This window comes from Geotrypetes seraphini, chromosome 1, assembly GCF_902459505.1.
Source record: "Geotrypetes seraphini chromosome 1, aGeoSer1.1, whole genome shotgun sequence".
Classification (NCBI taxonomy): domain Eukaryota; kingdom Metazoa; phylum Chordata; class Amphibia; order Gymnophiona; family Dermophiidae; genus Geotrypetes; species Geotrypetes seraphini.
Window position 1 is genome coordinate 379290427 of NC_047084.1, and position 72089 is coordinate 379362515.

Sequence of the window (72089 nt, forward strand, 5' to 3'; positions counted from 1 at the left end):
GGGCCGCCGCGGGAGCGGACTGCTGGGCACGATGGACCACTGGTCTGACCCAGCAGCAGCAATTCTTATGTTCTTATGTACATGTCATTATCTTTCAATATAACAAGCACTGTTGTTTTCTGAAGCAATCTCTACATCAAAGAGCACTGGTGCTCTTCTGAGCTACTGAATTAAGACTCGACAAAAAAGCGTATACCTAAATATCAAGCACTGCATCCCCATGTACTGAAACATTTGAAGTGAAGTGTTATCAGGAATGGTGGGGAGAGAGTACAGAGGTGTGCATTTGTAAGGGCTCTAATTTGTAATGTTCTTGTTCTTTTTTGTTGGGGAGAGGGGTGCTGTTTTGCATGTTACAGCATGCCTCTCTCCAGGTAAGGATTCACTTTTCCCTAATAAGACAGAAAGACAGGAGAACCAATTTGCAATGCATTTACAGTGATTTGTTGTTTCCAAGCAAATAAGGCAATTAGGAAATGATAGCACTAAATTAGAGGCCTGTAACTTGTTTACTGTGTTCCTTGTCTATAATGGGGTTGTATTTATTACAGCACAGCTCCATTTGCAGTGTTTGGTTCAAAATTCCGTATTAGGCTGGATTAGTCTGCATTAAAGTTGATAGAGACTTAGCACAGCCTAACACTGGAATTATAGAAGGAAGCTGCATGGTAGTCAAATGCAGGCTAAGCAACTCATTATTAACACAGGTCTGCATAAACTTTATTAGAACTACTCTGTTACATAACACCAGGAAACTAGAACACAGCAAAACCAAAATTTGAAGACTTTATATACCGAAACTCACTAACAACAACTTACAATTTAATCCTAGGAGACCTAAATCTCCACCTTGAAAACCAAAACTCCAAACAAGTAGAAATCTTACTGTCATACCTTGAAGCCTTAACATACAAGATGCTAGACCCTCAAACCACACATGAAAAAGGTCACCAACTCGACATTGCAGCCTACATGTCCCAACAGCCCATATAACCAGAGATTCTTACATCAAATGGAAACTGGTACCGTTCCCTCTGGTCAGACCACTATACATACTCCTTCAACATCAACTGGACCAAAAACAAAAGTAAACCAATCACACAAAAAATAACCTACACTTCATGCAAGCACATCGACCCCACCAAATTCTGGACCAGAATAGATACCATAATTCAAGACTATGACCCCCAAAATCTCATCTCACAATGGAACCACCTAAGCAAATCAACCCGAGATGAGCTAGCCCCTGAACAAACCAAAACCAGAATCCAGAGAAAATCAGACAAATGGTTCGACAATGAACTACTCCTACTCAAAAGACAATGCAGACAACTAGAATGAAAATGGAGAAAAAGCAGTCAAAATTCCACAAAAACAGCATGGAGAAAACTGAACCAAAAATACAAACAAAATCTGAAATAAAAAAGAAAGACATACTACACAAAGCAAATAGGAGAAAAATCCCAAGACACAAAAAAACTATTCCAATTACTAAAAGATCTCACAGACACCAAACGCTACCTAACCAATGATAACACTCCCCACCACCACCACCACCACCACCACCACCATCAGCCCCCCTCTTAGTGGCATTCTTCAAAAACAAAATTGCAAACATCAGGTCCACCTTCAAAGAAACTCCCATGCACCTGCATGAGATCGCAACACCCCCCACAAAGAATCAGTTGCAGCAGACAGAACCTGGTCCTACTTCTCACCGATACAATGGCCAGACCTCAATAAACTCTGTAACAAATACAGCCATGCAGCCAGCGACCTCAACCACTGCACCCCATACCTATTTAAATCCGCCAGTACACTGTTTCGCACCCAGATTTTACAATGGATCCAGACTCTACTCACAGACTGCCTTTTCCCACTTGACCTCAGTGAAATTATCATCACCCCAATCCTAAAAGACCCCAAAGGAGCAACAAACCAACCGTCCAACTACAGACCCATAGCCTCAATACCACTCTATGTCAAGTTAATGGAAGGCCTCATAGCCAAAGCCCTAACCTTATACCTAGAAAACCACAACTTGCTCCACCCTACACAATCCGGATTCAGAACCAACTACAGCACAGAGACCTTTCTAGGTTCTCTTATGGACACCGCTAGACAACACCTCTCCACAGGCAAAAAAATGCTGATTATTCAACTGGATCTCTCCGCAGCTTTTGACCTGGTGGACCATGACATCCTTCTACAAATACTAGACTTTATAGGAATCACCGGCAAGGTACTATCATGGTTTAAAGGATTCCTACAATCCAGAACCTACAGAGTCAAAACAAACAAAGAAAAATAAGAACCATGGTCCAACTCATGCAGAGTTCCCCAAGGATCACCTCTATCTCCCACGCTATTCAACCTATACATTGCCTCCCTCAGCTCCCACCTAGATAAACTAAACTTAACCTCTTACAGCTATGCAGACGACATAACCATCCTCCTTCCTTTCGACCAACCAGTACCCTCCATGGCAGACCCAATACACAGAACACTTGAAATAATAGCAATATGAATGAAAGAACACAAACTAAAACTAAATCCTGACAAAACAAACTTCATTCTACTTGAAAACAGCAAAACCACAACCATAACAAACCTAGTCATAAACTCTATCTCATACCCCATTCAACCCACTTTAAAACTCCTGGGAGTGCTGATAGACAGACACTGTACCATGCAGCCACAAATCAACAAAACAATTTAAAAAAAATCATTTGCAGTTATGAGAAACCTAAGGCAAGTTCGAAAATTCTTCGACAGAAAATAATTTCAACTCGTGGTACAATCCCTAGTCCTAGGACTAATAGACTACTGCAACATACTATATCTCCCATGCCCAGCAACTTCAAACAACTTCAAACAATACAACTTCAAACAAAACAACTTCAAACAATACAACTTCAAACAAAACAACTTCAAACAATACAAAACACAGTCCTAAGACTTATCTACTCGCTGAAGAAATACGACCATATCACAGAGGCATACCTCGAAACACACTGGCTCCCAGTTCAAGCAAGAGTACTCTTCAAATTCTACTTCCTACTATTTAAAGCCATAAATGGAGACAGCCCAGCATACTGGAATAATTGACTAAATCAATCCTCCTCAACCAGACACAGAAGAACCCACACACCATTCACGCACCCGCCAACCAAAAACATCAAACGAAAGAAACTGTATGACAACCTCCTAGCCACTAGAGCTGCAAAACTGGACCACCAACTCTCCAACCTACTAATCACGACCACAGACTTCAAAACCTTCAAAAAAGAAACAAAAACCCTACTATTCAAAAAATACATAAAACTAAACTAACACAACCAGACTTGACCCAAGCACCACCTGCAATATTCCCTGCTCCTTACCATCTTAGTAAATTTCCAGACTACTTCTTATGTATCTCCAAAAGACCTAATACCTCATATGTAATATGTAATACTGTAAACTGTAATAATGTAATCCGCCTTGAACCGCAAGGTAATGGCGGAATAGAAATCACAAATGTAATGTAGTAATGCGCAACTGGTATTAACTCACTAGCAGATGACATGATAAGTTGTTTTCTCTTTACTTCAGGAGACTAATGAGCCAGCTCATGTGATCAGAACCGGTCTCCCTCAAATTCAAGAAAAAAAGGCCTCAGTGCCCCAGTCCCAGCTATGCACCCCTGTCAGGATATAAAGTGGACTGCCCCATAACAGGAATAAAGAGGCCTCTGAGATCTGATCCTAGGACTTTAAATTCTCCCTATTCAAGAATCATAAACTAGGAAGCAACTATGGAAGATGTAAACTGGATATTGTGTTCACCAGGCCATAGTAAAATGGAAATCAAGACTGGAATCTTACTGTTCCAAAGTACAATGCTGAGAAAAAATTCTGACAGCCTCTTACGATAGCCTATATTTTATACAATTTATACCAAAATTAAAAAAAAACTAGATCCTGATAACAGAGAAAGATAACCCAATTGCATAAAAAAAACCTCAGGCAAAGAGGATATATTTCAATTTATTCAACAACAATCAAAAAAGGCAAAAGTAAGTGTTCTTGTGTAAAAAAAACTTTTTCTCAGTAACTGATGGTATCTCCTTGAATGTCAACAAATTCAACAAAATATTTGGGCTCAACAATTTAGTTGCCTAATTACACTTTAATCAGGGCGACAACATTGCGCTTTGTTAAAGGTGACATTTTTGAATGGCCTCGGTACCTACTGTTTCTGATTAAAGTGTTTTTATGCCCCTGACATGGACATTATTTGGGCAAAACATAGCCATTTTGGGATATGATTAGAGCTGAATTTCGTTTAAAATTTTTAATTGCATGATTAAAAATTTTAATCTTGAGAGTTGAAAAATCCTTTATGAAATTACCTTCTTAAAGTATAGGCAGAATATCTGAGTTGGAGAAGAAGACAGTTGGATATGGAGAGTGGATCTTATCAAATATTGCTGCAAATGCTCTTACGAATTCTGAGAAGGTTTATAGTACTAACATTTCAGAAAGAAAAACATGACATATGACATGATTACTGCTGGTTGCCAACTGCAATCCTAAATCAGTTGCACAGAGCAGAGGGAAACGGGAGGATATGCAAAAGCCAAGATATGACTTACAGGTCAAAAAAGGTTACAAATTGCTAGATTCAAGCTATAGTGTTAAATGAATGAAAATGGAAGAGATGTGAAGTACAAATCAAAGATGAGTGATGGGTCACATTCGGGTTATAAGTAGTGGGAAAAAGCTGTAGTGCATTGGTGAAGGAAAATACAAAGTGAGATTAGAATACAGGAGAAAGCTAAATTAAAAGGTGTTTTGTCTTGCACCAGACATGCATAAAGGATATTTTTTTAGATAGATACTGGCACTGTCATCTTGAAGTAGGGCCACTGGACCACCTTGTATTTTACTGTCAGTTGATACTTAACTTCTGGAAGTCAATTTGGAGCAAAATTAATTTTGTTTTAGGTGTCAACATTCTGTTGTCATATGATGTAATTCTATTTGGGACATTGTTGAAACCTAATAGTCCAATTGATAAAAATTAAAATAGGCTTCTTACTGCTCCAGCAGTAAGAAGAAGTAAATCATTGATGAATATGTTATCGTGTTCATAGTTACTGAGATTACACCCCAAGTTCGAAACTGAATTTAAACTTAATGTTGGTTCCCTGAAGCAGTACCGAAACATAGCACGTAGGAACCAGTGAATTTTAAAGCTAAGCCTCTTAAATTTCAGTACATTTTTAAGTCATCAATAGGAAATGTATACTTTATAGCTCTAGCAGCTTGTGAACGTATAATGAATGACCACTAGTAACAATTTAAACTCGTATTGAACACTGCGATGATTGAGTGGTAAGGCGGTGGTATCTGCCTTCATGTCTCTGAGCAGAGTTCGATTAGGTGTTCACATAAATTAAATTTTGGTTAATTCATTTTGACCTTACAGAGTGACTTTTTTCAAAATTTGCAAGGGATATTTGGAGCATTGAGGTAAAGCAAGAGATTTCTGCTACTCAATGGCCACGGATTTGGTCTTGGAGGATGAGATGTACGGCATCAGCATCTATGAGACAAACCTGTTTTTTCTGTTATATAGGATTTTTTGGACCCCTGTTCGTTTGCAAAAATTAGATAGTTCAAAGTCTAATAGATGCTGGCATTGTAATCTTGAAATAGGGACACTGGATCACTTGTATTATTGCCCCTTAATACTCGGCTTCTGGAAGTCGATATGGGTTACGATTAATAAGATACTAGATACTTCCATTCCAATATTATATGATATTGTTCTATTCGGAACTATATTACAACCCAAGTCTCTAATTTCTGCAGCTAAGAATAGATTACTTCTTGTTATGACTGGGATTGCTATATAGATGATCACAAAAAATTGGAAGAATTGGGATAGACTGAATCATATCTTTTGGTGGGAATCCCTATGCTTATTCTATCGATATGAACGTATGAATTCGGAACTAACTGGTCATTGTAAAAACTTTAATGAAATTTGGGGCCCATTAGCAAATTTTGTAACAACCAATCACTAGTACAAGCCTTCCATTTTTAATAGAGTTTTATGCACATCTGGGATGGCCAGGAAGGGGGGGGGAAGTTATTTTTATTACTATTTGTTAGTTAAAAGTGTATTATTGTACCAATTGTTATATTTTCTAATGCACTTTATGTATGTTTTAAAATGAATAAATATTTTTTTAAAAAATTTTTTCCTAATCAGCTCATGTTAAAAAAACAGCTAAAATTGGAATCTTCTAATCTGGAAAAATTATTTTGAATTTAGAATTACAATTGGCATCAAAATGGGAGTACAGTACTTTGCAGGCCCTTTTGAAAGCTAAGTATAAATATAATGAGATTTCTTCACAATTGGCTAGGAAAGATTTGTTTTCACAGCAGGCTCTGTATTATGGAAACTCGAATAAAGCAGAAAGATTATTAGCTATCTCAAAGCTAAAAAATGAAAAGTAAAAATTTTGGCCATTAAGGATGAGAATGATCAATCTCATACTCAGATTGAAAATATTTTAAAACAATTTTTAAAATATTATAAGGCTTTGTATTCTTCCGAACTTTATTCAAATAAAGAAAAAGATGGGTTAGAATTTTTAAAGTTAATTCAAGGACCAAAAATTCCCAAACATATAAAAAGTGATCTTGATGCGCCTATATCTCTTAAGGAGCTCCAGACAGCATTGATGTTCCTCTGAGTTGGATCCGCTCTGGGTAGTGATGGATTCACTGTGGAGTTTTTCAAATCATTTCAAATTATGCTTTTTACCTCATCTTCTCAATTTATATCAGTCACAACTAACTAGGGTTGTATTTCAGGTACTATGGCAGAGTCTTTAACCATTGTTTTGCCGAAGCCAAATAAAGATCCCATGTTGGTTTCAAACTACAGACCTATTTATTTAATCAATGTAGATGGAAAACTTCTGGCTAAGCTATAGGCCAGGGGTAGGGAACTCCGGTCCTCGAGAGCCGTATTCCAGTCGGGTTTTCAGGATTTCCCCAATGAATATGCATTGAAAGCAGTGCATGCAAATAGATCTCATGCATATTCATTGGGGAAATCCTGAAAACCCGACTGGAATATGGCTCTTGAAGACTGGAGTTCCCTGCCCCTGCTATAGGCTTTAAGATTAGCCAAGGCTCTCTCTTATATGATCGGTATGCACCAAACAGAGTTCATTGCTCAGAGACATTCCTCAAATAATACCAGGTTAACTTTACATATGTTAAATTTAACAAAAACAATGGACGATCCGGCCTTCTCTGTTTCATTGGACGCAGAGAAGGCCTTTGATCATGTGGAATGGACTTTCATGTAGCAAGCAATGGATTGGTTTGGTATAGGATCCAGATTTATTCAAATGATTCAAACCTTGTATAGCTCCCCTTCTGCCAGGCTATATATTAATGATACATTTTCTGAACGTTTTTGTCTGGGGAGAGGAGTTAAACAAGGATGTCCCTTATCTCCATTGCTTTTTGATATTGTTCTGGAACCCTTGTTGCTGGCTATACAGCAGGCAAAGGAGGTACAGGGAATTCCTTATGCAGGTCGGGAATATAAAATCTCTGCTTATGCAGATGATATCTTGCTTCATTTGAAGAATCCTGAACCTACCATTCCACATTTACTGGAATTGATAGAACGATTTGGAAAATTCTCAGGATACAAAATAAATTGAAGCAAATCAGAGGTTCTTCCGCTAAATGTGCATTGTACGAAAGGATTATTTGATTCATTCCCATTCCTTTGGAAGGAAGAGGGGATAATATATTTAGGCATTATGATTCAGAAAACATTGGAAGATACAATGACAGTAAATGAAAAATCCTTATTGCTAAAAGTCAAAGAAATGTGTGAACATTGGAACCCTTTACATCTTTCATGGTGGGGGAGAGTCCAAACTGTTAAGATGATGATTTTGCCTGTAGTTTGCTACCAAATGAGCATGTTGCCAGTTTATTTTCAGGGAGCCTTCTATAAGAAATTGAATGGCATTCTCATTAAATTTATTTGGCTGGGTAAAAATGGCAGAATTGCTTTAGTAGCCTTGCAAAAACCAATTGCGGCGGGTGGGGTAAATTTTCCAAATTTCTACAGATACCATCAAGCTTTTATTATGCAGCAAGGCATGTATTGGATCCTTCCTGAGCTCATGGAACATCTCCCTGATTGGCTCTACTTAGAATGGCAACTCCTGTCTCCATTGCGTTTATGTCATGTTTTAAGTATCAAGTTAACTAGGTTTATAAGGACAATAGAATTTTAGTTTCCATGTGGCAAACATTAAAATTTATTAATAACCTAACACCTATTCCGATTCATCAATCCTCGTGTCAGTCCTTATGGTTGAACTCCAAGATTCAAATTGGCAAGTTTAAGATCATCTGGAAGCATTGGATGTAGACAGGTATAAGTACTTTAGATGATGTGATATCAGATGGAAAGATGCTTGACTTTTCCCGACTGCAACAAACATTTGGTATTGCAAAGTCTCAAATATATAAGTGGTTGCCTTTGAAGCAGGCCCTTCAGAAGGGGTTCCCTGATTGGCGAAACTTAAAAACTCAGTATAGCTTACCTTGTATGTGCTTCCAGACAGATTTCCTGAGGCATCAGGCAGCCAAGTGGTATAAATTAATATCTGAATTTTTAAATAAAAAACCAAAAACTAGTCTTAGAGACATTGAGACAAAGCAGCAGATTTCTGCGTCTCAATGGCCACGAATTTGGACTTGGAGGATGAGATATGCAGCATCAGCATCTATGAAACAAACATCTCATATAAGGGAGAGCCTTGGCTAATCTTAAAGCCTATAGCAGGGGCAGGGAACTCCAGTCCTCGAGAGCCGTATTCCAGTCGGGTTTTCAGGATTTCCCCAATGAATATGCATGAGATCTATTTGCATGCACTGCTTTCAATGCATATTCATTGGGGAAATCCTGAAAACCCGACTAGAATATGGCTCTCGAGGACCGGAGTTCCCTACCCCTGGCCTATAGCTTAGCCAGAAGTTTTCCATAGATGTTTCCATAGATGTCTTTTTGTTACATAGATGTTTTTGGACCCTTTTTAGATTACAAAAATTAGATAGTTCTAAGTCAAATAGATGCTGGCACTGCCATCTCGATATAGGGACAAGTGGATCATCTGCTCTTCTTTTGTCCCTTGATACATAGGGCTCCTTTTACTAAGCTGCAGTAGCATTTTTAGCGTGCGCTGAAGATTAGCTCGCGCTAACCCCCGCGCTATGCAGAAAAACTTACACCAGCTCTATGGGGGCATTAGCATCTAGTGTGCGCAGCATTGTACTGCGCGCTAAGCACACACTAAAACTGCTAGCGCAGCTTAGTAAAAGGAGCCCTTAATTTTTGGCGATCCATTTGGGGGTCAAATAAATAGAATACTGGAAGTTCCATTGGCATTGATGTATGATACAGTGCTGTTTGGTACAGTATTGATGGCCAAGAGTCCAATGACTTCACATAACAATAGACTTCTTCTCATCATGACGGGAGTTGCCATACAGCTTATTTGGAAAAATTGGGATAGGTTAAACTATAGTTTTTGGTGGGAATTTTTGTGCCAAACTTATAAATTTGAACGTATGAGTGCAATACAATTGGGACACAATAAGAAATTCAAAGCAATTTGGGACCCATTAACAAAATTTTGTAAAGACTGATTATTAGTTTTGCCCGTTGATTATACACATCCAGGAAGTGTGGGCGGGGAGGGGGGAAATGTACTTAATTTATTTTTGAATTGTAATTTGTTTTCCTTGATCATTTGTATTGCTCTTGATTGGTTTTTATTCTATATGAAAGGGTGGGTGGAAGGGATATATCTAATATAATAAAGCCCTAAGCGCGCATGCGCACTCCCACCTGTGTGCTCCTGTTTTCCGCTAGCTGTAGGGACCCGCAGGTAGGAATGCGCATGCGCGCGGCGGCGCAGAGCCTTTCGGATGCGGCGGCTCTTGCAATCTGAAGGATAACTGGCCAGGGCGATGTCAGCGGGGGCCAGAACGGACTTTAATTCCTGCCTCCCAGGCTTCTCCTCCTGCTCCGGCTGGGCCTGCGTAAAAAAAAAAAAACAACCCCAGAGCTGCGGATCCTGAAACCTTCCGATTCAAGCAGCGTCTGCAGCACTTTACACCCTGCTTCAAGCAGCAGTGTGTAGAGTGCTACAGACGCTGCTGGAATCGGAAGGTTAGTCAGAACCGCGGGAAGAGAAGGGGGGGGCAGTAAGGAACTAAGGGAGCCGGCCAGACCGCGGGAAGGGAAAGGGGGATAGGGGAAATGCTGCTGCTGCACAGGGAAGTGGTGTGGGGGAAGGAAATGGAGGGGGAGGGAATCCTGCAGTGGCTGCTGCACAGGGAAGTGGTGGGAGAGAAATGCTGCTGCATAGGAGGCAGGGAGAGAAACAGATAGAAAGAAAAGAAGAAAGACAGACAGACAAAGGGGGCCAGGGAGAGAGACAGACAGCAGGAGGGAGAGAGAGACAGAAATAAAGACACACAGACATATATTCTAGCACCTGTTAATGTAACGGGCTAAAATACTAGTACTTATTATATCATTTGATGAAATTAAGTGCTGTCTATATTGTTAATTGTTGATAATATGTTGCACTTTGTATAAAATGAATAAAGATTTGGAAATAAATAAATAAATGCATATTTTATTGGTTAACCATTCTGACATGCTCATAGGAATAGTATATCAAAATCAGAATATACCATAAACCACTCAGGTGAAACAAAGAAGCCACTCATAAAGAAATAATGGCTATTATCTAGATGGGGATAACGTCAGCACTATTTCATTGAATGCTGATCCAATTTTCGTTTTGATCCTCTTACAAAGTTTTAGATCTACGCTGTATCATAAACCCAACCTGAAAATTAAATGTATGTGTGGTGTAGTTATTATTACTATGTCAGCAATTATAAAGCACCCTAAAGACAAGTGATAATTGATTCTAAAGGTATAACTATGAAGTTACAAATGGCTCCCTTGTGATAATAATTTATTTAGCACCATAGTAGGGTTCATTTATAATCCAATTACATGTGCTTCATTCCAATTATTGCTCTAGCTCTTCAGGAATTTTATTTGTAATTTTGCCAAAAGTACCACTGAAAATCATGAGACAGTATGCAACATCTTACCGCAGGAAAATAAGACTTTCTAAAAAAAAAAATATATATGAATGGTATGATTTTGCTTCTTTTTTTTCTTTTTGAGTAGAGCATCCAAGCACAGCAGAATTGGGAGATAAATTGGGAGTATATATAAAAGCTGCAGTTTATGAACAAGAAGCATGGGATTAAGGGGGCCTGAATGTGTGTCTGCTGGAGGCAGCTATGAGATTATGATGACCAAGTGGAAATCAGGTTCTATTGTATCTTCCTCAGTTAATGCTTTATTTTTTTTGCTTCTCTCAAGACTGGCTCTCAGTCCCCTCTTGTTCCAGAGAAATGCTCAGTAATTAAAGCTAATGGATGATGCACAGGATGCCTGTTTTCCTCTAGTGTCGCACTAGCAAATCATTTTGAAAATCCACTCCTATTAGTCTTTTTCTTTGACTTACGATCCCTTAATGTTTTCCTTTTGTTTCATTTTCTTATGTTTTTTTAAAAAAAATTGTTAACTGAGTCGAGCTCCTTTTTTGGTGATGACCCGGTCTACAAATCCAAGTTTTAGTTTAGTTTAGAATAGGAACTAAAACTAAACTAAAACTTAAGGCTCCTTTTACTAAGGTGCTCTAGCATTTTTAGCATGCACTCAAAATTAGCACGCGCTAAACGAAAAATACTAACGCAAGCTCTATGGAGGCATTAGCGTCTAGTGCACGTGGCATTGTAGTGCACATTAAAACCGCTAGCGCACCTTAAACTAAACTAAACTAAACTAAACCTTAGGTTTATATACCGCACCATCTCCATGGTTGTGGAGCTCGGCACGGTTTACAGGAGTTGTAATGGGAAAGGAACTACAAGGTAAGAACTAGATAAGGGTCAGAGGGTAGAGGAAAGTTAGAGGGCTAGGATGTCAAAAAGAGGAGGAAGAGTTAGATTTTTGAGAATAACCAGGTTTTCAGAAGTTTAGTAAAAGGAGCCCTTAGTTTTATAGACCGAGTCATCAACCAAGAGGAGCTCGATTGAGGCCATTAACATTTAAAGAAAAAATTTTAAAATTCATTGCAAAATGTCAAAGAAGAAAATCCACAATAGAATACCATATCCCTTAATTATATTTATACCTGACAACATCCTTTGATCCATACACGTCCTTACCCCTACCATAAAATCACCCTGCCCTCCCCCAGAAGCATTTGACAACTTGAAAGCGCACATATAGACAAGTAACCCAATCCCCCCAGGCATCGTAAGTATTTCCCCTTAAAATTTCATTAATATCCACCCTATAATATAATGAAAATACAATAAAAACTAAAATACTACCTGTAATAAATAAAAAGATTTTAAATTAATTCTTAAATTACCAAAATGCAGATTGCGGATTAATGAATAATATTTAAATTAATACTATAATGATTTACATAAATAACAGAAATTTATATAGTTATCTAAGTAGTTATAATTTCATAAAATGAACCGTATATTAGATTTTTCACATCTTATATATTAATTCATGAAACAACATCCTTATGTGAGCTGTGCCTCGAACTGCTTGCTGAGTTTGTGTATGGCAGACTGTTTATGATCAATGATGATAATACGCTTCACAATCTCACTCTGGCTGCAAAAAATTGTCTCAGCTATGCTTTGGACCTCCTGGTCTAGCTCTGATAGTGTCTTCTGGAGTAAGCTCAGTCTGGAGTTAGTGTGGTTGATCTCCAGAATTATCTGGGCTGTTTCATTCTCTTGTTTAGAAAACTGCATTTCCTTCTCAAAGTTCTGTTTGTGAAGTTTCTGAATTGTGAGGAAGGAGAACTTGGCTGCTTTATGCATCCTCATCCTGTCCTGCAGCTTCTCCGGTATCTGGTTCTTCAGTGCCATTTTGGTTTGTGATTCTTGTTCTATCTGTTTGCAAATGACTGATATTTCACTCCAGCTCAGTGCCCGATTCATCATGACTTTGTTTAGAGCGTGCTCCGTCTCGTGTGTATGTGGTGAATTCTACTTTCAGGGCCTCCTGTTTGTTCAAAGACAATGTAACCAGCTTCTTGTTCATATTCACTTCATTCTCGGAACGATTCAGGCCAACAGCAAAGCTTTCATTCTTCTCTTCCTCCTTCATGGCAGACTGCTTGTAGTTCTCGATATCCGATTCCAAGATCTGCAAAGAAATCATTCCTTGTAGAGTAAGCAGAGGCCTGACTGCTGACTGCTGAGGAGGCCTGTCTCCTGCTTGTAGTTGGTTGCTGTTCTTGGTCATGTGACTTGAAAGATATGATATTACCTCCCACCCCAGCGGGGGGAATTTCACCTGTCTCATTACTTGCAACTTGCTCCTCCTCTTCTCCATCATCAAAAATATTTGCAACATCAGGTGTAGATCGTTTTGAGGCCACCATCTTCCCATAGCCAACAGCCTCAGGAACCCGGAGCCACACAGAAAGATGGCGATGGTGAGTAAGAGTGCGGCGGAGACATGCGCAAATTGAGCTGTGCACTGTTATTATTGAAGCCAGAGAAGGGATAGCACTCTTCTCCGACATCGAATCCTGCCGTACTTTCCCTGCCAACTCTGCCGGTATACTTTTTTCAATTGGCATTGGTAGCAGTATAGTTCCCTCTCCTGGAAGGAGTATACGGTAGTGTTTAAAACAACCGAGAAGTCTGTATGTTGGTTTTGATTGTTTTTTAAGTCACCAATTTCAATGTTACTTCTGCTACAAGTCCTCTATGGAGCGCTGAGGCAATTTTTAAAAGTAACCCGCAGTTGTCTGTCTCCCAGCAAAGCTCCAATCTTTCTTGTTGTCACTCTTTGATCTATGATGTCAGCAGTGGCTGAAACTTTTATTGTCTCTTCTCCTGACGTATCCAGCTTCTGCACGTCTATTCTAAGTGGAGGGTGCTCCAATGAGAGGAAGGAAGAACACTTCTAAACTTCCATTTGCTGAGAATAAGTCAGAGATCGATTTTTGTCCAATCACAAGGCTTTCTGAGATAATTATGTTGTCCTCGGGGAACTCTGTCCATTGCAGTTGGAAGCTTGAAGGAACTGTTATTATTATTATTTAATTTAAATAAAATTCATGTCCATTAAATCCAATCTGACCATGTTTATAAATTCATCTAAGTAAAACATAAAATCCAATTCTGTATATGAAATATATCCTCTTATTCTACCCTACAACTCATAGGACAGCTAGTTCAATTCATTGGTGTTTCTTGCTGTTCCAAAAATTATTTCAGCTTTTCCAGATCCTCAAATTGAAAACTTTTACCCTTGTATGTAATTCGCATGAACACAGGGTAATAAAGGCCATATCTTGCTCCCAACTCCTGTAATTTTGTTCCCATTGCTAAAAATTGTTTGCTTCTGTTTGCGGTTTCCCTCGCAAAATCCTGAACAAAAATATCTTTGAATCTTTATAAGTTAAATTCCTATTTTCCTTTGCAATTTTTAAAATTTCCAAAACATGTTGGAAACGCAGCACATGGAAAATCAATGGTCTAGGACCTGACTGCCCATTAGACCTTTTTCCTGGCACTCTGTATGCCCTTTCAATCTCAAGTAGCATTTTAAATTTAATGGGGAGCATCTTTGGTATGTTTTCCTCCAGAAAGGCTACTGCATCTTTCCCTTCAATCCCCTCAGCCAAACCTAATATTCTTAAATTATTTCTCCTTGATCTGTTCTCCATATCTACCATCTTTTTTTCTAAATCTTGGATAGACTTATGATCATTATTACATTGTACCTATTTCATTTCAAGTTTTTCAATTCGTGTGTCTAACTGTTCCATTTTGCTGCTTCCTACTTCCATCTTCTGTGATAAGTTTGCCAATTCCTCTTTCATTTCAGCCAGTTGATCAATATTTGCTGTAACCACTGCTTTAATACTTCTTATATCCTCTATCAGCTCAATCATATCAAGGGCATTCAAAGGTAGCATAGCCTTAGAGGGACCAAGTTCTTGGATGCTGTAGGCGATTGCTTCCTGGAACAACTTGTCAAGGAAAATACTAGAGGAAATGCAATTCTGGACTTAATTCTAAATGGCCTGCAAGGACCAGCACAAGATGTAGAAGTAGAAGGGACGCTGGGAAGCAGTGATCACAATATGATTCACTTTGATCTGTACGCAGGGGAGAAACATCGGTCCAAAACGACAGCCACGGCACTGAACTTCCGAAAAGGGAATTACAAAGGGATGAGACTCATGGTAGGGAAGAAGATTAAGAAGAGGATAAGCACTGTAAAAACGCTAGAGCAAGCTTGGTCCCTTTTTAAGGACACAGTCACCGAGGCACAAAATATATATATACCGCGTATCAACAAGGGATCCAAGAGGAAAAAGAACAAAGAACCAGCGTGGCTCACTGTAGAGGTGAAGGAAGCGATCAGAGACAAGAAAACTTCATTTAAGGAATGGAAAAGGTAAAAAACGGATGAAAACGGGAACAAGCACAAACAACATCAACACAGGTGCCATAAGGCGGTAAAAGGGGCCAAAAGAGACTACGAGGAAAAAATAGCCAAGGAGGCAAAGAACTTCAAGCCGTTCTTTCGATATATTAAGGGGAAACGACCCACAAAGGAAGTGGTGGGACCGTTGGATGACCATGGAATAAAGGGAGCACTAAAGGAGGACAAAGCAATCGCTGACAAACTGAACATTTTTTTGCATCTGTATTTACCGAAGAAGATGTACACAGCATACCGGAACCCATCAGGCTATATGCTGGAAACGAAGACGGAAAGCTGACAGGATTGACGGTCAGTCTAGAGGAGGTATGTAGGCAGATTGATAGGCTTAAGAGCAATAAATCCCCGGGACCGGATGGCATCCTTCCGAGGATCATCAAGGAACTGAAAGGGACCATAGCTGAACTGCTTCAACTAATAGCTAATCTGTCGATCAAATCGGGAAAGATTCCGGAAGACTGGAAGATAGCGAATGTTACACCGATCTTCATGAAAGGTTCGAGGGGAGATCCGGGGAACTACAGACCGGTGAGTCTGACCTCTGTACCGGGAAAGATGGTAGAGTCACTGATAAAGGACAGCATCATTGATCACCTTGACGGAAACGGGCTGATGAGGACCAGTCAGCACGATTTTAGCAAAGGCAGATCGTGTTTGATGAACTTGCTGCACTTCTTTGAGGGAGTAAACAGACAGATAGACAAGGGCGATCCAGTCGAAATTGTATATCTGGATTTTAAGAAGGCGTTTGACAAGGTTCCGCATGAATGACTACTTCGGAAAATTGCAAGCCATGGAATTGAGGGTGAAATACTCACGTGGATTAAAAACTGGCTGGAGCATAGGAAACAGAGAGTGGGGGTAAATGGACAATATTCGGACTGGAAGAGCGACACCAGTGGGGAGCCGCAGGGCTCGGTGCTTGGACCCGTGCTCTTTAACATCTTTATAAATGATCTGGACATAGGTACGACGAGAGAGATGATTAAATTTGCGGATGATACGAAGTTATTCAGAGTAGTACAGATGCAGGGGGATTGCGAAGATCTGCAACGTGACATAATCAAGCTCAAGGAATGGGCATCGACATGGCAGATGAGGTTCAACGTGTATAAGTGTAAAGTGATGCATGTCGGTAACAAAAATCTCATGCACGAATACAGGATGTCCAGGGTGGTACTTGGAGAGACCTCCCAGGAAAGGGACTTGGGAGTTCTGATCGACAAGTCGATGAAGCCGTCCACACAATGTGTGGCGCAGCAAAAAGGGCAAACAGAATGCTAGGAATGATAAAGGGGATCATGAACAGATCAGAGAAGGTTATCATGCCGCTGTACCGGGCCATGGTACACCCTCACCTGGAGTACTGCGTCCAGCACTGGTCACCGTACCTGAAGAAGGACACGGTACTACTCGAAAGGGTCCAGAGAAGAGCGACTAAGATGGTTAAGGGGCTGGAGGAGCTGCCGTACAGCGAAAGATTAGAGAAACTGGGCCTCTTCTCTTTCGAACAGAGGAGATTGAGAGGGGACATGATCGAAACATTCAAGGTACTGAAGGGGATAGACTTAGTAGATAAGGACAGGTTGTTCACCCTCTCCAAGGTAGGGAGAACAAGAGGGCACTCTCTAAAGTTGAAAGGGGATAGATTCCATACAAACGTAAGGAAGTTCTTCTTCACCCAGAGAGTGGTAGAAAGCTGGAACGCCCTTCCAGAGGCTTATAGGGGAAAACACCCTCCAAGGATTCAAGACAAAGTTAGACAAGTTTCTGTTGAACAAGAACGTGCGTTGGTAGGGCTAGTCTCAGTTAGGGTGCTGGTCTTAGACCAGAGAGCCGCCGCGTGAGCGGACTGCTGGGCATGATGGACTACTGGTTTGACTCAACAGTGGCAATTCTTATGTTCTTATGTAAGGTGTAGATGGCTCTGCCTTTTAGCTTTTCCTCCAGACACTTCAACCTTGTTTTGTTTGACAGATGTCATTGTTAAGTAAATTTAGGTAGAACAGCTTCTCAAGGAGCAATTCAAAATGCTTTAAAAATGTTCAAAGGATGCCTATGAGCAGGAGCTCAACAGTCACCCATCCATTCAGCTGTGTCTCCAAGTTCCGGAATCAAGGCCAATTTTGAAATTTGAACTTGCAGATAAGATAGTTCACCGAACCTCCCAAGTACATATTTCACACAGCTTCCTTGCCAACCTTTAAATGAGAGAATTTTTATTTTTATTTTTTTAAATACTTATATAGCATTTATATCCTAAGTGGTTTGCATTCAGGTACTTTATCATATTTCCCTATCTGTCTCGGTGGGCTCAAACTCTATCTAGTGTACCTGGGGCAATGAGGGGATTAAGTGACTTGCCCAGGGTCACAAGGAGCAGCGAGGGAATTGACCCTCCCCCCTTAAAAAGTACTATATTGATTTCTGACATCCTAAGAAGGGGTATATGTGTCTGGAAAGCTCAATTTAAAGAACAATGTTCATGATTTCCCTTTGAATACTGACTACAATGTATGTGGGCCTGTGTGCTTTGCGAATTATTACAGACTATTGAAAAATGAACAGAGGGATACACTTAAGCATGTGCATCTTTGTGTTGCTGATGTTGAAGTAAAAACTGTCTGTCATCCGGCGTGCCTCTCCTCTCCTTGGCTTCAACCCTATTTTCCTGCTGTCTGTTTGATGTATTTTAAGTATTCTGCCTTCCTCAGCAGGGCTTCACTCAGCCCGCTAATGGCACTGAAACTGATTGCTATTTGTCTTAGAAGAGAGCTGAGCAAATCTAAATCATTTTATTCAAACCCCTTTGTTAGGGAAACATAATAATTGTAATATGTATAAAAATCAGCAAATTCAGACACTGGAAATGAAGCACCCAAAAACATAGCATTTTTTTCTCCACTGCAACAAATGACAACAAAATGAGAGAAGGAATGGAAAATTATGAAACTTGTTTTCCTGCCCCTTTGACTCCTTAAGTCTCTCTTCCTTCTTTATTCTTCTTCCTCACATCCCTCCCCCATTATCTTTAAATCCATTTTTTCTTTGCAAACCAGTTTGTCTCCCATTATCTTCTATATTCCCTTTCTCTCACCCAGTACTTCACAGTCAAATCTGATGCCCTCTGTAGAGTTTTACAAATCTTTTCAAATTATCCTAGTACCTCATTTATTAAATTTATATTAGGCTCAACTGATTAAAGGTTGTATTACAGGTACTATGGCAGAATCTTTAACTATAGTTTTACCAAAGCCAAAAAAAGATCCTAGGCTGGTTTCAAATTACAGGCCTGTTTCTTTGATTAATGTAGGTGGAAAACTTCTGGCTAAATTATTGGCTTTGCGCTTGGCCAAGGCTCTCCCTTATATTATTGATATGCACCAAACAGGTTTCGTTGCTCAGAGACATTCAAACAACATCAGACTGGCTTTTCACATGTTAAATCTAACAAAAGCTATGGAAGATCTGGCTTTCTCTGTATGCTTGGATGCAGAGGCCTTTGATCGTGTAGAATGGACCTTCATGTATCAAGCAGTGGATTGGTTTGATACTGGTTCTGGATTTATACAAATGATTCAAACCTTGTATAGTTCCCCTTATGCAAGATTACACATTAATATTTTTTCTGAACGTTTTTGTCTTGGAAGGGGAGTTAGACAAGGGTGTCCGTTATCTCCTTTGCTTTTTGACATTGTATTGGAACCCTTGTTATTGGCTATTCAGCAGGCAGAGGAGATGCAGGGTATTCCTTATGCAGGTCGGAAATACAAGGTCTCTACTTATGCAGATGAGATATTGCTTCATTTGAGGAATCCTGAAACCACCATTCCGCATTTACTGGATCTGATTGATAAGAACATAAGAACATAAGCAGTGCCTCTGCCGGGTCAGGCCATTCCTTTCGATGTGCTCGCAAATGCCGTACTTGATCATAGCTTCCACCATCTTCCCTATAATTGAAGTCCCTCCTGTAAAGCTTGTACTGGAGCAAATCAGAGGTTCTTTCACTATATTGTACAAAAGAATTATTTGATACATTCCCTTTTCTTTGGAAAGAAGAGGGTATAAAATATTTAGGTATTTGGATAAAAAATACTCTGGAAGAAACTATGAAAGTAAATGAAAAATATTTATTGCTGAAGGTCACAGAAATGTATGAGCATTGGAACCCATTACATCTGTCTTGGTGGGGGAGAGTCCAAACAGTTAAGATGATGGTTCTGCCTATGGTTTGTTACCAAATGGGTATGTTGCCAGTGTTTTTTCAGGGGTCTTTTTACAATAAATTAAATAGTATTCTGACAAAATTTATTTGGCTGGGGAAAGCAGCAAGAATTGCCTTGGTATCTCTAAAAAAACCAATTGCGGAGGGTGGGGTAAATTTTCCCAACTTTTATAGGTACCATCAAGCCTATATTATGTGTCAGGGTATGTACTGGATCCTCCCTGAGCTCATGGAAAATCTCCCAGATTGGTTATGGTTGGAATGGCAACTCATGACTCCATTGCGATTAGGTCTTGTTCTAAGTATCAAGATGCCTAGGCTGTGTAAGACCAATAGAATTTTATTAGACATGTGGCAAACTTTAAAATTTATCAATAATTTAACACCTATTCCAATCCATAAATCCACGTGTCAGACCCTCTGGCTGAACTCCAAGATTCAAATTGGCAAACAGAAAGGAAGAGAGAATAAAAATATTGAATGCATTTCGATCAATCAATACCACAATTGCACATTAAGTATTGTATGCAATCTTACCAACATGTAGAAATCTGATCTCTAGTGCTAATTCTATGGCAGTGGTTCTTAAACCTGCCCTGGGGGACCCTCAGCCAGTCAGGTTTTCAAGATATCCCTAATGAATATGCATGAGTGAAATTTGCATGCATACTACCTATTTTATAGGCAAATCTTGCTTATGCATATTCATTAGGGATATCTTGAAAACCCAACTGGTTGGGGGTCCCCCAGGGCAGGTTTAAGAACCACTGATCTATGATATTACACTTCTTCCTCCGTATTCGCGGTTTCAGCATTCACGGTTTCGATTATTCACGTTTTTTAGCTTGCTGGCTCCTCCCCCTAAATTAAATCAGCTTGCATAGAGAAATCGCTGATTCCAAGCGTTTACAGAGAAAAATTGCCGATTTCCGGCATTTTCTTCACCGTGTTTTGCCTCTCCTTCAGGAACAGGCCAGGTCTCCCATCATGTTATTTGCGGTTTCACCATATTCATGAAGGTTTTTAATTAAAAAACAGCGAATAACATGAAAAAGTTATTTGCAGTTTTTCTGTATTTGCGGTTCTGTTAATCCCCTATCACAGCTAATACAGAGGAAGATTGCTGGGAGATTGCTAAATATATCTAATCTAATCTTCCATTTGTGTGTCGCTCATACCTATGCAAGCTCTAGGTGACTTACAGAAAGGGGGGGGGTCAGAAGAGGGCCAGAGGGGAGACTGGAGGGAGGGGTAAAATTGAGGGAGAGAAGAAGAGAGAAGCACGTAGGAGCCAGCATAAGAGCCAGCAGGAATCACTCCTAATCCATTAGACCCAAGAGCTAATGGTGGCCAGGGATGGGATTGGGGGAGGGGCTACCTGGGAGAATGGACCAGTTTTTGCAATTATGTATCACAAGGGGGAAGTATGCCTTGGGAGGGAACACACATTGTGGGCACTTGACCACACAAAGGGAGGTATTGGAAGCTTGTTGGTGGGGGTAACCATGGGAGGACCTGCATTTGGGAGAATAAAGGCATCAGGGAGATTCCATGAGGGAGGGCCTGCAACTGGGAAGAATCCATCAAGGGGGCTACCTTTGGGGAGGGAAGGTTGATACTGGGGTGTGTTGGTGCTTCAGAAAAGATGGAACTGCAGGATGGCTGCTGATGACTAGGGGCAATTTTGAAAGCTGTTTCCATGTCTATGTATTTGTGTTGTGAGGGGTCTATGGTACCCCCACCCCTGCAGCGCTCTAAAACTGTTGCTCCCTTTATGTACAGAGGCTTTGACATCTGATTATGCACTTATATTTGACATAGTCGCTTGTTATGAGAATTCCCCGGTTCATAGTCATTAGCGCGCAAGACAAATGCACGCAGACAAATGTGCGTGGTCAAACACGTGCAAGTCATAGCGCAAGATAATAGCACGCAGGACTTTATAGCGCAAGATAATAGTGTGCAAGTCATTATACTGAAAGATAATAGCACACAAGACTTTATAGCGTAAGATAATAGTGTGCAAGTCATTATACTGAAAGATAATAGCACGCAGGACTTTATAGCGCAAGATAATAGTGTGCAAGTCATTATACTGAAAGATAATAGCACACAGGACTTTATAGCGTAAGATAATAGTGTGCAAGTCATTATACTGAAAGATAATAGCACACAGGACTTTATAGCGTAAGATAATAGTGTGCAAGTCATTATACTGAAAGATAATAGCACACAGGACTTTATAGCGTAAGATAATAGTGTGCAAGTCATTATACTGAAAGATAATAGCACGCAGGACTTTATAGCGCAAGATAATAGTGTGCAAGTCATTATACTGAAAGATAATAGCACACAGGACTTTATAGCGTAAGATAATAGCACGCAGGACTTTATAGCGCGCAAGTCATTATAGCGCAAGACAATAGCATGCAAGTCATTATGCACTCAATGGTCTTGTGCTGAGTTGTCATGCGTACAATTGGCCGTGCACTTTTGTCTTGCGCGCATTTGACTTGCCACCAAATTCCCCGTGTCCTGATTTGGACCTATGAATTCTCCTGTGCCTCTATATGTGTAGCCCACAATATATCACCTGGATCCAATGAGTTCTGTTCAATATATGATTTTTTTAGGACGCCTCAGTCCCACCACTCCACCGCTGTAATGATTTGCTACTGCGGGAAGATTTTGTGGTGCCTCATCATTGGCTGTCCATATTTTAATCAATTTTATAGTGTTTCAAAAGTGTTCAAAAATGTCTTCAAAAAAGGACTTTTAATATAAATGTTAAACTTTGTAAAAGTATAAATATTTACTTATCTCAGCCAACCTGGGAGTCAGACCCGACATGTTTCGCACTACAAAAGTGCTGTTTCAAGGGTCTCCCTATGAGATAAAGGAAGAAAGCTATAATATCCATTCCTAACATAGACTCTCCCCACCTAACCTAAAATATCTTCTTCTTTTGCTCTTAAAGGTGCTACAAAAGAACTCACCGGGGCTGCCGCTGTCATCCGACTCCTATTTCGTTTTGTGTAAGATGTCGGCAGCGTCTCCCGGTTCCATTTAAATATCCCGTCCAATCATATCCTGGCCCTGCCCCCTTGATGACGTCTGCCCGAAATTCAACCTATCAATGTCCCCCATTCTACTTCGCTGTTTAATCCCCGTGGCTCTACAGTATCAAGTTCAAAAATATAGCATTTTAAAGATATGATTTGCAGACGATACCAAGCTCTGCGCCAGAGTTAGGACCAGGGAGGAGTGTGAGGAACTGCAAAGGGACCTCGATAAGCTGGAGGACTGGGCAAACAAATGGCAAATGCGCTTTAACATAGATAAATGCAAGGTCATGCACATAGGGAAAAAGAACCCGTTGTTCGAGTATAAAATGGGGGGGAGATTGCTGGAAGACACCGGACTTGAGAGAGACTTGGGTGTGCTAGTGGATCCATCCATGAAACCATCCGCACAGTGTGCAGCAGCCTCGAAGAAAGCCAACAGGATGCTGGGCATCATCAAGAGGGGCATATCAACCAGGACGCGGGAAGTCATCATGCCGCTGTATCGAGCGATGGTGCGCCCACATCTGGAATACTGCGTTCAATATTGGTCGCCGCACCTCAAGAAGGACATGGCAGTTCTTGAGAGAGTCCAAAGGAGGGCAACGAAACTGGTAAGAGGGCTGGAAAACTGCCCATATGCTGAGAGGCTGGATAAACTGGGGCTCTTCTCTCTGGAAAAGAGGAGGCTCAGGGGGGATATGATAGAGACCTTCAAAATACTTAGGGGCATAGAGAGGGTGGACAGGGACAGGTTCTTCAGACTAAAAGGGACGACAGGTACAAGGGGGCACTCAGAGAAACTGAAGGGAGATAGGTTCAAATCAAATGCAAGGAAGTTTTTCTTCACCCAAAGGGTCGTGGACAAATGGAATGCACTCCCGGAGGAAGTGATCCGGCAGAGTACAGTACAGGGATTCAAACAGGGATTGGACAGATTCCTGAGGGAAAAGGGGATTGTGGGGTACTGAGGGAGGTGCTGGGGTGTTGAATAAGTATAGACAGCTCACCAGGTCATGCAGGTGCAAGGCCGGAGGGTTAGGACATTGATGGGAAGATAGGACTTCGATGAGAAACCTAGGGGGCAAGGGGGCCCCTTCTGGTGATTAAGGCAGGTCATGACCTGTTGGGCCGCCGCGGGGGCGGACTGCTGGGCGGGATGGACCTCTGGTCTGACCCGGCAGAGGCACTGCTTATGTTCTTATGTTCTTACATAATGAATTCCACCAAAAAGTGTAACTCAGCCTGTCCCAATTTTTCCAGTTTTTTGTGATATGCTGTATGGCAACCCCTGTCATAATGAGTAAAAGTTTGTTATTATTAGAAGAAATCTAACTCTTAACTCTCATTGAAGTACCAAATAATACAGTGTCGTATGATAATGCCACCGGATTTTCCATTAAATTATTCACTTGGCCCCAAATGGATTTCCAAAAACTGAGAATCAACGGACAATGATATAATAAATGATCTAATGTTCCAGCTTCAAGATGAGAGTTCCAGCATCTATTAGACTTAGAGCTATCTAACTTTTGTAAACGAACTGGGGTTCAATATGCTCTATATAACAAAAAAAACCCAAGTTTATCTCATAGATGCCGACACTGTACATCTCATCCTCCAAGCCCAAATTCGTGGCCATTGAGACGCAGTAATTTGATTCTTAATTCTCAATGCTCCAAATGTCCCGCAGACCAGTCTTTGATTTCTTATTTAAAAATTCAGAAGTTCTTTAAACTTTCCATCAAGTGTGCTGGAGAGTTTGAGGCTAGCTTTAAAAATGAAGGTCTCTGTAGACTGAGCCATTCAGAGTACCAGCCTTAAAGTACTAGCCAGCACTGTATGAAATAGCTGTCAGCAAAAGGTCAGAAATAGGAATAGGATTCAAAGTTGTGCAGGACTCTCATCATCTTATGTATGCATTTTAGGAAATTGTTGAAATCTGCTTTATTTGTGAAGTTCCTAGAGAACTGATTTGTAAAACACTATGATTGTTCGGTCTCTTTAGTTTGTTAGACCGCATAGAACTGAGAGGTTTTGCGGTATACCGAGGATGTGGTGAGAGCGGTTAATGTAGCTGGTTTTAAGAAAGGTTTGAACAAGTTCCTGGAGGAAAAGTCTATAGTCTACTGTTGAGACAGACATGGGAGAAGCCACTACTTGCCCTGGATCGGTGGCATGGAATGCTGCTACTATCTGGGTCTTTGCCAGATACTTGTGACTTGGATTGGCCTCTGTAAAGATGGGATAGTGGGCTAACGCTATATAAGTAATGAGTAGTAGTAGTATTCTGACCCAGTAGGGCTATTTGTATGTTAATTAGTGCACATTGAACGATGTAGGAAAAGTTGTTATTCCTCACAGGAAATGAGGCTCCCTGTGTCAGATTGTATTTGGTCCATTCCTTGTATTAAGAGTAGAATCTCCTGTGTCTAGGACTTTTGATTTGTTATTCTTGAAGAATAAAAAAAACTTTCAATACCACTCATGTACTTGCCACATGAGCAAAACAATACAAGTGATGGTGAGAAGATGGACCAGAGGAATGTGGAAGCAAAACCCAAGGAGAAGAGCAGATATGACTGGCCAATAGAAGGATCATTAGGAAGTGCTGTCGCCATTAAGAAAAAAGCCAGTATGTGTTTTCAGGAAGTAAGAGATGGATATGGAGTCTAGAGACATCTGCTCAAGCATTTCAGCAGGTGGCAGGGAGGGAGATGGAAGCTCACAGGGTGGCTGTGAGAGAAATTGGCAGATGCCAACCTGCAGTAGAATGAGGCTGGCAAGTGGAGATGTCACAACCTAAGCAATGTACTGTGATGAATGGGGGAGAGAAAACCTCTGCGGCTAGAAAGTTAAGTGAAACAGACAGAGAGGTTGAAAGGATGGCTAACAGTGTAAGGAGAGAATAGAAATGAAAGAGAGGCAAGGAGAACTATGGGGAGATAGAAGGGAAGGGAAGGGAAAAAGAAAAGAAAAGACAATCCTTTATTTCATAACCATATCCGGCCTGCTCTATCTTAAGAATGGTTCTGATTAATGATCAATGAAGTTCTGTCTCTAAACCTAAAGCTGCTCCTACTCAGACAAGACAGAATACACAGGGGGGGGAAAAAAACTTCTGTAAGTTTGACTATCCATAACTGAGAAATTTATTGCCAAGCTACACATTAAAATGTTTTACTGCAAGTTTTATTGCCAGTTTTTGTCCATCTCTGCTCAACAGAATTTTCATCCATGACCTAGCCAGCAAGGTTATCTCTGAAAATTGTGCCTGCTAATAACTTAGCTTGACAAAATTTTGACAGCTAGATTAAACGACATGGGATATCTTTAGCTGCTTCTAAAAATATGACACATCAAAGCACAGCCAATTGCTCACGTCTTTCCTTTCCCTGAGAGATCAGAAAATCTTGAAACTTGCACTGCCCTTTCCCCCACCCATCTAAACCCTAACCTAATCAGAGAGCTGATAAGGCCCACCCTCCCACCTTCCCTCGATATATAAAGTGAGGACAGGAGAATGAACCCAAAGTCTCTCAGAGTGAATCATAACTAGATAGCTCCATGATGTGATATTGGGTTATTACCAAAGTAACAACCTAGTAAAAAAGAGTTTGAGAAGACTACATAGGATTCTCTGAGGGATTTGTGATGCTTTCAATGCTAAGTATTGATTGATAATGCAACGGAAGTGAAGAAGGACCTGCCTTAAAGATTAACACCTTGATTCTCCAAATGGCGCCAATGTCAGCAGCCGCCTTAACAGCGGCTGCTGATCGTGTGTCATTCACACAATGGTGCCATTCAGAGAATCACGCCTCCGGCAAAGGTAGGCTCTGGAAATTTAGGCCAGGGTTTTCAAGGCCTACATTTCCGGCACCTTCCTTTGTTGTGAATCGTGATTTCGGAGGTTGGTGGCTAATGCCACTTCCGACGGTAGCCACCCCCCACAGTGGCATTGGGCACCAGCGGGTGCCTCCAGAGGGCAATTCCTTTGCCGTTTGTTTAGGCACTTTGAAATTTTATTTAAGTACCATTTAGGTGCTGGTACGGTGCCTACTGGAGCCTAAGTTAAGGCCCAATATATAACAAAGAGTACAAAACACAGCACTGAGACTTATCTATTCGCTGAGGAAACACGACCACATCACCGCAGCATACCTCGACTCACACTGGCTCCCAATACAAGCAAGAATACTATTCAAATTATATTACCTACTATTTAAAACCATAAATGGAGACAGCCCAGCCTACTTGAACAACCGCCTAATCCAAACTACCACAACCAGACACAGGAGAACCCACACACCATTTACGCACCCTCAAATCAGAGATGTCAAACGAAAAAAACTGAACGACAACTTACTAGCCACACAGGCGGCAAAACTAGACCTCCAACTCTCCAATTTACTGATCACAACCCCAGACTACAAAACTTTCAGAAAAGAAATTAAAACCCTGCTATTCAAGAAATTCTTGAAAACAAACTAAACACCACAGGAATCATCTCAGTACCCAGAAGCAACCTGCTCTACTCTATCATTCCTCTGGAAATGTCCAGATAAGTTCCTATGTAATCTGCCTTGAACCGCAAGGTAATGGCGGAATAGAAATCACTAATGCAATGTAATGTAATAATAAGAAACAGAAAAAAGAAGTGGCTACTGCATCATATTCAGGGCTCCTTTTACGAAGCTGCATTAGCGGTTTAACGCACGTAATAGCGCGCGCTAAACCACCGGACGTGCTAGCCGCTACCGCCTCCTCTTGAGCAGGTGGTAGTTTTTCGGCTAACGCAGGGGTAGCACGTGATTAAAAGTCGCGCGCGTTAAAGCCGCTAACGTGGCTTCGTAAAAGGAGCCCTCAATGTTGATAAATTGCACTAGGATCATCTATTTTTTCAGTGCTCGGAGATGGAAAAATTATGTTCTTACCTGTTAATTTTCTTTCCTTTAGACGCAGCAGATGAATCCAGAGACCAATGGGATAGCTCTTATCTACCAGCAGGCGGAGATAGAGAAACTGATTAACAGGTGGTCTTATTGGCTAGCACGCCCCCTGCATCTCCAGTATTGCTCCTTGCCCAAGTAGTCGCAACCACCAATATGCCTAGCATGCAAGAAAAAAACTTCTTTCCCATAACAAATCGCAAAAGGCAATCATACAGAATACAACCAGTAATCAGAACAAACTCCGAAAGTTGCAAAAGAAAAAAACGACTTACAATATCCAGAAAGGGTGGGGCTCTGGATTCATCTGCTGTGTCTAAAGGAAAGAAAATTAACAGGTAAGAACATAATTTTTCCTTCCTTAGCAACAGCAGCAGATGAATCTAGAGACCAATGGGATGTAGCAAAGCAATCCTCAATCTGGGTGGGAAGCAAACGTCACCTCCGCAACAACCGAAGCACCAAACGCATCCACCGTAAGCGCCCCCACATCCAACCGGCAAGGCTGAGAGAAAGTACATTCGTAAGACCAAAAAGCCATGGGACAAAACCCCTCCAGGGAAAACCTCTGGACTGAGCCCAAGAAGTAGCCATCACTCTGGCGGAATGGTCATGAAGGTCTCTTTCCACCCGCTTCCCTGCCATCAATTAAGCGGAAAGAATGTCCTCCCGGACCCATCGAGCGATGGAGGCTTCCTACGCCGCCATACAATGGAGGTGCCCCATGAAGAATACCACAAGATGAGCTAAACAACCAAAGGTCGACAAGAACTCAGCTCACGGAGACTGCTATGTACTGATCAAAAATAAAATAGCAGGGAATAAAGGCACGTTTCCCCATTTCTCTTCCCAGGAAGAAGGAAGGAAAAGTGAGGGCGTCAGAACAGAATGATGACACCTCCGCAGAAAGAGAGGCACCATCCGAACCGACTCCCAAAAATGGAAACCAGAAATAGGGATCCCTGCCAAACAAGGCTTGCAACTCAGAAAACCGCCGAGCCGAAGCCATGGCCACAAGAAACCTCGTGATCAAAGGCACAGCCCTTCAGAATCCCAAAAGACAAGGCTGAAACGAAGCCCACTGGAAACTTCAAAGAAGTACCCTAAGACAGAACACCGGAGAGGGCTGCGTAAGAGGTGTACGAAGAAACTGAACTCCCTTTGAGGAATTAAACTACACAAAGCCGAGAAGACAGCGAAGAGCGAGACACCTAGCCCTTGATACAATCCAAGAGTGCTACATGAAACAGAAGGGAATTGAATGCCAAGCCCTGGGCAATACGCAGGCGCCAAAAAGGAAAGAATATAAATCATAGAACTCTGGAAGGGTGACAACGTAGAGAAGTACCCAAGAAAGGAAAAGCCGCCAAACTGAAGTACAAGCCACCGGTGAAGAGGGCTGCATCGCTTGGAGAAGAGAAGAAAGACCCTGCATCGCATAGACCTTACACATCAGACATGACTTCTCAAAAGCGAGGTCATAATATCAAAATAGGATGAATATTCAAGTGGAGCAGACCCTAGGTGAGAAACACTGGCAATACCAAGAATCTCAACAAGACGGCTGCCAAAGGACACATCAGATCCACATAGCCAGAACGGCGCAGCCAAGCCGGAGGATCTCTAATTACTGCGTCCTGAAAGCGAGCTAGAAAGGGCCAACCCATCCGATCATCAGCCAGGGGAAAACACCTGAAAAGAGAATCCAGAGGAGAGAAAGAAGCAACGCAGCTACCCCCTCTGACAGCCACTCCCTGTGTCAGCCGAAGAAGCTAGGATGCTCTGAATGACGAGACGAGGTTATCAAGTCCAGCTCCAACAGATCACACCATTAGACAAAGGGCTGGAACGCTCGAGCAAACAGATCCCAAGTGCCGGGATGTAGAAGATGCAACTACTACAAACAAATTTTTCTAAAGCGCCGAAAGGTGTACACAGCGCTATATACGGTCCATGATCAGAGCTGGCAGAGAGAAAGTCTATCGAAACCCTTGTCCCGGCCTGTAACATGAGGCGTGGACAGAAGAGGAAGAAGAGATCCCACCCAGCGAAGTAGCACCCGTACTCCACTCGCCACTGAGTACCTCAAGTACGGTCCTGGCTGTAGAGAAAAAACTTGTGAAAGGACCATCCGGAATTCCCAGGTGGTCACCCATCCAGGTACTAACCTGGCTCTATCCATGTTGGCTTCCGAGATCAGACGGGATCGGGCACATTCAGGCTGGAATGGTCGTAGGCCCTTAGTATGAATTGGAAAATAAGAGGACGTAGTCCAGAGCAGTTTATTGAGTGCGTAGAGAAAAACCACCTACATAGTACTGGCCCAAAAGACCCTTTTTTTTTTATTAACGTCATGCCGTGAAGAACGGTCTGAAACCCCGAAATGGTCTCTCGACCGAGCCTCAGTCCAGCACTGATCCCTAGTGCTGAGGAGTGAAGGCACGGAGCCCCCGCCCCCCAACCCGACAGCCTGGGATGTTAGGCAACGTTGAACCCATCCAGCAAGGAATGAGGAATGCCTATGAAAAGAGCAATCTCGCTGAGCCACCCAATAAAAGTGAGCGATGCTGGAGGAGCCTATTAGACACTTCAATGGGAGCCTTGAGATACCGGGAACCACAGGAACAAAAGCGACCACTGAAGCGGTCTCAAGTGAAAGTGAGACGAAGGTCCCAGGGGAGCCACCCCCATAGACCGTCGAACCCAGACCGGATCCCATACTCTTATACTGGGTGACTGAAGAAAACAAACCTGAAACTGCAATCCGTCGCCCCAGCCACAGGGAAGAAACACATAGAATAGGAGAAAAAAAGCTCATTGGAAATTGGAAGAGCCACATCCACCGAATTGAAGAAAAGAAGCCCAGAGAAAGAAACCATCTGCAGAATGACAAAGAGACTGGTCGGAACACAGCCGAATCAAGCAGTTGGCTAAAAAGGAAAGTACCTGTATCTCCTGTCAGCGTGAAAAACGCCACTACTGCCCACATTTTCCAAAATGTGTCTAGGCCAAAAGCATCTGGTAAAACTGAAAGCGCCGCTCGAGGAGAGCTAAGCGAAGATAGCGTAAATTCAGTGTCCACAGGGAAATTGTAAATATGCTCACCAGTTTGCTCAGGAAATACTAACTCTGAGAAACTAAGAGACCAGAACGAGATCCAGCCCCTGTCATACCAATTCACCCACTGCAGGCCCCTGAAGAAATATACTGACATCCCTCAGATCCGGAAGAACTAAATCCACCGCCCCAAGTACCAGAAACACTGGCAAAGGGATGTAACCTTTTGAAAGAGCAACACCTCGGGACACACAGAAAGAATCTGAAATGGAATAGGATAAGTCCTAAATGCAAACCTGGAAAAATCCAGTCATGCGATGTAAAAGGGAGCATGAAGACACTCTGTAATCCGCCAGAACCTCATGCACTGAAACGGAAGCCAAGACGCACTGGGCACAATCCAGAATCACCATGTGCCACTCTATAGAAATGAACTGCATCTGGCTGGAAAAGAGACCCTGTTTCCACTCCAACAGGGAGCTTAAGGTAAGATATGAACAGGCATACAGCGCATGCTATCCGAAGAATACGGAAAAAGAGGCACCCGTCCCTAGGTATCAGTAGCCTCCCAGAATGCTCTACTATACTGTAGGGCCAGCAAGCACGCGCCATGAAGGCAACTGCTACGCAATAAGTATGAAAAATCGGCAGACCCTGGAGACACTCTGGCCCACCGGAAGAAGATAAGTACCATCAGGTCCCAAGAGTCCCCCAACTCGGAACTCCCTCATACTACCGTGAAGAAAATGCCCAGAGCCCTACCAGACACACGCTGCACAGCACATGGGCAAAAAGATTAATGAAATCTCCAACACAGCAGCACGATATTGGAACCCCGAATGAGGCAACGCATTACCCAAATGAAACATGGGCACACCCGAGTCACCCGCCGCACCGTGCCTCAGCACTCAGCACCGTTCTCATTACTTAGCTTAACTGAGCGCAGGCGGCCAGACCCCGGGCAGAACCATTCGTGCAAGGCCTAGTGACATAACCGGACAGTCCCAAGAACAACCAGCTGCTTCTCGTCAAGAGACGTCCATGGAATATCCACACCCAGCAAACATGAACACCGTAAAACGAGCCAAAGCTGGACTCAAAAGGGCTGATCTGTCCGACCCCGAGAAAGAAAATGTCAGCTGCATAACTGAACCCGCTGAACGCCGCGGCGCTGGTGACCCAAGCATGCAGCAGTTTCGCACCAAAACTGGCCAGCTCCTAGAACAGGGCTGTAAAACAGACCTGGAGCTCATAGCCAAAACATAAGCACACAGCCCGAAACGGAGAAGTCGAGGAGAAAGTCAGCCGGCTAAAATAACTCCTCGAGCAATGTGGGGCAGGCCACTCAAGCGCACGACTGTTTCACGCCAAAACAGGCTGGCTCCGAGAACCGTGCCGCAACAGAATCAGAGCCCATAGCTGGGGCATATATAGAACCCTGCAGCCTCAGCCAACACAAATCAAAATACACCTCGGGGAGGGAAAGTCTGAAAGGCGCTCGTTTCTCCACAGCAGTGGAAAACCACTCGCGCTCCGGCCAGACCCGGCTCCAGTCCTGGCACTGAAAAACACACCCGGAGCCGTCCTCACCTCCCCTAGGCCACCCCGTGAGCCGCACAAACAGGCACTCTTCCACGGGCCGCGGCAACGTTAAGAACACTGCTCCCCAGGAACTACCAATGCCGCAGCACCAGCGCCCGGGAAAGAACAGAAGCTTTCCGGACTCACACGCGGGAAGGCACTGGCTCCTGCAATGGAGTGGTAGGTCCTGCACCGAAGCGACCCCAGAAAATTTCCACCACACCATAAAACTGCTATAGCCAAAAGCCCGCAGTTCTCACACAACCACAAAGCGCAAATACAAGTAGAATGAACACATACTCACAATCTATTGAACAATGCTGGTAGATGCCGGGAAATGCTGGCAGCTCAGCACTAACAGGGGAAAAATGCAGCTGTGGAGTCCCTTTTTTTTTTTGTATTACATGGGAAAGAAGAAAAAATAGGGACTAAGTCTGACCCTCTATCATCGGAGGGAGGGTGAGGCAGGGACAAGGGGGGGCCCAAGTGTAACCTCTAAAGCCGGCACCGCTCAGCCGGACACCCCTATCTCACTGAAGAGAAGAACTCAACAGGAGAAATGGATTAGCCAGCTCACTGAAGAGAAAGTCTCAACAGGAGAAAAGAAAGGCCCAGTCACAGCCAGAATCCAGGAGCTAGTTGAATAGCGATCATCACCTGCTGGGAGATAGAGAATACCAGAGATGCAGGGGGCATGCTAGCCAATAAGACCACCTGTTAATCAGTTTCTCTATCTCCGCCTGCTGATAGATGTGAGCTATCCCTTTGGTCTCTGGATTCATCTGCTGCTGTTGCTAAGGAATACTTAATTTCATGCCACGAGACAAGCCTGAGTGTATGAACATCTGTTTTTTTCTCTAATCATCTAATAATCTAATCTCAGCACTGGAAAAAATGGATGATACTAGTACAATTTATCAACATAACATAACATAATAACAGATTTCTATACCGTATAACCTTTAGTTCAATGCGGTTTACAAAAGATTTTGCTATGAGTGGATACAGAGATAATGCAATACGCAAGAATTAGTTAGCTACAAATTAGAAAAAAAGAAAAGTTTTCAAAAGTTTTCTGTAATGGTTATAAGATATTGATCTGGTCAGTAATGGGCGGAATTCTTTATCGAATTGAGCTGCTTGATAGGAAAGACAGTGCCCATGATATTTCTTATTTTTACAGCCCTTAACAGAAGGGAACATAAATAGGGCATGGGATTGTCAACTGCTCCCGTGAATCATAGTAACAAATCTATCAACAAGGTAAAGCGGAGCAGCACCAAAAGCGACTTTATAGTATACACATCCCAACTTAAAGATCACCTGGGCCTCAACTGGGAGCCAGGGTAGCTCACGGTAATACGGGGTTACATGATCATACTTTCTCAGTCCGTAAATCATTCTAACTGCTGTATTTTGGACCAAGGTCAGCCTAGCCAAGTTTTTCTTTGTACTTATCTATATATATAAAATCGGAGGTATGTATGTGTGTATGTGTGTGTGTGTGTGTATGTGCCGCGATCACACAAAAACGGCTTGACCGATTTGAACGAAACTTGGTATGCAGATCCCTCACTACCTGGGATGATATGTTCTGGGGGTCTCGTGGCCCACCTGCACATGTGGGCGGAGCTACAAACATAAAATCACATTGCACCCATTCATGTCAATGGAAAAAATATAAAAAGCTGCCATTCTCACAGTAATTCAAAAACGGCTTGACCGATTTGAACGAACCTTGGTATGCAGATCCCTCACTACCTGGGGTGATATGTTGGGCGGAGCTACAAACAGAAAATCAGATTTCACCCATTCATGTCAATGGAAAAAATGTAAAAATCTGCCATTCTCACCGTTATTCAAAAACGGCTTGACCGATTTGAACGAAACTTGGTATGCAGATCCCTCACTACCTGGGGTGATATGTTCTGGGGGTCTCGCGGCCCACAACTCTATGTTGCTTGCTCAAGGGTGGGTTCACCCAAGAATTTATATGTTCTTGCTCCAGGAGGTGAAACTAAAAATGTTGTTTATAATCACGTTTTGCGTTAGTTGTATTGTATTCATTTTGTCAAATATTTCACATTATAATTTGAATATTGTACTTTTTATTAAGCTGTAAAAAATTAATTTCATTCACCACTATAAAGTATCTTTATTTGAATCCATTTACAGTGTTATTGCTATAATTAAATACCCGTGCAACGTCGGGGCATCAGCTATATATATATATAAAATCGGATGTATGTATGTATGTTCCAGCATAACTCCGAAACGCATGGACAGATTTCAACCAAACTTGGTATACATATCAATTGCTATCTGGGAAAAAAATACTGTGGGGGTGGGAAGGGGATGACATGTAAAGACTCATCGAAAAAGACAGATATTGCTTTGACCAATGGTGTGAAGCTTGGGGAATGATGTCACACAGTCAGAATGATGTCACAGTCAACAGTATATAAGGAAGTGCCGCTGTGGTGTGGTGTGGTGAAGCTGAAACTGAAAATTTGTGTGATGTTACTCCTCAAGTGAATGTTCCTAAAGGGAATTTATATCCGGGCAACGCCGGGTGATCAGCTAGTCGGATATATAATATTGCAGTAGTCCAGAATGCTAAGTAATAACGTTTGAACTAAAAGTGTAAAGGCAGCAGCGTCAAAATAAGCTCTGATAGTGCGGAGTTTCCTTAGAGTATAATAACTCTTCTGGACCACAGTATCTATTTGATTTTTCATAGTTAGACTCTGATCAAAAACCACTCCCAAGATTTTAATTGTAGGGCTTATTGGAAATGATACTGAGTTGATCTTAATTGTTGATTCTGGAATTATCTTTTTTGATGATGCAAAGAAAAACTTAGGGCTCCTTTTAAAAAGGCGCGCTAGCGGTTTTAGCATGCACTACAATGCCGCACGTGCTAGCCACTACCGCCTCCTTTTAAGCAGGTGGTAATTTTTCGGCTAATCCTGTGCGTGCACTAAAAACGCTAGCGCACCTTTGTAACAGGAGCCCTTAGGCTTTTCCTGATTTAATTTTAACTTAAATTCTTGCATCCAAGATTCCATTGTGTTTAACACTGACTTGATAACTTGGGTGCTGTTGGATAGCGTATTACAACAGGGAATGATTATTGTAATATCATCAGCGTAGCTAAACATCTTTAGGCCCAATTTGCTCATCTAGTAACCCAATGAAAGAAGATACACATTAAAGAGTGTAGGAGGGAGTGGGGAGCCCTGTGGGACACCACACGGGTTTTTCCAAGCTACTGACAGTAGATCCTTAAATTTAACCTGGTAAATTCTTGATTCCAGGAATCCTTTAAACCAGGGGTGTCCAACCTGTGGCCCGAGGGCCGCATGCGGCCCCGTGAAGTATTTTGTGCGGCCGTGGTCGAGGGCGATGCAGTGTTTTCCTCTGCTGCCCCCGGGTGTTTACCGTCTTGCCAGCTCCCTCCTCTGTCTTGCTGAAGTGTTTGCGCATTTGTGCGGCCCCAGAAACATATTTTTCGGCCAATGCGGCCCAGGTAAGCCAAAAGGTTGGACACCCCTGCTTTAAACCATGATAAGACTTTACCCTGGATTCCTAAAGAATCCAGAAATTCAAGCAATTTACAATGGTCGACTAAATCGAACATTGAATATGATACAGTAGCCACTTCTTGTTGTTGTTTCTTATTATATATTGGGGTGACGGGATAATCGCGAGCGAGACACCAGCGCAACGACAATCCAGCGCTGACAATTCAGTGAAAGACAGAAGCGCGCTGCCGAAAGCCGCCAAAAAACTTATTTTTTAAGAGCTCCAACGGGGAGCGTGGGTGGAACCCCCTCTTTAATGCATAGTGTTTGCGCTGCCGTTTGAGGAGGTGTGGGGGGTGCAACCTGCCACATTATAGACAAAACGGAACTTTTCCTGAAAAAAATCAGAAACTGTTCCGTTTTCTCTATAATGTGGGGGGTTGCACCCCCACACACCCCCAACGGCAGCGCAAACACTATGCATTAAAGTGTGGGGGCGTTCCCCCCCACGCCCCCGTCGGAGCTCTTAAAAAATAAGTTTTTCAGTGGCTTTCGGCGATGCACTTCTGTCATGCGCTGAATTGTCAGCACTGGATTGTCGGCATGCTGGTGTCTTGCGCGCCACTGACTATGAACCATATATTGGTATATTATAGGAGTGGGTTTTGAGTGTGTTGGTCCTTCCCTAGATTTTTGGGGTGCCTAAGTTAAGGCACCATTTGTAGAATTTCCCCTTAAGGGTTCAGTATTCAAAACAATTTAAACAGACAGGAGAGGCTCTTGGCTTAATACTGTGTTATTTCATTCATTTCTACGTGTGTCTGCCTTGTGCACCCAAATTTGGACATCTAACTTTTAGCAACCTACACAGAATTCGGGGATAGCAAACTGCTCTCTCAAAAATGCAAGATACATATGTGTAGAGTCCCTTTCAATCCCCAATAACCCCCTCTTTTACTAAGGTGCATTAACTAATTAGTGCGCGTTAATCAAATTAGCATGCGCTAAATGCTAATGCGTCCATAGACTAACATGCACACGTTAGCGTTTAGCGCGCGCTAATCGGTTAGCACACCTTGGTAAAAGAGGGCCTAAAAGTGTGTCTCAAAAGCAGGGACACATTAATCCTGCCCCACTCCCCATTTTACAAAAGCAAAGTACAGTTTTTAGTGCCAGCAGTTGCAGTAACAGCTCAGATGCTCACAGGAATTCTACGGCATTAAAAACTGCACTATGCTTTTGTAAAGGGGGGGGGGGGGCATTCATTAAAGTAGTGTAGTTTACAGCACTCCTTAGGAAATGCTACCATGGTAATTTCCCAAATCAATACACTTCTCCCTCCGTATTCAAAGTGATAGAGGATTAACAAACCCGCGAATACAGAAAAACCACAAACAACTTTTTCATACGTTATTCGCGGTATTCTATTAAAAACCATAGTGAATATGATGAAACCGCTAATAACACGGTGGGAGACCTGGCCTGTTCCTGAAGGAGAGGCAACAGACAGTGAAGAAAGTGCTTGGAATCAGCAATTTTCTCTGTAAATGCTGGGAATCAGCGATTTCTCTATGCAAGCTGACTTAATTGGGGGGCAGGAGCCAGCAAGCTAAAAACCGCAAATAATCGAAACCGCGATTGCTGAAACCGCGAATACAGAAGGAGAACTGTAAAGCCTAGATTTCTTGAGTAATTGGGTGGATTTTCTTTCAGTTGGTGATTGAAGAAAGAAGTGCTTTCCTTTAAACCCAGCATAGGAATAGGAGGCCAGAAAAGGTTCACTTCATGTTGCTTCCTATGTCATTTTGGGACTGTTCATTTTATGTCTTTTCACTTGGCCATTTTGTTTTCAGGGAAGCAAAGGCATTGCATGTGCATGACGATTCAGTCAGGAATGATAGTTCACAAATGTGCAATGGCTTGCATGGGCACACTAACGGAAAAAGTGTGCATACTATTATCGCAAATGAAAAAGACATGAAATGTTTTGGGGGGTTTTGCTGCTCATTTTCATGCTTTAACAATATGCAACAGCACGGGATATGTTGTTGAGATTCCCCATATCACTGCCAATGACAGCCTATCCTTAATCCAGGATAGCATATGTGTTGTTCATCATTCAAGAGGTACATTTATACCAGAACAGGATTCGGCTTGATTTATTGTTTGATATCAAAAGAGTACAGTGCACACCTGATCTTGGAGGTATAGCCTCCTCCCCATTCACTAAAGAACTCACCATGAAGACTGAAAATAATTGAGACTATGGAAAAAAAAGATTCAGCCCTGGTACTGAGCGTGTCCCTTGTATAGTTGGGCTGGCTTGTAGCAGAGCTTACTTTATTTATTTAAAAATTTATAGTCCACATATCCAACAATAACACACATAATAACAAAAAGCATTAAAAATATAATTCACTAAAACTAATAACAACATTGTCGCTTACTAAAAAAAAAACACACCAAAATCAGTGAAAAACATATAAAAACAGGAGTTTAACTCACTAATACCACCGCCCCCAACCGCGATAGTGGTTATTAGCGCAAGGAGCCACGCTGAATGCTCCGTGCTGCTCCGATGCCTATAGAGTTCCTATGAGCGTTGGGAGCAGCACGGAGCATTCAGCACGACTCCCTGCGCTAATAACCGCTATCGCGGTTTAGTAAAAGGGAGGGTAAGTTACATGAAGAGCCCTGAGTATCAGCTCTTCAACAGACACCAACAAATGAAAGCCTAAATGCACTGACTCATGCAATAAGTCTTATACTATAAATAGCATTTGTTTGATGTTATGCTAACATTTTAAATAGTATAGTTTGGGGATGTTACTAAAGAAGCAGCTTAGAAATGACGAGCATGTAGAATAATATTATACTCAACAATAACAAAAATTTCTGTAGCGCTTCCAGATGCAAACAGCGCTACACATTGTACACGCAAGAGATGGTCATTGCTAAGAAGGGCTTACAATCTAATTATGACAGACAGACAGGACAAAATGGGAGTCAAACCATAGTGCTCATGTAGGGAATCAGAGGGGGGACTGATTAGGTGGAATCACATAGGACAAAGGGAAGTCTAAGCTTAGTGCTCATGAAGAGAATTAGAGAGGGCTGGAGAGGTGCTAGGGGCCTATTGAGGGGATAACAGACAGATATCTTGGTAGGGTTAGTATTTAAACACTTTCAGTCTATATTTGAATACCGCCAGAGACGGAGCCTGATGTAACGAGCCAAGCAGTTTGTTCCAGGCATGTGGCAAGGAAGAGGCTTACTTTTGGGGATGTCTTATTTTTTCATGTACAACAATTGTCTCTCCCTTGCTCTCCTCCACCCCAATTCTTCCTCTTTCCTTTCTCCCCCATGTGCAGCATCTTTCCTCCCCTCTCACCCATCCCCTTGTGCAGTAACTTTCTATCCCTCCCATCCCCCTGTGCAGCAGAACCCCCACCGACCCTCCCACCGTGAGACTGACATACCTCCGCTCCGAGGCCTCCTAAAGCAGCAGGGGTGGGGGTTGCTGAATCGACGCGTCCAATTTTTTCATCAAATCAAGCAGCACTAGTGCCAGGGATGGAGTCAGGGAGTGTTGGGTACATTCGGGGTGGGGGGGGAGAAGCTTCGGAGGTTAACTAGGGCTTATTTTGGGGTTAGGGCTTATATTAGGAGCATCTTTAAAAATCATGTTAGGTCTTATTTTCAGGGAAACGGTACTAGACAAATGCAGAGCTGGACATATTATATGCAGGTACCTCTCTGTAGTTGGCACCCAATCTAAGGGTTGTTTTTTGTTTTTAATACCTGGTACAATGAAGGGTTGGGAGACTTGCCCAACGTTACAGGGAGCTGTAGTGGGAATTGAACCCAGTTTACTAGGACCAAAGCACACTGCACTGACTATTAGGCTACTTCTCTATTTTCCCTACATTTACAACGTGCAAAGTCCCCCCCCTAATTCGACACAGAGAGCTTAGCGTGAAAAGCTTCACATGCTAGTTATAGAACAGCATCAGTTGTGTACTTAACATAATATAAATAGCTGTTACTAGGCAAGAACAACCAATTATTAGCTATAATTGATTTAACTAGCGCTAATTAGCAGTTGCCTGCATAACGACTTCTAGTCAGGATTCTACAGGTTGTGGGTGGAAAATTAATAGTGTGCAACTGGGAGGAGCACGAGTAGGTCAGACCATGCCTAGCACTTGCACGCACAGGTTCTAGAATGCAAGCATTTACAGGCCTAGTTGCCTACATGAACCCTAGAAACAGTGCCTAACTAATAGGTGCATTAGGGCGCAGTTGTCAATTGTCTGCTAGGCGCCATGTATAGGATCACGCCTAGTGGCACCTAAGCGGTCTTAAGTACCGGTAGGTGTTGAAACCATAGGCACACTCCCATTTAGGCCAGGGTTTTCTTGGCCTAGACGAGGGCACCTAAGTCAAATCATACCCCAAATCCACCCAGGATCTGCCCCAAACCTTGCCTAAATTCTGGTAGGTGCCTCAGTATAGACTCCTGCCTCAATGTGGTAGGTGCCTACCAGATAATTCATTTTTTAAATGTTTTTTTTTAATGGCGCCTTCAATTAACGGCACCAATTAAGTTAGGCACTAGATCGGTTAGGCACACAGATCTAAGCACCTAACTTTGGCCATCATTTATAGAATCAGGGTATTTTTGCCTAGGTACCCTATCATAAAATTAACCCCACTTTAAGGCCCCCTTTTACTGCGGCCTGGGGCTCTAAATGCTCCAACACTGCTCCAACACTCATAGGACTCCTGGCTGTGGTAGAAACCTCTACCACAGCTTAGTAAAAGTGTGTTTGGGGGGGGGGGGGGTAAGTACCTTATTTAACAGAGTTAGATTTCAACTTTGATAAATCAAAAATGTATGTAAATAGCCTATTGATCTTTTTTCTCTGAACAGGTAATTTTTTTAAAGGAGATTTATTTATTTTTGACGGCTTGATAAATGGAAATTGTGTAACCTGGAGGTTAGTCATTTAAAAGATCATCACTAGAACATTTATCCCTATTGTCACAGTTATTGCGACAGCGATGATTGATTTTAAGTGGCTGCATCTTTAATATCTAACAATTAGTCAAGCTATCCACTAACTTGTATCATATCCAACTCATTTCTACTCCATATTAAATCTTCAGACAACCTGAAAGCTTCAGTGACATGGACGGTTTACTTTTTCTTCTTCTTGTCACATGTAAATCACATATGGGGGACTCACCCCTATTAGTTTGTTTGAAAAAGTGTTTCGCTGTCTATAAAAATCAGCCCTGTCCATAAACTATTGATATTCATTTGTTCAGCCTTTGGCCGCAGGGTAATCTAATCCATTCTAATCTTGCTCCATCTCAGCACAGCTGACAACACAAATCACTCTTCTCAAAAACCAACAGAGGCGAATTAATATCCCATGTCAGTTAAGCCTTAAAATATTTCCACTTTGTCATCAGGATTGAAACTACAGCAAAGCAAAGCAACATGTTTCTTCTTTTGAATCCTGTACAAGAGAAGCCCTTTACAAACAAATCCAATATTGTGGCTGCATATTTCCTGATATATGTGTGAATTAAAATCTATATGTGTGGGCCTCTTCTCCCTCAAGCAGAGGAGATTGAGAGGGGACATGATCAAAACATTCAAAATACTGAAGGGAATAGACTTAGTAGATAAGGACAAGGTAGGGAGAACAAGAGGGCACTCTCTAAATTTGAAAGGGGATAGATTCCGTATGAACGTAAGGAAGTTCTTCTTCACCCAGAGAGTGGTAGAAAACTGGAACGCTCTTCCGGAGTCTGCCATAGGGGAAAACACACTCCAGGGATTCAAGACAAAGTTAGACAAGTTCCTGCTGAACCGGAACGTACGCAGGTAGGGCTGGTCTCAGTTAGGGCACTGGTCTTTGACCAGAGGGCCGCCGCGGGAGCAGACTGCTGGGCATGATGGACCGCTGGTCTGACCCAGCAGCAGCAATTTTTATGTTCTTATGTTTATGTGCTTCCATTTTCCTAATATCAAAATTAAGGGAGAAACATATGTATAATCTTGCACCTAATTTATCAAACTAACTCACACTTGCACAGGTTTAACCTTAGGAAAGGCTTTCCTAGATCACAAACAAAAACAAGGGTACTCAACTTCCGGGGCACTGACTTTGCACGCATGGGAGACTTCGTCCATCAGACACTTCAGGTTCAAGAAGTAACGGACAATGTGGAGGTTATGTGGTCAACCTTGAAATCAACCCTTCATGAGGCAACTATCCGCTACATAAAATCGGTAACTAAACAACAAAGAAAAAAGAAACCCCAATGGTTCACTGATGAGGTTTCGTACCTTGTCAAGGAGAAGAAAAGAGCATTTCTCTCGTACAAACGCGCGGGGGAAAAAGAAGCAAACATTGAATACAGGACAAAGTCTGCAGCGGTCAAAACAGCAGTCAGGGAGGCCAAACTTCGAATGGAAGAAACTCTAGCGAAGAACATCAAGAAAGGGGACAAATCCTTCTTCAAGTACATTAGTGACAGGAAAAAGAATACAAACGGGATAGTACGCCTTAGAACGCCAGACGGTAATTATGTGGAAACATATTCTGAAAAAGCCAAACTACTGAACGATTACTTCTGTTCAGTCTTTACCTGCGAGGCACCAGGGCACGGGCCACGGCTGGAAGCAAAGCAAAGCATGGAAGACCCATTTCAAAATTTTGAGTTCACACCAGCTGATGTTTACAGAGAACTGTCAAGACTCAAGGTGAACAAAGCCATGGGACCGGACAATTTGCACCCAAGAGTGCTCAGAGAGCTATGCGATGTTCTGGCAAAACCATTAGCCATGCTCTTCAATCTCTCCCTAAGTACAGGGAGAGTACCCCTGGACTGGAAAAAAGCAAACGTCGTTCCTCTGCATAAAAAGGGTTGCAGAGCAGAGGCTGCGAACTACAGACCAGTGAGTCTCACATCAATAGTGTGTAAAATTATGGAAACTTTACTTAAAGGTAAATTAGACACGATATTGGATGAGGGGAATCTAAGGGATCCCTGTCAACATGGATTCACCAAAGGCAGGTCATGCCAATCCAATCTTATAAGCTTCTTTGATTGGGTGACAGGAAAGCTAGACTCAGGAGAGTCTCTGGACATAGTGTACTTGGATTTCAGTAAAGCTTTCGACAGTGTCCCACACCGTAGACTATTAAACAAGATGAAATCGATGGGGTTGGGTGAGAAACTAACTGCATGGGTCAATGATTGGCTGAATGGTAGACTTCAGAGGGTGGTGGTCAACGGCACCCTCTCTGAAACATCGGAGGTGACTAGCGGAGTACCGCAGGGCTCAGTCCTGGGACCATCCCTTTTCAACATATTCATAACTGACTTGACCCGGGGGCTTCAGGGTAAAGTAGCAATGTTCGCCGATGACGCCAAACTGTGTAACATAGTAAGTGAAAGCAACCTCAAGGACAGTATGACGCAGGATCTGATCAAGTTGGAAAACTGGTCCTTGACATGGCAGCTGGGCTTCAACGCAAAAAAATGTAAAGTCGTGCATCTCGGCAGCAGAAATCCATACAGAACATACTCCATGAATGGAGAAACACTAGCTAGGACTTCAGAGGAACGGGACTTGGGGGTAATCATCAGTGCAGACATGAAGGCTGCCAAACAAGTAGAGAAGGCCTCATCTAAGGCAAGGCAAATGATGGGATGTATCAATAGAAGCTTCGTCAGCCGCAAACCTGAAGTCATAATGCCACTCTACAGAACCATGGTGAGACCTCATCTGGAATACTGTGTGCAATTCTGGAGGCCACATTACCGGAAAGATGTGCTTCGAGCTGAGTCGGTCCAGCGGATGGCCACTAGGATGGTCGCCGGACTCAAGGGTCTCTCATACGAAGAAAGACTGGGCAAACTGCAGCTCTATACCCTAGAGGAGCGCAGGGAAAGGGGTGACATGATTGAGACGTTTAAGTACGTCACAGGTCGTGTCGAGGTGGAAAACGATATATTCTTTCCCAAGGACCCTCGGTCACAAGGGGGCACCCGCTCAAACTCAGAGGAGGGAAATTTAGTGGTGACACCAGGAAGTATTTCTTCACAGAAAGGGTGGTAGATCACTGGAACAAACTACCAGTGCAGGTGATCAAGGCCACAAGCGTGCTCGACTTTAAGAAAAAATGGGACACCCACGTGGGATCCCTTCGAGGGTCGAGTTAAGAAACCAGGTCACTAGCACTCAGACTTAATGGGATGGGTCAATAGAGTGGGCAGACTTGGTGGGCTGTGGCCCTTTTCTGCCATCATCTTTCTATGTTTCTATGTTTCTAGGTATCTGGTGGTACAACACCAATAATAAAAACTATTGCTATACCCAAATGAAGACAAAAATCTATATATATAAAATTGGAGGTATGTATGTGTGTATGTATGTGTGTATGTGCCGCGATAACGCAAAAACGTCTTGACCGATTTGAACGAAACTTGGTATGCAGATCCCTCACTACCTGGGGTGATATGTTCTGGGGGTCTCGCGGCCCACCTGCACACGTGGGCGGAGCTACAAACAGAAAATCAGATTTCACCCATTCATGTCAATGGAAAAAATGTAAAAAGCTGCCATTCTCACAGTAATTCAAAAACGGCTTGACCGATTTGAACGAAACTTGGTATGCAAATCCCTCACTACCTGGGGTGATATGTTCTGGGGGTCTCGCGGCCCACCTGCACACGTGGGCAGAGCTACAAACAGATAATCAGATTTCACCCATTCATGTCAATGGAAAAAATGTAAAAAGCTGCCATTCTCACAGTAATTCCAACTACCTGGGGTGATATGTTCTGGGGGGTCTTGCGGCCCACCTGAACACGTGGGCGGAGCTACAAACAGAACATCTGATTTCACCCATTCATGTCAATGGAAAAAATGTAAAAAGCTGCCATTCTCACTGTAATTCAAAAACGGCTTGACCGATTTGAACGAAACTTGGTATGTAGATCCCTCACTACCTGGGGTGATATGTTCTGGGGGTCTCGTGGCCCACCTGCACATGTGGGCGGAGCTACAAACAGAAAATCAGATTTCACCCATTCATGTCAATGGAAAAAATGTAAACAGCTGCCATTCTCACAGTAAATCAAAACCGGCTTGACCAATTTGAACGAAACTTGGTATGCAGATCCCTCACTACCTGGGGTGATATGTTCTGGGGGTCTCGTGGCCCACCTGCACACGTGGGCGGAGCTACAAACATAAAATCAGATTTCACCCATTCATGTCAATGGAAAAAATGTAAAAAGCTGCCATTCTCACAGTAATTCCAACTACCTGGGGTGATATGTTCTGGGGGTCTCGTGGCCCACCTGCACACGTGGGCTGAGCTACAAACAGAAAATCTTATTTCACCCATTCATGTCAATGGAAAGGATGTAAAAAGCTGCCATTCTCACAGTAATTCCAACTATAAAACACTTTATATGACACTATAACCACTAGGGACATCTTTTCTATTCTACCACGGACACCATACATATAGAGTTTGTATGTTCTAACTGTGTTTAAAAACTGTTTCCTTCATGCACCCCAGTTCATAATGTTATTACATTACATGAGTACTCACATATGCTGAACTAGGCACACAGGTTCCATTCTGAACCGGGAAAAAACTGCATGGAGTTTCTTTTCAACCTGAGTTTCCACATATTGAGTTGTTTAAATCAATACTGAAACTTTTGGATGCCACTTCCAACAGATCTTCCTTTTCAGTTTAAGAGATTGCTAATTCCAGTGAGACTTGCATTCATTCACCACTATAAAGTATCTTTATTTGAATCCATTTACAGTGTTATTGCTATAATTAAATACCCGTGCAACGCCGGGGCATCAGCTAGTAATGAATATAGAAAAAATTCATATGTTGAAGTGCTGTGCTCAGTTCACGAACAGTGCAGTCACAAAGGTGACCCATCAAACATGCGCTGGAGTTTGGCGCGACGACATTTGCGCACAGGACATATGTGAACCACCGCTTTGAAGCCTACGGTGTACCGTCACAAAAGTGTAAGATCAAGGTTCATGGAACCATCATTATTCCCAAATTGCATAATAGCGCGTGCTAAACTGCCGGCCGCATTAGCCGCTACTGCCTCCTCTTGATCAGGCGGTAGTTTTTTAGCTAGCGTGGGGGGTTAGTGCATGATAAAAAGTCATGTGCGTATTTATTTAACACATATTTAAATATGTGTTTTATTATCCTGAACAGCTCTGAGCTTTCTTGGATTTGAAGAAGTTGGCCACAGGGAATGTTTAGACTAGAAATGAGAACAGCAGTTTGAAAAAAGGGATTCTTAAGAATGCTGTTAAGCCTTGCCTGATTGATTAATTATATGTATAATAAGTTTCTCTTCACTTAGTAGAATTCCTCCCTTATAATTTTAGGTCTAAGGAGCTATTGACTGTTTCTTTATTGTATAAAGATTTTGATTATTTTTTCCTTTATCTAATCTAAGCTGTATTGCTTTCATAAGAGTTAATTCTTGTAAATTATTTTGAAAACTGATTAAAAAAAAAAAAAAAAAAAGTCGCGTGCAATAATGCCGCTAATGCGGCTTCGTTAAAGGAGCCCTGAGTAAGAGAAATAGCTTCAGTGGATTAAGACAAGTTTTTAAAAAAAAAAATTTATATTTATTTATTTATTTAGCCCGTCCTCCCAAAGGAGCCCAGAACAGATTACAAGAGTACATTCATAGTATGGGTAGGAAAACTTTAGTGAGAAATACAGTTTACAGCATTTGCAGATAGACAAAGGGGGGTTAGATTTCAGCATTTAGTGTGGACATAATATACAGACTTAAAATACAGACTTAGTGGGCATAAGGTTTTCAGTGTAGATGTAACATGGAGGTAAAGTAGCTTTTCTTAGGTCCAACTAAGTGCAATTATGTAAACAGTACCTAGTGGATGATTAACTATCATGTTCAACGACACCTACAAGTTAAGCACCATTTATAGAATCGGAACATTAATATATGCAGTATTGATTTATCCTGCACTAACTGATTTGTCCTATTGGCTAATGCAGTGGGCTGAGAACTTAGGGATCTGGGTCATTGTTCCACCTAAGATGAGCAGGAGTTCTCCACCTAGTTTTGCCAGTGTATGTGTGTGGTGGTGATGGTGGGGGGCTGTTTTACTATCAAATTGCCCACTTGTGTCAGGAACTCACATTATCTCTGTGCTGCTAGGGTTCAGGCATAGTTTGTTGGGAGCTTTTTTTGGCCCATTCTTGAGGTAAGCCGTCAATTTACTTAAAGCTGTGGATATGATCCATTGGGTATGAGTAGCTGTATATCACTGGCATAGATATAGAAGTTTATGTCCATCAACTGAAGGACACGACACTACTCGAAAGGGTCCAGAGAAGAGCGACTAAAATGGTTAAGGGGCTGGAGAAGTTGCCGTACTGCAAGAGGTTAGAGAAACTAGGCCTCTTCTCTCTTGAAAAGAGGAGGCTGAGAGAGGACATGATCAAAACATTCAAGATAATGAAGGGACTATACTTAGTAGATAAAGACAAGTTGTTCACCCTCTCCAAGGTAAGGAGAATGAGAGGGCACTCTCTAAAGTTAAAAAGGGATAGATTCCGTACAAACGTAAGGAAGTTCTTCTTCACCCAGAGAGTGGTGGAAAACTGGAACGTTCTTCCAGAGGTTATTATAGGGGAAAACACACTCCAGGGATTCAAGACAAAGTTAGACAAGTTCCTGCTGAACCGGAACGTACACAGGTAGGGCTGGTCTCAGTTATGGCACTGGTCTATGACCTAAGGGCCGCCGCGAGAGCGGACTGCTGGGCACGATGGACCACTGGTCTGACTCAGCAGGGGCAATTCTTATGTTCTTATATTTTCAATAGTAAAGGAAAAACAAGTTGTGCAGGACTCCAGGAAACTTGCCTGTCCATAGCAACTGAAAACACAAAATTGAAGTACCATCCCCCCATGGTGAACAACACAGATGGAGGACTGCTGCTCAGCGTAGGCGTAACAATGAACTAGGTCCATTTCCCATTGTAGCTCCTTGTGATTCTAGGCAAGTCACTTAACCCTCCATTGCCCTAGGTTCAAAAACTTACCTCCTCCTTTACTAACACATAGCGCGTGTTTTAGCGCCAGCAGTGGTGGTAACTGCTCCGACGCTCACAGAATTCTTATGAGCGTCGGAGCAGTTACTGACGCTGCCGGCACTACAACCTGCATTAGTAAAGGAAGGGGTTAGATTGTGAGTCCACTAGGAAAATACCCGCATAAAATAAATAAAAAAAACATTTGATTATACCACAGAAAAGTAGTAATCAAATCCCATTACCCTTACCCTAGCTCATCAGTTAATGTGCATTAAATCAATTTAGTGTGCACTAAAAATACCTTATAAAGAGATACAGCATATGAAACTATCCCCAATTGGAAGTATTTGTGTGTGGAAGTGAAGCCCAAAAAGAAGAAACTGTGTATGGAAGCAGAAGGGAATAGGTTAACTCAGGGCTTTTCAAACTGTGGATTTGCAATTCCGAATGGGGTTTGTGAGTAACATTAATACAGTGCCTGACCTCTAATTTTTTTCTGAGGCATACACCTGAAAATTTTTATTTTTCTCTGTTACATAGAAAACCTGGTATGCACACAGGCAAGGTAACAAAGCTAATTGGGAGGTGTACATGTAAAGATGTGCTCTGAAATGCAGAGGCATTATATCATGAAAGGAACAAGGTTATCAAGATTAGCCTATACTAGAAAATGTTATAATATACATATAGCAGTCAGTTACATAGCCGATTTTAAAATGATATGTATACTGTCAACTCAACATTTATCTCAAAGTGCTTTCTTCTAAAAGTTTTCATTTAGTTTATATTTCAAAAAAAATAGATTTTGAAAACCAAAACAAAACACAACTTAGCTGTAAATTGCACCAGCATTCCATCAATGTTGGAAGGGGACCAATCTTTCTGACATTTCGCCTTACGACTTCTTCAAGGAAGTCCCCCCTTCTATTTTTCTCCACACCATCCAGAATTAGTAGTTTCTTTGACAAATAGTCTTCATTCAGAAGCAACTTCCTGTTCCCGCCTAGGCGGGCTGCTGTTGAACTCGATGTTGTGGCTGCAAAAAGATTTAAAATAACAGCGGCCAGGGTGGTTTGGGGGAGTCGGGAGCTGAAAAGAGATGTTGTGCTACAGGGTCCTGCTGCGGGAGAGGGGGAGAGAAGAACATACACTACACGTCACGGGGTAGGGGGTTGGGAAGACAAGGAGGACAGATGCTGCACGAACTGGGGGAGGCAGGGAAGGACAGATGTTGCATGGGCTGGGAAGGGGTTGGAAAGCACAGATGCTGCACAGACTGTGAGGGGTTGGGAATTGCAGATGCTGTATAGGCTGGGGGTTTGGAAAGGACAGGTGCTGCATGGATGGGGTTCTAGAAAGGGAGGGAAATAGAGATGCAGCCAGTGGGAGGGAAAGAGAGATGGTATACATGAGGAAAGGAAGAAAGAGGGAGAATTGTTGGACTTGATAGTAGTGGAGAAGAGGGAAGGAGAAATGTTACACTGGGAGGGAGGAGAGATGACTCAAGAAGGGAGAAGATGGAGAACGGTGATGGAAGGAGAGAGTTGTCAGATCACTGGAAGGGGAAGGAGAGAGATGCCAGACCAGGAAAGGAGAAAGAGATGCCAGACTGCAGGAAGGAGGAAAGAGGAGAGAGATGTTAGACCATGGGAAGAGGGAGGGAAGAGAGATGCCGGACCATGTGAGAGCAGAGAGATGGCAGTCCATAGGAGGGGGAAGCGGGATGACAGAGGATGTCAGACTATGAGAGAGGGAGGAGATGGTGCACAGCAATGGGTGTGGCAGGGAAGAGAGATAGAAGAAATGCTTTTATGGATAGATGGGAATAGGGGTGAAGAAAGAGAGAGAGAAGATGGTACACCTGGATAGATGGGAAAGGAAGACATGGAAAAGTAGATTTTGGGAAGAAAGTAGAAAATGGAAGAAAGTTGAACGTTAAAAATTAATGCCAAAGATGGATGTAGTACAACAAAAACAAACTGACTTCAGTGAACGACCAGTTCGAATTTTTACTCACACTTCACATGCACACCTCTCTATTTTATTTTATAGATGTGATTGCACATCACGAAGTTAATAGAACTATTACAATCCACAGCACTAAGTACCTTTTGAAAATTTATAATCGGGTCTCCTGAAGCAGAGATCGAAACGGGGCCGCGTTGGGACCCCTTAAACTACACTCAAAAGCTAAGTGGACAGTATTATACTTCAATAATGCAATGATGGTTGCATATTGACAATACGAAGAGAAGGCAATATCCTTAGTTATTTTGAAAGATTTGAAGAACTTTAAAATTAATTTGAAATTGTTTACTTCATCTTGGAGCGTGATCATTGATCTAAGAGATTGCAATAACTGGAAGGTGAACTCATACTACAGTGATGTTATTCAGCCTTCCCTTCAGAGTTTCATGTCTCTGAGCTTTCTACATACAAATCCTTGATCACTCTCCACAGACTGGTCGTTCATTGAAGTCAGTTTGTTTTTGTTGTACACAAATTTCTTTCCTGACTTCTTTTTTCACAAATATCATCCCTGACTTTTCATTAGGAAAAAGATGGATGTAGGGCAGAAAGTGAAGAAGGAGAGAAAAACAGCAAATGGCTAAGAAGGTTATAGAAACACAGTACAGACAGAAGGAAGTGCAACCAGAGACTTGGAAAAAATGATAGAAAAATAAAATCACCAGGCAACAAAGGTAGGGAATATGATTTTATTTTCGATTTAGTGGTTGAAATGTGTCAGTTTTGAGAATTTATATCTGCTGTCTATATCTTGCACCCTCCAGAAAGAAATTACTTGCTTTCTATTTCTCTTGTGTTATAATGCATGTAGTCTGGCATCTTAGGGTTTCTTTTGAGTATATTAGTTCCTATATCTCCCCTTTTACAAAACCGTAGCACGGTTTTTAACGCCGGCCATGGTGGTAACAGCTCTCATTCTCATATAATTCCTATGAGCGTTGGAGCTGTTACCACCACGGCTGATGTTAAAACCTGCACTACAGTTTTGTACAAGGGAGGGGGGGGGTTAGTTTGTGTTCCTATGGTTGCATAAGGGTTATTTGTGTTCTGCATGTGTGACCAAGGCCAGGAATGTGTGACCAAGGCCAGGAATGAATGTTGAGAAGCATATAGTGTAGTTTCATTTTGTGGTTAACCATTATGTATTGTTAATAAGATTATATTGTGTGTATACAGTATATGAAAAATGAATGGAAACAATGGCATTACAATTAGTACTATTGGGCCGTGAGTGGCTGAACTTCGGAAGCGTTCATCAGAGGCTCGGGGAAAACCAAAATTTACCTTTTAGTTTCTTCAGCTTGGCTGAGTGACTATTCCTCATGCCGAAAAGGAGAGGGAGAAGTGCTGCAGGAGCCTCGCGGCGCCCTGAAAATCCCCCGACTATCACCATCGAGCGAATGCTGAATCGGCTTCAGAGGGAGTTAAAGGCATCAGGGAGTCGCCCGTTGGAACCGGCGACGCTGAGTGACGTCGCTAGAGGGATCCCTGGGCTGGAGGTTACGTTCAGCCCTGATGAAAGAGATACTCCTCCTCAGCCACAGCGCACCAGCTCACCACGGGAATCAGACCTGTCCGGAGAGATAGGGTCTGTTATCCGGGAGTCTCTTTCATCGGTGAGTTTGGAGACAGATATCCCCCAGGACTTTATGAGTCTAGGGAGAGATACAGAAGCGCTGGGAACATCGGAGAAGAGAGAGGAAAAACAAGACAAACAAACTACATCTTTGGAAGGTGAGAATGGTTCCTTTGTGGTAAAAAAAAAACCACTGAAATCACAATGGAGTCTCTTTGGGACTTAGTAATAAAACTGGGAAATACTTTGACTCCACAAATTAGAGAAATGGAAAAGACAATATGCAAACAAGAACAAGAATTAAATAAAATACAAGCGGATATGACTTTAACTAAAACAAAGTTGGAAAAAAATGAACTTGAAATAACTGAGGTTAAACAAGTGCAAGAAATAGTGGTTAAAGATTGTGTGAATATTAGGCGGAAGCTGGAAATGATTGAAAATGGCCAGCGAGCCAACAATTTAAGATTCCTAAATTTCCCTAGGGTCTTATCTATGACACCTAGGGAAATGTTAAAGAAATACTTTTTGGAAGTTTTTTCAGTTTACGAGGAATTAATTCCGCCCTTTTCCCAAGCATATTATTTGCATGTTAGAAAAATGGAACAACAATTGGGTAATCAAGATCAGCAGGAACCACAATTGGATATCTCCATTTTATTGGAATCTTCTACAAAGGATTTGGTCACACCAGCAACATTGTTAGCTACTGTTGCTTTAGCACCAGATAAGAATTGGATTATGAAGTTGTTCTTTAAAAATAGAACTAAAGAGTTCCTGGGACAAAAAGTACAGATTTTTCCTGATGTTACCAAAGAGACTAAAAAACGGAGAAGGCAGTTCTTATTCTCCAGAATTCTACTGTTCAACGGCTCCCCCTTCTGCTTCTATTCCTTTCTCTCCTCTCTTCTACCTTCCAAAGTATTTAGATCAATGCTGTCTTGTTAAAATGTTTATTTTATTTTTATTTTTCATCTAACTCTACTTTTCACTTCTCTATTACCCTCCAGGTACTTTAGTTAGATTGTGAGCCTTCGGGACAGTAAGGGAATTTTTCAAGTACCTTTCTTATTTCTAATCTTAATGTATATTTTCTGTAAACCGCTTAGAACCTAACGGATGTAGCGGTATATAAGAAATAAATTACATTACATTATTGTTAAAACCAGGAGTGATTTCAGTGGGGGGAAAGTTTTTTCTTAGATTTCCCTGCAAATGCATTGTTCTTCATGGTGTAGATAAATATGTTTTCTTTGATCCAATGCACCTAACAAATTTTGTGGCTTTGAAACGTCTTGAGAAAGAAAGAACAACCGGAATAATAACTGACTCATGATTAGAAAACTCCCTTTGATTTCAGCCACTTTGATTTGCTTATTATTGTTATTTTCTTTTTAATTTGTAAGTCACTCTTTGAAAATCTTGGATTCAAAATTGGGGACTACAGATTGCTTAAGTGTAAGAAAATATGTTATATGTTTCTTCTTATTATATATGTATTAGGATACAATCTTACTGTACAAGATATAATGCTTGATAATTTTTTGTGTAAAATTATAAATAAATAAATTTTAAAAAACCAAACCAATTAGTACTATTATTATGGGGGTGGGATCTGAGGTGGAGTTTTTGGGCCCCCCTAAACAAAAAAGTGTTCCGCTGCCTATGCTTGGGTTGCAACCCTGGACCCAGACTGTAAAAGTCTGCCCGACATTGGTCTTACTTCATAACCTCTGAAGCTGCCATCAATGCTCACTCAATCTATGAGGTCACTTAAATTTTGCTTTAATTGGATCCTATCCTTTTCCTACTTAAGAGTTCCTCTGTGTTGGTTCTATGCAGTTTTGAATATCATCCCCATTCCCATCTTCACTACTAGTACTGCATCTACTCAGGGAGCAGGTGAAAATGTACCCTTGTGCCTGTCATGCTGGTCACATGTATAAATGGGACTTTTAGAAGAGAAGGTAAACGTACTTTCCCTTCCTAAAACCACCTCATTTTAGAGATTTACTGGCATCTACTACCTAAGCAACCAGATCTGAAATGAACTCCCAAATCTACATTTTATAGGATTTTGTTCTACAGCCATGAGATTCTTGACAAATAAACAATAAAGGAGCAATTCTATAACTGGGAGTCTCCACCTAGGACCCCCCCCCCCCCCAAGAGCGTGTGCTGAGAGACCATTTTATAACAGTATCCAGGCACCTAGATTCCATTATAGAATACTAAAACAGTGTCAACGTACCTACATTTATGGAGCTGGCTTAAGCGTGGGTGCCTAAATGTGGAAGGAGCCCTGCCCATTGCCCCACCCATGCTTTGCCCCTTGAATCTATGGACTGTACCACTTAAGTATTTTGTTACAGAGTAGCGCTCAGGCACCTTGATAGCAATTATGTGGCTAAGCACTAGAATTCTGCCAATTTACACATGCGAAGAGTGTACAAATGTGGGTAGGGTGCCCAGTTATAGAATAACCCTTTGTGGACTGGTTTCTATAAATGGTGCCAGGATCTGTGCTCAGTTTTGGGTACAAGGATTTACACCAACTGGTATAAATCTTCATGCCTAACCCCCCCCCCCCCCCTTTATTTTCCTTTTTTTTTTTTTTTACAAAGCCGCCGTTTTTTAATCACTGGCCGTGGCGGTACGAGCTTCAACGTTCATGGAATTCCTATGAGCGTCGGAGCTAATACCGCCGCGGCCGGCAATAAAAAAAGCTTAATGTGGATTCATAAAAGGGGGGATTCATAATTAGGTGTGGATCTGCCATATTCTATAACCTGCTTGCAATTTTTAGGAATGCCCCTGATCTGCCCATGTCCCTCACATGGCCACACCCATTTTCACATTCACACAGAATATTTACGTGTGCGTCTTTAAAAAATTCCAACTAGGAAGATGCATGCATAAATTGTAATTGTTACCAATTTACTTCAATAACTAATTGCTAGTGCCCAATTTCTCCCAATTATCTGCTTATTTGTCAATTAAGTTGCAAGCACAATTATGGAATATGCCTAATGTGTGCCAATTTTCAGCGCACAGTTTTAGGCACCATCTGTAGAAACAATTTAATAAATATGTTTTATATACAAGTATCACTGGATTGGTTTCCTTATTTTTTTGTTATACAATCTGTGGAAACAAAGAACTCTGTGACAACAATGAGAAGTATATTATCAGAATATTCAGTTGGCATGTATTCATCTGAATGTATTAATATAGTAACAAATTATATGAGGATGAGCAATATATAATATGTTCATATAATGATTCAAAATGTTGTGTGATCGTGGCACCGAGGTACCCCCCTCTTCAAACCCAGCGTGGCTGCACTTTTCAAGGCTGTATTGTTTGTTCACCTGATGAGCCAAACATCGGTAAAATAAGGTCGCTTATTGGGAAGATTGGAGAAGACATGACAGCGTTGGAGCTCAAGTCGTCTTTTGCCAGCTAAGCCCTTGAACGTGCTTCCGCATGACTTTGCCCTTTTCTAAACCTGAGCTGTTCTGGGAGTGAGTTTTTTTGCCAGTGAAAGTATCAAAAGCAGTTTTGATTTGTTCCTTTTGATTCTATACTGCTATATTAGTCTGAGGCTTTTTCTCCCTCTTTTTGGGTGCATGCTGGGTTTGAAGAGGGGGGTACCTCGATGCCACGATCACACAATATTTTGAATCAATATTTAAATGTATTAATAGGGCAAATGTCACAACAATATATGTGCATTTAGGGCCTTTTTCTATAGCGCTACTACACTAACGCAGCACTGTATATATTATATGTAGGTATGGTACAGTTTAGGGAGTGAAGAACCTTTGTGCATGAAAGAGGAGCAAGACCTGGGTGTGATTGTATGTGATGATTCTAAGGTGGCTAAACAGGTGAGGGCAAAAGCTAGAAGGATGCTTGGGTAAGGGAGAGGAAAAAGGTGGTATTGATGCCTCTGTATAAGACTCTGGTGAGACCTCATTTAGAATATTGTGTACAATTCTGGAGACCGCACCTTCAAAAAGATATAAAAAGGATGGAATAAGTCCAGAGGAAGGCAACTAAAATGGTTGGTAGTCATTGTCATAAGGTGTATGGGGCCAGACTTAAAGATCTCAATCTGTATACTTTGGAGGAATCTGTATACTTTGGAGGAAAGGCAGGAGAGGGGAGATATGATAGAGATGGTTAAATACCTATGTGTTGTAAAAGCGCATGAGGAGAGTCTCAACTGAAAGGAAACTCCAGAGTGAGACGGCATAGATGAGGTTAAGAGGTGATAGGCTCAGGAGTAATCTAAGGAATTTTTTTTTTTTTTTTACAGAAGGTGTGGTAGATGCATAGAATAATCTTCTGGTAGAGGTGGTGGAGACAAAGTCGGTGTCTGAATTCAAGAAATCATGGGACAGGTACATGGAATATCTTAGGGAGAGGATGAGATAGTGGATGCTATGGATGGACAGACTAGATGGGCCATTTGGTCTTTACCTGCAGGCATGATTCTATGTTTCTAATCTAAGTTTTGTACCTGGGGCACTGGATGGTTAAGTGACTTGCTAAAGGTCACAAGGAGTTGTGAATGAAGGCTCACTGGTACCAGACCCTTGCCTTGCTTCCATTTGAGTTGGAAGCTCACAGAAGCAAGAAGAAACAGCTGGGAATAAAAAATACACACATTCTACTTGGGAACCGTTTTGGAACTCACTATCACTTACCACCAATAGTCATTTGCTTAATTTGTAAATGTCTTTTTGTCTTGTCCTTTTTGTATTTCAGGGCAATGCTGCTTGTGTTACTCTGGGTAGGGTGATACTATTAGGTGTGGGAGGAAAGTTCAGTTTCTATTCTGTATTTTATTGCAGGATGCGTTCTTGATTATTTGTTGCATTTACTCTATGTAATCTGCATTTCTTATCTAATAAAACACATGATTTAATATAAGACTGGATTTAATTGGGTATTTTAAGGCTCAGGTTGAGCTCTCCAATTAAATCCAATCTTATAAGTATGTGTGTGTGTGTGTGTGTGTGTGTGTGTGTGAGAGAGAGAGAGAGGTTTTAGAGTGACTGAATCGTTTTTTTAAGGCTGAGGCTGAGCTCTCTAATTAAATCCAATCTTTTCTCCAGAAGCATGCAATTTGGTTGTCTTTAAGCCCCATTTATAACATCCATTTTGCTCTGCTACCAAAGCTTATTATAAAACTAACTTAACAATAAGCTCAGTACAGCACGTGTTCTTGTAAGAGAAGGCACGCGCTCAGGAGGGATTCCCAGGAGGAACTTTATGCCCTTGACCAAAACAAAGATAGAATGAATGAAACAGGAACACACGTACCATTTTCTGAAGAAAAATATCAGCACTTAAAGAGAGCGACAGTGTACTATATCAGGAAAAGTAATGCTTTGTGCCTTTCAATGTCTGAAAAGAGGTTTAAGTAGCAGTTCAAATACAGAGCTTGTTTTTTTTCCCCCTTTCCAACTATTTGTGTTAGAAAATTGGGATTGTAGAAAGAGATCCCTTTATCGATATGCTTTAATGAGGCGTTTGTACTTGCTTCCAGTAGTACTGTAGTAGATTTATTGTATTGAGATATACACTGCTATACTCTTTAATTCATTGTACGTAAAGTTTCTCTTTATTGTATTTACATTTTCTTTCATTGTATTCACAGATTCTTTATTGTAAACCGCCTAGAAGTCGCAAGATAGCTGGCGGTATATAAAAATAAAGTTATTATTATTATTATTATTATTAGATGTAATTTGGCTGTTTAGGTCACTTCAGGACTCCGTTATGGTTTTGCAGAACTTCGTGCCTGCAGTTACTTTTACTACACTACTGCACCACAAATATTAAAAAGGAGGAAGGAGTGCAATATTCAGCTGTAATAAATCTATTTAAAGTTAATTGGATCAATTAAGTATGCCTTTTCAGCCAACTTACTATATGTGGTGAAGTTAGACCGCAGAATAGGTCCTATAATTTGGCCATTTATGTGCTTAAGTGCTAGGCCTTTTCTATAGAGTATGATAGCAGGAAATTCTATACATGGCTCACAAAATTTGGCACAGGAAAAATATTGGTGCGCAGTTCTATAAAGAGTATGCATCCTTTATAAAATCACAATTAGCGCTAATTCCCTTACTTAACTTGAGGTGCCGGCATTTATGCCTGCTGAAACCTGATGTAAATGCTGGCACCCATCTTAGGTGCCCTGAGGCTGTACTCTATAAGTACAAACGCAACTTTTTGGAATGCCCTGACATACCCATAGCCACACCCCCTTTTGAGTTATGCACTAGTAGAGTTAGAAGCCATGCCTTGGCTTATAGAATAGAATAGAATAGATATGTATACAAATTTTAATAAGAGCCAATTTTAATGAGTCATTAGCACCCAATTATCGCTAGTTAAAGGCGTGTTACTCAACTTCCATGCATATCTTCGGTGTATGTATATTTAATATCCAGGGGTTAGCACATAATTGGAAGAGTGGTTTACACCTGGATGGAGCATGGATTGGCTATGGGCATTTTGCCAAGTGCAGCATACAACATATAGAATACTGTCAGTTGCATGCATCGCACTTAGGCGCACCAACTTACACCAACCATTGAACTTCATAAGTGGGCATGCCTAAGTTTGGCACTAATCATATCCCACTAAGGCATCTACTTCTTGGTGCCAGTTATATATTTGCCCCCATAGTACTGAATTTTGGCAGTCTAGTTCACTTCAAGTCATACCCCTGGCAAATCTCCAAGCCCTCTGACTTCTATCAACTGCTTGCCCTGAATCGGTAAAATGGAATGTTGCTATTCTTTGGGTGTTTGCCAGTTGCTGGTGACCTGGATTGGCCACCGTGAGGACGGGCTACTGAGTTAGATGGACCATTGGTCTGACCCATTAGAGCTATTCTTATGTTCTTATTGATTTGTTTGGAATAAAGTTACATGTTCATTGGATTTTCAAACCTAATGATTCATTGGTTGACCACATAAAGGGGATAGATTCCGTACGAACATAAGGAAGTTCTTCTTCACCCAGAGAGTGGTGGAAAACTGGAACGCTCTTCCGGAGTCTGTCATAGGGGAAAACACCTTCCAGGGATTCAAGACAAAGTTAGACAAGTTCCTGCTGAACCAGAATGTACACAGATAGGGCACTGGTCTTTGACCAGAGGGCTGCTGCATGAGCGGACTGCTGGGCACGATGGACCACTGGTCTGACCCAGCAGTGGCAATTCTTATGTTCTTATGTTATGAATATTGACACAAAAATTAATTTAAAAACAAAACAAAAAAAAAACTTACAGATGTTTTCAAAATCACAGTCTCTTCTGCTGTTTATTGTTTTCATTTAAGGTAACATGCTGTACAAAGTATGACACTGATGTCCATTAACCCTGCATTTTGAGCTGTTTGTGCAGAGGATTGGGGGTGGGGGGGGGGGGGTGTAGGGATTTGGGAAGTATTTGCACATGCCTTTCAGGATGCATAACTCATTCAGGTTCCACATGTCTCTTCTAATTAAAAACTCAATGAATTATGATGGGTATTTTGGATTTCCCATCTTGCTTAACAGTGTTTATGTTTCAGTGGTCTCAACTAGGTTTTTATGCTAAAAGCCAATTAAGATTAACAGGGGATCTGGGAGTTTCAATCATCTGTACATGTGTGCTTCTGACAAAAGGAACAGCTATCCCTTAGTCCCATTTCTTTACGTGGTTCATACTTACATAAGGTCCCAAAAGGGTTCCCAAATTGTATTCCAAAACAAATGAAAAGTTGATTCTAGAAATTAATGACAGAGCTGAAGCAGCTGCAATGTATTTCAGCTCATGTCTGAAATCCCTAACCTGAATAAAAAGGGAAATAAGGGCTTTATAAAATGTTTCCTCCAGAAAACAAGGTCTCCAACATTAGGATTATGTTGCCATTTTCCTGAAATGTTGCCTTTCTAAAGCATAAACCACCATAACCTCATAACAAGCAAAAAAGCTCATACATGTAGGCACTTGAAGTCTCATGGCACTAGCCAGTCCTCTTGCATACCTGTGTAGCACTACATCACATGGTATTTACCAGAAGATGTGAACCCCTGTATTTGAAGCCCTAATTGAAAAGTCCAATAGCGATACATTGAACATGTTCCAGAGGAGATGAGTCAGACTGAAGTCAGAGCTTGCTGTGGGTAGCAGATTTGTAAGAAGCAGCACAGCATGAAGCTAAGAGAAGTGAATCACTGGAGGAATGGCTAGAGAAAGAATGCTAATCTAGTGCAACCCATCCTTGTGAGTTTCCAGTTGGTGAAGACAGATGAAACAATGACACTTCCATCATACCCACTCTAAAGGAAAATATAAAGCTCTTCTATATGCAGGGCAAACCTTTTCACTAGGCAGACTAGACACCTAACTACAGCGTCAGACTTTGGAGGTGGTGGTGCAGCATTGGCACAGCCTGCAAACCAGCTGTGGGTCTTTGAGCTCCCACATGCTTGAAGCTGAAACCTGCCACATTCTACCTCTTCCAGTAAAGTCAGGGGAAAGCAGGATGCAGCAAGCTTTGAGTACCTGGGCCAATCAGGGCCTTAGGCCTTCTTCCCGGTGCATCCTGGGATGCAATGGGCATGGCCTAACACTCCTGTGAGAGAGGCTTTAGGGCATCTGAGCCAATCTGAGCCTTAGGCCCCTCTCTACTGCATCTCAGTATGTACCGGGAAGGGGATGAACTGCCATTTTGAAGAGGCAGGCCTGCTGGCAGGAGGAAGTAAGCATCCCTCTGGATGGACTTCCACCTACAAAGTTATAGGGGGTGGGGGTTCTGGCAGGAGGAAGTGGGCATCCCTCCTACTGAGGGACTTCTCAGGGGGGGGCGGGGGTTCCGGCAGGATAGAGTGGGTATCCCTCCTGTTAGGGGACTTCGAAGGGTGTCCCCTGCCGTAGCGACTCAGCTGATCACGGCAGTGGTATTTTCCCCCTGATCAGCAGAGACTAAACGAGCACAAATCACGTATATGCACTAAATCTCTTCAAGCCCCTATTGTGCAACACCGGTTGGAGAAACAACATGCAGTTAATCAATTGCGCTGGAGGGTGTTAGATAGTTTAAAGGTTGGAAGGGAGGAAATTTGGAAGAAAAACTGAATTATAAGGAACAAAGATGGATTTATTATTTAAACACAGTTTCTCCAACTGGGTTGAATGCGGAATTGGAATGGTCCACTCTTGTATAGTTGAGGTCAGGCAGAGGGAGGAGTTAAGTTGCGACAAAGCAATTCTCTGCATTAGGCTTTTGATGCTGGTGACATAAAAAAGTACGCAGAGCAGAACACGAGGTCATTTTTGCCATACAAGAGACCCTCCCAAGTCACCCACGTCCCCACCAGAATGTGTCTCATGAGTCTTATGCTGACCCTTGTGTTCGCAGGCCCTTGCCTTTTAACTCTTTGTGGATCATACTCCTCTTTTGCTTCCCTTCTTATTTGCCTTTAGCCAGCTCTTCATTTCAAGCAGTTTAAAAGCACACTGTATTAGTATGAAGAAGATTCCTTCTTTCCCCCACCAAAATATAAATAGCCATATGTTGTCAGAAGAACAATAGGGAATTGGAAAGATAGGGAATTGGAAGAACAATTTTTCCTTTAGACTAGACTCACCAGAATTAGAAAATGAGACAACGGATGAATCATCCTTGGTTCAGAGTGACTCTCGCTGAGACTTAACATCGTTGGATTCAGTTGCAGATCCTTCTTCCATAGCATGTAATGATCAGAAGCCTACAATCCCTTCTCATCTAGCATATGGAAGCATCGGACTGCAAAGTCACTCTGCTGATGACTTTCCTAGGAGGCCTAAATGTCCCTATTTTGGGCAGGGAGAACCCTAGGCCAACATTTACTCCATGTGCCCTGGATCTCCTGAGGAAAGGGGGGCCCTTAGACAGTGATCCTTTGGGAGTGTGATCTTGCTTTCTGGTTCCTGGTATAAATGGCCAAGGGAGCAACACAATCCTCTAACACAAACTCTTTTTAGCATGTTTCTAATAAGGTGCTTATAACTGGGTCCTGTGGGCAGGGCAGGATTAACCAATAGGCCAAGTAGGCACGTGCCTAGGGCCCAAAATGGTCAGGAGGGCCCGATGAAGGAGGGAATCAACATTTTTTTTTCTAAATGGCGATGGGCCCCTCCAGCATCGATCGGCAACGTGGGCCCCACCCCGATCGACAACGTCCCCCCCTCCCCCCATCAACGGAAAGTAAAACAAGCAAGCAACGCGGGTAAGAAAGGCAACGGGAACAGTAATAGTGCAAGCGGTGCTGCTTGCCCAAAGCTTCCCTCTGACGCAGCTTCCTGTTTCCACCTGGGCGCATGGTGGGGTGGGGTGGGGCAGGGGGCCCGTGTACTTGGGTGCCTAGGAGCCCTCGACAAATTAATCCTGCCCTGCCTGTGGGACTGCTTCTTTGTGTCACTTCAGAAATCTATTGTTGTACTATAGAATTTCATACCTGCTGTAGCATTTCAAACTACAATCTTATTACTCTACGCCACTAAAAATATAAAAAGAGGAGTTGGTCAAGTCATCAGGAAGAAATCTGTTTAAAGTTAACCAGATCACTTAGGTAGTTTTTTTTTTTGTTTGAAATATTTTTATTCAAAAATCAAACAGACATAACAACAACAAAATGTACAACTACAGTGCAACAAGGAAACACACAGGGCAAGCCTAAAGGGATACACAAGCGGGAACCAGAAGGCCCCAGAACAAAGGTGGTTCCCCAGACATACCCCCCCCCCCTCCAGCTCCACACACCCCAACCCCCCGCAGTGACTGGGAACAACAGAAAAATAGAAAACAGACAAAAGATAAAAAAGGAGACAAAAGAAAGACCCCCCCCTCACACAATGTGCATCTCAGCTATGACTGCCTCCCATAGTGACTGGTATAGCATAGTAGGCCCCTGCACCCCTGCACCCACACTACGCAGTTCCCAATGAGCCACTTCCCTAATAGACCGCTCCCATCCTGCCTTCTCCGGAGCTGCCTCATCCATCCACAGCCGAAGCGCTCCCCGCTTAGCCACTAAAAGAGCGATATACAGAAAGCGCCAGTGCGCAATCATCAGCCCCTGATCCAACACCTCCTCCTCATGCCCCAGGACCAGAATCATATAGGACCATTGCAGAGACTCCCCCAAGATCTTGGTCAGGAACTCCAGTATCTCATTCCAATAACCGTTCAGCGTAGGACATTCAATGAACATATGCACCAATGATCCCTTTATGCGCTTACACTTCACACGCTAACCTCCCGAGACCTAGGGTGGTGGATACATAGAACGCGCTGCCGGAGGATGTGATAGGCAGAAGTATGCTACAGAGCTTCAAAGAAGGTCTGGACAGGTACCTAGAGGACAAAGGGATTGAGGGGTACAGATAGGAGTAGAGGTAAGGTTATAGGGACAGGATTAGAGGTAAATTATAAAATTAGTCAGAGACCACTGTTCAGGCAGTGGGCCTGATGGGCCGCCGCGAGAGCGGACCGCTGGGCAAGATGGACCTCTGGTCTGCCTCAGCGGAGGCAACTTCTTATGTTCTTATGCAGTTGGGCATTTCTGGTCCCCCGCACTATGTTAACAAAACAAGCAGTGAGAACCTCAAGGCTAACTGGCTCCCCCAGTTCTACGGACCATTTAGAAGCTAATGTGGTCAACTGAGAATCTGCACGCTCCGCCCATGCCAGCCCATACCAAATGGAGAGAGAATTGAATGTAGGAGGAAGGGACATAAAGAGTTTATCTACCTTTAGGAAATGGCCACCCAACAGGCTTTGCCAATGTTTGGGCAGATAGTAATGGCGCAACTGCAGGTAAGCAAAAAATGGCATCGTTGGTACCGACCATTGGCAGTGGAGCTTGTCATAAGAGGGAAAAATGAAGGGAGTACTATCCGAGAAACAAACATGCCCCATACAGCGACCTGTGCCAAACTGTTCCGCCACCCCTTGTGTCTCCCCCACTCCCGGCGGGAACTCAGGATTACCACAAATCAACTGAAAAGCCCAATTTCCCTGGCCCCCGCTAACTCTGCACCACCACCATATCTAGCTTATTTTAAGTAGATTTTCAGTTACCTTATAGAAACATAGAAACATGAAGATAAAGGCCAAATGGCCCATCTAGTCTGCCCATCCGCAGTATCCATTATCTCTTTCTCTCTCTGAGAGATCCCACATGCCTATCCCAGGCCCTCTTGAATTCAGACACAGTCTCTGTTTCCACCACAGCTTCCAGGAAACTGTTCCACGCATCCACCACCCTTTCCTCAGTATTTCCTCAGAGTATTACTCCGGAGCCTTTTAACTTCATTGCAGAGTTTCCTTTCAATTGAAAGAGACTCGACTCATGTGCATTTACATTATGTAGTTATTTAAACATCTCTATCATATCTCCCCTCTCCCGCCTTTCCTCCACAGTATACAGATTATGTGGTTAATTTGCACAGATTGTGTGGTTAAAAATGGACCCTTTTAAAATGACCCATTTTAAAATTACCCATTTTGGCACCATATGGTCAATTCAAATCATACTCATGTCAGATTTCCAAGCCCTCTGAAATTTATCTGGCCAAAAGTTAAGCAATCACCAGCCCTGAATTATCAAACTCGACAAATTGGTTAGCCTTATCAACTGTTTTGAATATGGACACCAGGATTTAAAAAAAAACAAACCAACAACAACAACATAAAGCAACCCGTGTTTCCAAAAATCACAGTCCTATACGCTGATTACTATTTTCATTTATAATAATATTCTTAGAAAGTATGATAATGACATTCATTAACCCTGCATTTTGAGTTGTTTGAGTTTTTCTAGAAGACAGGGGGGGTGGGGGTGGAGAGATATTTCCACATGCCTCTCCTGACAGGATGCATAAGTCAATCAGGTTAAAAATGTCTCTTCCAATTATCCTCAGGACATTTGTCTATTAACACCCTCTTTGTTTTTTCCTTAATAATAGGAAAAGTATCTATGTATGTGTGTGTGTGTTATGTGTGTTTGTATTCCTAATGCTGTCTTACAGAGAAACAGATATCTAGATATCAAGAATACCCAGACTTTAGAATTTTATGTATTTACTCATTTATATTCCACCTATACCTAGGTAGATTACAAATCAAATATTCATAAGCAACATTAATAAAATGTCATGGATTTAAAATGACACAGATAATCAAAACAAAGAGAAACAAATAAAATACCTTGCTATGCTGAAAATACTACTGTCATTGCTGTTGGTACTAAAAGCCTTTTACTATACCTTTTTGATATAACCTTCCATCCATAACCCTATGTCGGGCCATAAAAAGGCTACAAAATGGTGTGTGGTCTTCGTGATAAGGCGTATGGGGACAGACTTAAAGATCTCAATCTGTATACTTTGCAGGAAAGGCGGGAGAGGGGAGATATAATAGAGACGCTTAAATACCTATGTGATGTAAATGTGCATGATTCAAGTCTCTCATTTGACAGGAAGCTCTGGAATGAGATGGCATAGGATGAAGTTAAGAGGTGATAAGCTCCAGAGTAATCTGAGGAAATACTTTTTTACAGAAAGGGTAGTAGATGCGTGGAACAGTCTCCTGGAAGAGGTGGTGGAAACAGAGACTGGGTCTGAATTCAAAAGGGCCTGGGATAGGCACATGGGATCTCTCAGAGAGAGAAAGAGATAATGGTTATTGCGGATGGGCAGACTAGATGGGCCATTTGGCCTTTATCTGCCATCATGTTTCTATGTTTCTACTGCCCACTACCCTAGCCAGCAGATTAACCGTTCCCCTTAACTGCATCCATGACACCCTGCTTGTCTGTTTAGATTGTAAGCTCTTTTGAGCAGGGACTGTCTCATTTGTGACTCTGTACAGCGCTGCGTATGTCTGGTAGCACTCGAGAAATAATAGTAATTGTAGTAGTAAAAGCCAAAGGCTTGGAAAGAAAGAGAGAGAGAGATCTTTCAATTGTTTGTTTGTTTTTTTCAAAATCCTGCAGTGTCCCATATCAACCTAATAGAGTTCGGAAGCTTGTTCCAGTCCTTTGTACCTGCTCTTCAAAAGGAACAAGCTTTTGTTTCTGAAAAGTGTTTATTGGGTAGTGACAGAATAGTTAAGCCTTGCCTGCCTTCAGATTTCAAACATCTGTTTGGGTCACAGATTTTTCATACAGTGCAGGGCAGGGGTGTCAAACTCAATCGCATAAGGGGCCGAAATCTAAAACACAGGCTAAGTCGTGGGCCAAATTTTTTATTAAGATACATGGGGCCTCTTCTATTAAACTGCGCTAGCAGTTGCTAGCACGGGGAGCCGTGCTGAATGGCCCGTGCGGCTCCCAACGCTCATCGAGTTTCTCAAAGAGCAGTGCAGGCCATTCAGCGCGGCTCTCTGCGCTAAAAATCACTAGAGCAGTTTAACAGAAGAATGGGGTTAATCTTAGTAGAAGGATTCTGGGTTAGATGGACCATTGGTCTGACCCAGTATGGCTTTTCTTATGTTCTCATGTTCCTCAGAGCGATCTCCTTTGACAACTACCCACTGTCATCATCTTCTACTCAACATGTTCCCGAACACACTCGGTTTATTAATTAGACGTCTGTGTGGAACACTGTCAAAGGCTTTGCTAAAATCTAAATCTAAATACACCACATCTAGTACTTGCAGTACAACAGAGAAATAGAAACATGAATTTCTTCTTGAACAGAATATAGACAGCAGATGTAAATTTTCAAATCTAACATATTTCAATCAATGAATTAAAAATAAAATCACCAGACAACACAGGTAGGAAAATGATTTTATTTTTAATCATCTTTACTCAGTCTCCTTTTGTCTGTGCTCTTAACTCTGTTTCCAAGACCTTCTTATCCATTTGCTGATTTTCTCTCCTTCACTTTCTGCCCTACATCCATCTTTGTGTAAAGAGAGAACACTACCCCTAGTTTCACTTAAATAGTTGTTCAAGAGATGCTATACATATGTAAAGATCAGCTCAGTAGTGCTGCCTGATTCAGGGGAAAAAAATTTTGATTCGATTCAATTTTCCTGCCCAATTGGGTGTTTTTTTAAAACTTCCTGGTGGGTTTATTTTATAGCCTCTTCACCCCCTTTGTCCTCTCCTAACCACACTGGTGCCGTGGTGTAAACAAAATAAATAAACAAAAAAGACTTTTCCTCTCTCTGTTAAATTCTAGCTGACGTTTGCGGTCTAACACCAGCTCTGGCAGGATACACGTTTCAAATCTGACATATTGTAATCACAAAACAGAAAATAAAATTATTTTTTCTACCTTTTGTTGTCTGGTCATTATTCAAATCTTGTTGGTCCCAGGCTCTGTTTGTCTTCTGATAACTTGCTTGCCAGGGTCTCCTTCTTTCTTCTTTCTCTGTGCTAACCATCCATCTTCCATCTCTGTCCTCCCCTTCCGTTTCCCTTCCCTCTCCTGAGGTCTGGCATCTTTCCTTTTTTTTGTCTCCATCCACAGATCCACCTTTTCTCAACTACCCTTTCATCCAGCATCTCTCACTCATTCCCCACCATTCCCAGGGTCCACCAACTCTCCCTTTCTGTTCCTTTCATCCCTAAATCCCATTGTCCACCATCTCTCTCCCTCTCCTCTGTTTTTAGACCCATTATTTCTTCCCCCCCAAAAGTCTGGCATATGCACGTCTGTTTGAACCCCCCCTTCCCTCCCTCTGTGTACTTCTACACCAGGGCCCCCTCCCCTGAACATCTGCACCCCCTGAAGACCTACACCCCACCCTTGAAGGCCTGCATGTCCCTCCCTGAAGGCCTATACCCCATTCCTGAAGGCCAGCCTGCCCCCCTGAAGGCCTACACCTCACCCCTGAAGGCCTGCCTGTCACTTCTGAAGGCCTGTACCCCACTGGAAGGCTGCACCGCCTGAAGGCATGTACCATCCCCCAGAAGTCCTGCACCCCCCCCCACACACACACACGAAGGACTACACCCCCCTACCCCCCCGGAAGTCCTTCCCCGCATCAATTTACCTAAATTCAGCAGCCTGCATAAGATTGCTAGCTCTAGCGATCTTTGCAAGCTGCCATACGTCGTCCGAGTTGTCTTCTCTCTGCCTCGGTCCCGCCCCTTCTCTGATGTAAGAGGCCGTATATGTCCAGTATTTCTCTCTCCCTCCCTATGCCCAACAATTCACTGCTTTCTTCATTTCCCCATGTGCACCACCTCTTTCCCTCTCACTCAGGCACCCATGCCCAACAATTCTCCCTTTTTATTCCCTCCCCACCTCAGCATCTCTTTCCCTCACTCCCTCTATTCTTCTATTCTATGTCCCAAGTTCATGCTCTCCTCCATCCTTCTTTCTTTCCATCCTTTGTCCGAAATTTGTGCTCTCTCTCTTCCTTCTGAGTCCTAACCTGACCCTGCTTCTCCCTTCCTGTGTCAACGTGCCCCCTCCTCCTCCTCCCTTCTGTGTCCCAATGTGACCCTCATCGTCCTTCCCTCCATTCTGCGTTCCAGATTCATGCCTCCCTCCCATTTTCCTTCCTATTACCTACACCAGGGGTGCCCACTCTTTTTTGCTTGCAAGCTACTTTTAAAATGACCAAGTCAAAATGATCTACCAACAATAATTTTTTTTAAAAAACACAAAGCACACTGTACGCAGAGAAAATATTAATTATCATTTATATTTAGGAGTTTTTTCAAAGAGGTCAAGGCAGATGATTTTAAAATATGCAATTTCACCTCAGTAACAACTATATAAAAATAGACAAATATACCCCTCTGTCTTTTTACTAAACCGCAATAGTGGTTTTTAGCACAGGGAGCTGCGCTGAATGCCCCACACTGCTCTCAACACTCATAGGCTCCTTGCGCTAAAATCCGCTACTGTGGTTTAGTAAAAGAGGGCCATAGTGCAAAATATAGACAGCAGATATAAATTCTCAAAACGGACACATTTTGATCACTAAATTGAAAATAAAATCATTTTTCCTACCTTTGTTGTCTGGTGATTTCATGAGTCTCTGGTTGCACTTTCATCTTCTGACTGTGTATTCAATATTTCTTCCCTTCTTTCTGCCACCAGCATGCTTCGTCTCCTCCAGACCTCATTCCATTCCCCAACCAACATCTCTGTCCTTCCATGAATCCATCTATTTTTTCCTATCTCCCTGCCCCCCTCCTCTTTCTTTCTTTCTGTCTGTCTCCCTGCCCCTTTCTTTTTCTGTCTGACTTTCTGTCTCCCTACCCCTTTCTTACTTTCTTTCTGTCTCTGTCTTTCTTTCTGTCTCCCTGCCCCCCTTTCTTTCTTTCTGTCTCCATGCCCCCTTTCTTTCTTTCTGCCCAAGCCACTGCCAGGGCTGTCGTCTGGGAACAGGCCCCCAAGCTACCGCCAACTTCTGGGAATACCGCCGACTTCTGAGCCCCCAAGCCACCGCAGACGCTGCCGTTGCCAAGTTCTTTGTTTTCCGATGCTGCAACAGGCCAGCAGCCTTCTCCCTAACGTAAATTCTGACTTTGGAGAGGAAGTTCTGGGTCAGCCAGGCAGCGATTGGCTGGCCCGGAACTTCCTCTCCGATGTCAGAATTGACGTCGGGGAGAACGCTTCTGCAGGGAGAGCTTGGGGCGGCAGTGGATGTCGAGGAGAGGAATGCTGATCGGCCCGGTAGATCATGAAGGCAACGCGAGTCTATCACGGAGTCCGGGATGGGCTCCGCGATCAACTCGCGTTGCCTTCGAGATCTACCGATCGATCACGATCGACGTATTGGGCACCCCTGACCTACACTATATATTATTGCTAGGTATTAATTTTGCATTAGATCATCTCTTATGTATTGTCTTTATGTCTTGTGATGCCTGAGTTTAATCTTGTTTTATGCTTCTAACCCCTGATTATAGTGTTTACACTATATTGACATTTATTTGAAAGACAAACAATTCAATAAACCTAAACCTAATATTCCAGCCATGCAAACACATGCCAACGAATGGTCAAGTTGTCGTCCCATCTCACCCCGTCTAACCCCTTTTGCAACCCCCATAATTACAAAGCCCCTCGCTGTACTTGCTTATCAAGCTCATATCCTCAGCTCATTATCAGCTCATATCCTCAGCAATAATGGCAACGATAAATAAACTACAGACATTTTATTGATGGTAATAATCAGGCCGCAGCTTTGTTTATTGGGACAACCAATAAGCAATGAACAATTGCTGCACCACCCGAGCTACAAACATTGCAATTTGACAAAAACTCAAAATTGTATTCCCCTGACCCTGCCATATCAGCAAGAGCCTAGGGGGGTGGCATGGACCTCCATGCCCCTATTCCGTGCCATGTGCTTCGAGGCATATTTACTCACTTGAGCTCGCTTCCCCTTAACTGCTCATCTCCTGATGAACCTGGGCAGGGTAGGCAGGGACCTCCATGTCCCTCTTTCAGGGTCACCTGACCCGCAGCATCTCCACTCAACTGAGCCGACTGCCCAAATACCCGCTCATTTTCTGATAAGCCAAAACCTTGTAGCTCGGGTTACCGCCGCTGCGACAACCCTAAACCCCCAAGTGAACTCTATATCCAAGGGGAGGGTGGTAGGGAAAGTTGCCTCCGAGGGACAGGGAAGCACACTGTTCCTTGGAGGCATGAAACCTATAACCCCCACCCATCATGCCTTGCTTCCCCTCTTGCAGCCAATCCGTTCCCAGCCACTTGGCAGGAGCAGAGTCCCTCCTTATCTACCTCTGCCCACCTTCTCTTAACCCAACTAACTCCCCCATGTACCTGCAAGCTATCTAAGCCCGGGTGACCAATTTGGACCATCTAGTCCATTGTTATTGTCACCCAGCGAGACTAGCTTTGGGCTCTTTTTTTTTAAGGGACCCTAGAAAATGGAAGAGATAAAAGGGAGTAATATTACTCCTTCAACCTAATGACACTATTTCTGATTCCTTCTGTGGGGCTTCTTCATACTTAGGCTTTAATTTCAGGAATATAGAACACAGAATTATACATTGTAGTTCAAATATGGTACTTGTGAAATTATTTGCTATTTCTTGTGTTTGCTACAGTTGATGTGAACTAGTGGGCCAAGTCAAACCCCTTACACACCTACTAAGGCATCAGGTACTGAATGGCTATTTCAGTCTTTGCTGGTAAATAACCACTTTGACACTGATTTGTAATAGTGAAATAAATTCTAAAGCAAGTCCCAACTGTTCTGATTAATAGACATTTGTGTTGTTGTGCTGACTGTAAATTAAAATTATAACTAGGATGATGAAGTGCTAACATATCCCTAAGGAGACACTAATCATGCATGGAGGTAACAGACGAACTCAAGAAGAACAGAGGTTAACACATAGTGCTGGAAATAGGAATTTAATTTAATTTATTATTTGCTTCACCCGGTTAGGTTCAAGACTGATCGTAATAATCTGAAAATAATCAAATGCAATCAAAAGGTTGCAACAAACACAATGTACAGTCAATAAATTAATATAAATATCAATCCAATCTCATAATAAAAAAAAGACTAAGAATAAAGTAATCCTAACTAACCTATCAAATTCAGGTAAATACAACTCATGCAGAATCCATAAGACAAATATCAATGAGAATACCATAATGAAAACATATAGCTCCTCCCATCAGCCCTAATCAGTCATTTCATATATACACACACCCCTTTTACAAAACCTTAGAACAGTTTTAGCGCCGGCCGCAGTAGTAACAGCTCCGACGCTCATAGAAATTCTATGAACATCAGAGCTGTTTCCGCCAAAGCCGGCGCTAAAAACTGAACTACGGTTTTGTAAAAAGGAGGGGGGAAGCGGTACTAATTTCCATATTTATATTTCACTTAACCAATAGTTCAAATTTAAAAAAAATTCCTATGGGCGCTGGGGCATTTACCGCGCTGCCAGCTTTTGAAAAAGAAGAGGATAGATAATAAGTAAATTTAACTGAGACAAATCCTCTATAATAAAACCCTAAGCGCGCATGCGCACTTAGGGTTTCGTGATCCCTGCCGCCGTGTTTTCTGGTCAGTGGCCGAATTCTATTGTAGAACACTCTGGAGACTCCCCTCCCTCCCACCCTCACTCACCAACCGCTGCCGACGCCACATCTCTTCTAAGGAACCTGGTGAGGATCGCGGCTGGCTATAGCAAACTTTGCAGGCCGCTCAGCACCTCGGTAGCACGTTTCCTCTGATGTA